The sequence below is a fragment of the Oncorhynchus keta genome, chromosome 6 (genome assembly GCF_023373465.1).
Source record: "Oncorhynchus keta strain PuntledgeMale-10-30-2019 chromosome 6, Oket_V2, whole genome shotgun sequence".
NCBI lineage: Eukaryota > Metazoa > Chordata > Actinopteri > Salmoniformes > Salmonidae > Oncorhynchus > Oncorhynchus keta.
Genome location: NC_068426.1, coordinates 15,826,042 through 15,897,482, shown reverse-complemented (window position 1 = coordinate 15,897,482; position 71,441 = coordinate 15,826,042). Strand labels below are relative to the sequence as shown.

Below are 71,441 nucleotides of genomic sequence, written 5' to 3'. Positions count from 1 at the left end.
AACGTCATGCCAGGGTTAGCCTACACGAAACACAGCCCTTATTTAACTGTTTTGGACCCATTTCCCTCTGACCGCTAGGTTTTATGACTCATACTGGGGTATTCTATAAAAATTCATGGAATTCTGCAGTATTTCATGGACAAAAAGTATATATATTTTAAGGAAAATGTTTTGATATACTTTTTGTTTTTACTTGAACTTTTAATATAATTGAAATGCATGCATTAGTGTCTGTAATATAATAAATGTGTCAAAAACAAAAGTAGACATTCATAAATGCATTTCTATAGCTTCCAAAATCTTCTTTACAATTGAGGAGGAGTACCAAGATGGCTGTGTGGTTGGTGGCTTCAATACAGCCCCCGTCAGTCATCCAGAGTTTATACACATCATTGGATATAAGTGGGGCACTTGGCATTTCGGCAACTTTGAAAAAAACAACTTTATATTGGAGTTGTGCCTATTGTCAATACGTGTGACTTTTAAGGCCTTTGTATAATCTGTCATTTGTTGTACCCCCTAGCTGCTAGCATACAGTGTATTCAGACTCCTTAACCTCTACGGGATTAGTGTCCCTTAACTCTTTCCACATTTTGTTACGTTACAGCCTCATTCTAAAATTCACCATCTAGTGTAATTAATAACTTCAACATGCTCAAAGGGATATTTAATTTCAGATTGTCTTTTTCTTCATCTACCAATAGGTGCTCTTTGGAGGCACTCACACACAGACGGACAGACACACACACAGCTCTTCTCTCTGTCCACCTGTGGAATCTCACCTGTCCTCTCTACCGTCTGACGTCAGGTGAACCGTGTCAGTGCACAGAACCGCACGGCTGCGATGTGTGCTTCAGACATGGAAGAATAGTGTTGCTTTAATCTGGACAACCTGGTCTTTGTTAACTTTGAATACAGGTACTACATTACCCATAACCCTCTATTCAACTAGAATACACTACCCATAACCACCCACTTCTATTATACTACACAACCCATAACCACCAGCTCTTTTGTACTGGCTGGAAGCTCCCCACCAGAGACCGAGGTTCAATCCCCGTGTCCATCCTTCTCACTTGCCTGTATCCTCTTCTCATAATGGTCTAAATACATGTTCTACAGTGCCTTGCGAAAGTATTCGGCCCCCTTGAACTTTGTGACCTTTTGCCACATTTCAGGCTTCAAACATAAAGATATAAAACTGTATTTTTTGTGAATAATCAACAACAAGTGGGACACAATCATGAAGTGGAACGACATTTATTGGATATTTCAAACTTTTTTAACAAATCAAAAACTGAAAAATTGGGCGTGAAAAATTATTCAGCCCCTTTACTTTCAGTGCAGCAAACTCTCTCCAGAAGTTCAGTGAGGATCTCTGAATGATCCAATGTTGACCAAAAATGTGATGGTATGAAGTTAGACTCTCCTTCTCAACTCGTGTTATCAAGCAAAACATGTTTAGTGGTGGATCCTAAAATAAATGTGTTAAGTGATAAAAACAAATGAAGTTAGTTTTGCAATACAAAAAAATAAAATAAGTAGCATGTGGTTTTTAAATGTGTACATGCTTTTCTCCTCCGACAAAACAAAAGCTGATTAAAAAGGTGGTGTGGAAGATTTAAAAACTCTTCTGTTTGCCTACTAATGAATTGACGACTCCTCGACCACTTATCAGTTTCCAGGTCATAGAGGAGAGAGGAGTGAGTAGAGAGGGTGGAGGACAGACTTTTGCCCAAATAAGGAAAGTCAGAGGAACGATGAACTGAGAAAGATCCTGCAGTCTTTAACATCTCTAGATTGATGTCCACCGTGTGCTTTCAATGACAAATTTACAGTGAATTCGGAAAGTATTCAGACCCCTTGACTTTTCCCATATTTTGTTACGTTACAGCCTTATTCTGAAATGGATTAAATACACATTTTTCCTCATCAATCTACACACAATAGCCCATAATGACAAAGTGAAAACAGGTTTTTCAAATTTTTGCAATTAAAAAAAAACTAGAAACAGAAACCTTATTTACATAAGTATTCAACATCTTTACTATGAGACTCGAAATTGAGCTCAGATGCATCCTGCTTCTATTGATCATCCTTGAGATGTTTCTACAACTTGATTGGAGTCCACCTATGGTAAATGTAATTGATTGGACATGATTTGGAAAGGCATACACCCGTCTATATAAGGTCCCACAGTTAACAGTGCATGTCAGAGCAAAAACCAAGCCATGAGGTTGAAGGAATTGTCCGTAGAGCTCCGAGACAGGATCGTGTCGAGGCACAAATCTGGGGAAGGGTACTAAAAAAATGTCTGTAGCATTGAAGGTCCCCAAGAGCACAGTGGCCTCCATCATTCTTAAGTGGAAGAAGTTTCAAACCACCTATACTCTTCACTAGAGCTGGCCGCCTGGCCAAACTGAGCAATTGGGGAGTAGGGCCTTGGTTAGGGAGGTGACCAAGAACCTGAAGATCACTGACAGAGTTTAAGTTCCTCTGTGGAGATGGGCGAACCTTCCAGAAGGACAATCATCTCTGCAGCACTCCACCAATCAGCCTTTATTGTAGAGTGACCAGACGGAAGCCACTCCTCAGTAAAAGGCACATGACAGCCCGCTTGGAGTTTGCCAAAAGGCTCCTAAAGGACTCTCAGACCTTGAGAAACAAGATTCTTTGGTCTGATGTAATCAAGATTGAAGTCTTTGGCCTGAAGGCAAAGAGCCACGTCTAGAGGAAATCTGGCACCATCTGTAATAGAAAATTGTAATTGTATGTGTCCACATAACTGAGTATGTGACTAACAATGTGAAACTGTCCTATTATAATTTCCTGTTTCTTGGGAGTATAATACTGTGTTGCAAGCCAGCGGTGTCCTTGTATAGATAAAAGGGAACTGAGAGTCCGCACAAGAACAGAAACTATAAAGATGCTGTACCAGTCAAAAGTGATCATACGGATGATCTCCGCATGTGTGGTTCCCACCGTGAAGCATGGAAGAAGAGGTGGAGGTGTGATAAGGAAAGGCAGAGAAAGTGAAATAAAAGGAATTGTGCATTCCTAGATCACTTTGCGCTAAGTGATAGAGAGCATGCTCTACCGCTAGCCTGACTAGAATATCAGGTTAGTGATACACTTATTACCAGTGGACAGGAATAACTGTTTCTCATACAGTTGAAACTAAGAATCATAACAAACAAATTGTTTTGTAAAGCAAATAACTGCGGGTCTCACTGCAATTGACCGTTAATTAACATAAACACATTTAGCATCTCCAGGCTTCCGCACCTACAAACCACTGATGCTGACCTTTGGAACGTCTACATTTGAACAAGTCTAATAAATCCATGTAATATAGCCTATACCTTCACAATAAATCCATGTAATATAGCCTATACCTTCACAATAAATCCATGTAATATAGCCTACACCTTCACAATAAATCCATGTAATATAGCCTATACCTTCACAATAAATCCATGTAATATAGCCTATACCTTCACAATAAATCCATGTAATATAGCCTATACCTTCACAATAAATCCATGTAATATAGCCTACACCTTCACAATAAATCCATGTAATATAGCCTATACCTTCACAATAAATCCATGTAATATAGCCTATACCTTCACAATAAATCCATGTAATATAGCCTATACCTTCACAATAAATCCTATATTTATTTTAGACAGGTCTAAAGCAACATGATATGAAGAAAATGCAGTCTACTTCAGAAGAACAGAATAGCATACTCTGAGTTGTCCTTATGTTAGGTCCTGATCTGACTATGCCATATGGCTGTGGGCTACACTAGTTCATTAAGCAGACAACATTTGCTTAGAATTCTGTCGCATTATTTTATAGTATGAAGAACACAATAGAACAAAGCTGAATAAAATAGAAAGGATATTTTCTCCAAGCGATTTGAGGGAGTGCACACATGCGGCTATTCTGTGTTGAGTGCTTAATAAAGAAGTAAGTATTCCTATATGCTTAATTTGGAGTTAATGTAACTTTAGTTGTTATACAATTGTTTGCCTATATGTTTTAATTTTTTGTAAGGCAATGTGACACTAACGATGATTTTTAAAAAGTAGTTGAAAGGCATGAACTCTGCTTTGTTTTTTTGCGCAGGCTGTACACACTACATCAGTCACTCATTCACAATTTGACAAGCACTTGATAATGCCTAGAATTTCACTGCGGCAACCCCTTTGTGTGGCCGTAATGCACCCTAGAAAAAATCCATGCCTTTTGCGGCCAGTGGACTTTGTGCCCGTCTCCCTGAGTGCTGCATGATCGGTCATTCTTACAGGCTACAAGTGAAGACGGACACATCGGGGAAGCAACTGCGCACGTCCTTATCCGTTCCCGAGGGGCATATTAAAGAAATTGGAAAAGCTGTCCACATTTACTTTTGTTAGCCAACAAGATGAGTAGGCCTTAACAAACAGCAAATGCACTAGCCTATGTAAATCTACTATCCCCCTTAATACAAAGGTCAACCTATTCTATTCTGTGCAAGAAATGCATATTCCAAACATAGTCTGGGACAGTTGTGGGATACGATAGATCCCAGATTAATACAACCACTAGCATTATCAAAAGTGACCGCATATGCAATTATGCATGTAATGCTTTTATTATAAAGGTGCATTTTTATGGTGAAAATGATCTTCCCTATACTTGAAACTCACGAGCTGCTTATGTATGGTATGCTCTACACCCCTTGTAAAAGGGATGAATGTGATTAATTTTAAGAAGTTAGTTGTGATACAAACCTTATTAAAACATATAGGCCCTATGGGCTAGGCTACATGAGGTATGCGACTATGATTCAGAAAAGTCGCAAAAAAAGCATTTTCTTTAGGAATGTATTGAAATAAAGGTTGTCAAAAATATGAATAGTAACATGAAGTACAGGTACCCAAAAAAACTACTTAAGTGGTACTTTCAAGTATTTTTACTTTACTTTACACCACTGCTTACACTGCACTTCCAAATTTAGTCATGGTCAAGGCACCATTTGTTTGAATCACTGTGGCATTGTGAGACTGAGCAGGAAGAGTTGGCTGATGTGAACTTAACCATTGAACATCAACAGTTTTTCTCTGTGCCCCAATCAGTTCCCCATATCTCTATCTCCAATATAGAGGATACCAAATGGAAATAATTTGGTACATGGGTGAGGGGTGTGAGGTTGGCAACGAACTGGGAGGCTCAGCCAGACGGGGGAGAATTGTCCTCTGTGGTTGGGGCTCACAGAACATATGTGAACAGCACGCAGAGGGGACAATGAAGTCCTTGTTCCTCTTGCACCTAACAAGCCCGCCCCTGACAGCGCACTATTGTCTCAGGTTTCGGACTGTTTATGGTCAAAGGATAAATATGACATAGGGAAAATGAGAAGAGCAACGCCTGTAACAGTCTCTCATAAAGGCACATTTTGGCCACACAAAGCAATTGTGTAAGGAGGCGGGCAATGGTAAAATCCTGACCTCTCTGCTGAGCAGGGGGCTTGTTGTCACCTGCACGTCATCACCTGTACGTCATCGTCATCACACCAATTTGACCTGTAAAAAAAGCATCTGGTGAATGGAGAATGGTACAAGATCTTAGAGCTGTTAAAGATGCAGTGTACGCCAGGGCTCCAGTCGTGCCCACCCAGTCATTATCCTTTCTTCTGTCCTACCAGATTCAATTTGGTTTACAGTTGTTGATTTGGCTAATGGATTTTTTAGCATTCCTGTGCACACAGATTCTCAGTACTAGTTCGCGTTTTCTTTTCAATGACAGCACTATTAGTGGGCTGTTCTGCGCCAAGGTTACATTGAGAGGAATTTTTGCGTATGAATTGAGTGCCAACTTGCTGTAATTTGTGTCCCCTAAAGGAAGCACTCTTGTATAGTACGTTGACAACCTCCTTCTTTGCTCCCCTGACAGAGAATCATGTAATATGTCAATATGTGAAATTGATACAGTTGCGCTGCACAATTTTCTAGCTGACAATGGCCACAAGGTCTTCGAAAACTAAGTTACATTGTGTCCAACAGACAGTGAAATATTTGGGCCATGAGATTACACCAGAGGGCAGGAGTTTGGCTACAGACAGGGCTAAAGCTATTTTACAAGTTTCTAAACCATGCACCATGGAACAAATGTTGTCACTGCTGGAAATTCTGAAATGGTCCAACCTCATTCATTTGAAACTCATGGCCATGGGGGATCAGATTGAGTGGACTAAAGATGGTGAAGAAGCGCTAATTCGGCTTAAACAGGCACTCTCACCGTCGCCTTGTTTGGGGTTACCTGATTACTCTAAACCATTATATTTGTTCTTTGTGTTTATGTCAGCAGTACTGACACAAACTGTGGTAAGATGAGACCTGTTGAGTTCTACTGGAAACGTCTCCATACTGTTGCGTGCACTGCTCCATTGCCTCCGCTCTGTGGCGGCAGCAACAGAGGCAGTGTTGGCCTGTGCTGACATTGTAGCTATGTGGCCCTTAACTGTTCATGTGCCTCACATGAACAGGCAAGGACCGCACATCTCACCCCCGCAAGACTGTTACATTTGCACTGTCTTAAACCCTGCAACCTTACTCACCACAGTCTGACGGTGATGCACATGACTGCAGTGAGGTGGTTGACCTCTTGTGTAAACCACACCTTGATCTCCAAGATGTGCCAATTCCTAACAGTGATTTAATCTATTTTGTTGATGGTTGTGCTAATCGTTCTTCTTCAGGTGATCGATTGCATCGTTTGCTGTGTGTACCCCCCACAGTATTGAGGAGGCAGCCAGACTGCCCTCCCACTTCTCTGCACATACAGCAGAGCTGGTTGTGTTGGGAAAGGGGAAGTCCCTCACAGTGCACACAGACTCTCAGTACTATTTTGGTTCCTGTCACATTTTTTGGAACCCTGTGGCAACATACTCCCTGAAGTGTTTTTCCCTACATTGCAGAATTGTCACATGTTTTGGACCATGTGTCAAAGGGAGGATGTCTGTATATGTTAATAGATTTTGGCACACAGTTGGGTTTACTACTTTTGCTGATTAAAATATATATATATATATATTCGTGCAGCCCATAATGTTGGAGGAGCTGCACCCATGCCTATTTCAGCTCACACCACACCTGAGATGCCCTCTAGTCATTTGATGATGAACTTTATTGAATTCTCCCCTTGTCGTGGCTACAAATATTGTCTGGTGATAGTGGACATGTTTTCTAAATGGATGGAATGTTTTCCATGCGGACTTGTATCATCAGGGGTTTCCCCTGTACAAATGCCACAAATCCAAGAATGCGTGAACTGAACTGTAGAAGTTGAAAACCTGCCTGTCAAATCGAGTTGTGTGATTGTTCCTGACATTGTTGTTATTGATGTTATTCCTGGACCAGATTCAAGATATCTCTCATGCTGTTGAGAAATTGGCAAACTATACTGCTGCTGGTATGGAAGAATTATCTGGTGAGCTAGCTGCTATGAGAATGATGACACTCCAAAACCGTGCAGCACTTGGGGTTAGCGCTGTGGGTGGCACTTGTACAGTAATTGGCCCTGAATGTTGTACAGATACATCAAGGTATATTTCCTCAATTACACAACAGATGGCAGAATTTGAAAATAAGTTACATGCCGAATTTACTCTCCAGTCCGATGGTTGGTGGAAAGAATGGATGGTCAGGGATGGTTGGTGGAAAATGCAAGTTGTCTTAGCCATTGTATTGATTTTGCTGCTCATCCTCATGTTGACGTTTTGCTGTAATAGGTGCTTAAAACTGGTAACTAATTCAAGGCCAAATGTAATGTTAAATGTTTATTTATTTAACATGGCCAGTCAGTTAAGAACAAATTCTTATTTACAATGACGGCCTAACCCGACCTCCCCTAACCCGGACTACGCCGGGCCAATTGTGCGTTGCCCTATGGGATTCCCGATCCGATACATCCCGGGATGGAACCAGGGTCTGCAGTGATGCCTCTAGTACCGCGATGCAGTGCCTTAGATCTCTGCGCCCATGACCGAGGGCCAGAATGCAAGTTGTGAAGGATTAGCTGAGCTACCATTTACTACTGAAGACAGTGATGTCTGGCCTGACCTTTACCCAGTGCCCAACTAGGCCCAACCACTCACCCTTCAGCTCTTAAAGAATCCTTTCTTTAAACGATTTTGGTAAATTGTATCTAATCATTAGCGGAAACTGGCAAGTTAGAACTGTATATGATGTGTAAAGGGTTGAAGGATTTAAACTCAGTCTCACAACTGATGATACTTATAAGAAAGAATTGGTGGACTACAGGATATTGTGCCTTTAGAAGCTTGCTACAATTAAAATTGATTCAATAATTGTTAAGGGGTTAACAAAAGGGAACATTTTAATTGTATGTGTACAGTCGTGGCCAAAAGTTTTGAGAATGACACAAATATTAATTTTCACAAAGTTTGCTGCTTCAGTGTCTTTAGAGATTTTTGTCAGATGTTACTATGGAATACTGAAGTATAATTACAAGCATTTCATAAGTGTCAAAGGCTTTTATTGACAATTACATGAAGTTAATGCAAAGAGTCAATATTTGCAATGTTGACCCTTCTTTTTCTGCAATCCTTCCTGGCATGCTGTCAATTATCTTCTGGGCCACATCCTGACAGATGGCAGCCCATTCTTGCATAATCAGTGCTTGGAGTTTGTCAGAATTTGAGGGTTTTTGTTTGCCCACCCGCCTCTTGAGGATTGACCACAAGTTATCAATGGGATTAAGGTCTGGGGGGTTTCCTGGCCATGAACCAAAAATATAGATGTTTTGTTCCCCGAGCCACTTAGTTATCACATTTGCCTTATGGCAAGGTGTTCCATCATGCTGGAGAAGGCATTGTTCGTCACCAAACTGTTCCTGGATGGTTGGGAGAAGTTGCTCTCAGAGGATGTGTTGGTACCATTCTTTATTCATGGCTGTGTTCTTAGGCAAAATTGTGAGTTAGCCCACTTCCTTGGCTGAGACGCAACCCCACACATGAATGGTCTCAGGGTGCTTTACTGTTGGCATGACACAGGACTGATGGTAGCGCTCACCTGGTCTTCTCCGGACAAGCTTTTTTCCGGATGTCCCAAACAATCCGAAAGGGGATTCATCAGAGAAAATGACTTTACCCCAGTCCTCAGCAGTCCAATCCCTGTACATTTTGCAGAACATCAGTCTGTCCCTGATGTTTTTCCTTTCTTGACACCAGGCCATCCTCCAAAAGTCTTCGTCTCACTGTGCGTGCAGATGCACTCACACCTGCCTGCTGCCATTCCTGAGCAAGCTCTATACTGGTGGTGCCCCGATCCCGCAGCTGAATCAAATTTAGGAGACGATCCTGGCACTTGCTGGACATTCTTGGGCGCCCTGAAGCCTTCTTCACAACAATTGAACCGCTCTCCTTGAAGTTCTTGATGATCCGATAAATGGTTGATTTAGGTGCAATCTTACTGGCAACAATATCCTTGCCTGTGAAGCCCTTTTTGTACAAAGCAATGATGACCGCACGTGTTTCCTTGCAGGTAACCATGTTTGACAGAGGAAGAACAATGATTCCAAGCACCACCCTCCTTTTGAAGCTTCCAGTCTGTTATTCAAACTCAATCAGCATGACAGAGTGATCTCCAGCCTTGTCCTCGTCAACACACACCTGTCTTAACGGGAGAATCACTGACATCAGCTGGTCCTTTTGTGGCAGGGCTGAAATGAGGTCAAATGTTTTTTGGGGATTCAGTTCATTTGCATGGCAAAGAGGGACTTTGCAATTATTTGCAATTCATCTGATCACTCTTCATAACATTCTGGAGTATATGCAAATTGCCATCATACAAACTGAAGTTGCAGACTTTGTGAAAATTAAGATTTGTGTCATTCTCCAAACTTTTGGCCACGACTGTACATTCCTGAGTATGTGACAAACTTTGTGAAACTGTCCTATTATAATATCCTGTTCTTGGGAGTATAATCCTGTGTTGCAAACCGGCTTGCTCTTGTGTCCTTGTATGGATAAAAGGGAACTGAGAGTCCCGCCCAAGAACAGACACTATAAAGATATGTGCCTATCACCCAATGATTCAGAATTCAGACTGTCTACACTGTGTAAATCTGTTATTCTCTCTGAACTCAGAAATAAAGAATCTTCGTTTGACTTAGACTCCAGCCGATCCTCATATTAAAATATCCACCACACATCCCTACGGTGAATCGTGGTGGCAGCATCATGCTGTGGGGGATGTTTTTCACCGTAGGAGTGGCTTCGGGACGAGTCTCGGAATGTCCTTGAGTGGGCCAGCCAGAGCCCAGACTTGAACCCGATCGAACATCTCTGGAGAGACCTGAAAATATCTGTGCAGCGACGCTTCCCATCCAACCTGACAGAACTTGAGAGGATCTGCAGAGAAGATTGGGAGAAACTCTCCAAATACAGGTGTGTCAAGCTTGTAGCGTCATACCCAAGAAGACTCGAGGCTGTAATCACTGCCGAAGGTGCTTCAACAACGTACTCAGTAAAGAGTCTGAATACTTATGTAAATGTGATATTTCGTTTTTTTAATGTTTAATACATTTGCAAACATGTCTAAAAAACGGTATTTGCTTAGTCATTGTGGGGTATTGTGTGTAGATTGATGAGGGAATTTAACATTTTAGAATAAGGCTGTAACGTAACAAAATGTGGAAAAAGTCAAGGGGTCTGAATACTTTCCGAATGCACTGTATGTTCAGTATTTAGTGAGTTTGACACGGATTACTTCTGGCCCACAGACTTAACGAACACACATCTGGGTTTTGCTTTCTCTCTCTCTCTTTCTGTTCTCAGGAAAAGGGATAAGGAAAGAACAGTGTTTCTGACCTGTATTCTGTTGGAAGACTCAGCGATTGAACCCCTGCTACTCGTCATGGAACAGATAAAGTCATTTATTTTACAGTTCAACCTGCCCAGAGGTCCACATGAAGGAAAAGCAACTTATGTTGGGACAGTTTTACTCGCTATTTTTTTATTTAACCTTTTTAACTAGGCAAGTCAGTTAAGAACAAATTCCTATTTACAATGACTGCCTTGGAACAGTGGGTTCTGCCTGCTAACCTGGGCTTCAGAGCACTGGTCATCTCCCCAACTAGAGAACTGGCCAGCCAGATACACACACACTCACCTTAAATAGCCAGCTAACCTGAGCTTTATTTAGAACAGTGTTTCCCAACTCCAGTCCTCCAGTATGCCCAATAGCACACGTTTGTGTTACAGGCCCAGCTCCAACAGTAATATGGTTAGAAATACAGGCCCAGCTCCCACAGTAATATGGTTAGAAATACAGGCCCAGCTCCAACAGTAATACGGGTAGAAATACAGGCCCAGCTCCCACAGTAATACGGTTAGAAATACAGGCCCAGCTCCAACAGTAATGCGGTTAGAAATACAGGCCCAGCTCCCACAGTAATACGGTTAGAAATACAGGCCCAGCTCCCACAGTAATACGGTTAGAAATACAGGCCCAGCTCCAACAGTACTATGGTAAGAAATACAGGCCCATCTACAACAATAACTACAGTACGTAGGCAGGGAATATATTCAAATGATATGTAAATACGTTGAGCTCTTTCTTTTTTCTCTCTCCCCTTTCTTACCCACCTCTCTCTCTCCCTGCCCTCCCCTCCTCCCTCCCCCTTTCACTCCCTACCTACTTCATCTCCCACCCGCTCCTCCCTCCCCTCTCACTCCCATTCCTACTTCCTCTCTCCCTTTCTTTTTTATTTCTCTCTCTCTCCCTTCCCTCTCTTCCTCTTCCTCACAGCCAGGGGAAAGAAAACAGCAGTAAACAACTGTATAGCTCTTTATTCCACAGAAATAATATTATATTGCGTATGTTTTTAGAAACAGTGATTTCATTGTATTCTTTGTTTTGTCGAAGTCAATTAAGAACTAATTCTTATTTACAATGACAACCTGTCCAGAGGTGGAGACAACAGTTAAATAGAACAACACAACACACAGACATCAGACATTAAAAGAGGTCACCATGACAGATGCACAAGACAGATATACATGGCAACAGTGCTTTCATTGGTAGCAGTACTGCTAAAAACTCTACGCATCTGAGGTGGAATAGATTTAGCATTTATTTGCATATTGTTGAAACCATAGTGCTCGGCAGATCTGTTGTTACTCAGACTTGTAGGAAAACCTCTGAGTTTGAGCACCTCGTTTGGTAGATTTTGTAATGTTATTGATCTTCAACCAGATATAAAGGAGAGGAGAAAACATGAAGGGGAAAGAGGAAGGTGGAAGTCTCCGGGATTGAACCCTTACCACTAGGATTACATCCTGAATCCAGGATGCAACGCTACCACTAGACCAAACTCAAACTAGTCATGGAACAGATAAAGTTATTTTACAGTTCAACCTCCCCAGAGGTCCACATGAAGAAAAAGCAAGGTATGTTGGGACAGTTTTACTCAATATATTTTGTCATTTTTATTTAACCTTTATTTAACTAGGCAAGTAAGTTAAGACCATATTCTTATTTACAAAGATGGCCTAGGAACAGTGGGTTCTGCCTTGTTCAGGGGCAGAACGACAGATTTTTACCTTGTCAGCTCAGGGATTCGATCTTGCAAACTTTCAGTTACTGGCACAACGCTACTTGCCACCCCGAAACTTGAGGGGCAGTTTTTCCAGACTCGTATTAAGCCTAGTCCAAAACTAAAACACTTTTAATGGAGATTCTCTATTGAGAATTTGTGGGATCAAGTTTTGGGGGTAAAATTTTTAACACGGCAATGTATGCATGATGATATAATTTCGTATGTACTGTATATCACTGTAGTTTTACCGGAAGATACACACTCTTCCGGTAATATCTACCAAACTACACAAGGTTGACAGGAAGGGTATCTCTGTCAAAGTAAAGTATTCAGTATTCAACATTATTGCTTGTTGTAACATGAGGGTAGGTTTATTAGCTAATATCATGATTTGTTAAATGTTTACTATTGTATTTGTTGTGTACTGGAAGTATATCATTAAACTTTGTCTGATGTGCGGCGCTGAATGTGGTTGCACGTGGTCCCCACCATGCTTAGCATGGACAGTACGGAACAGATACTATGGATGAATGTTGTGAATGTGTTTTGTTTATATGGCTGGTCAGCAGACATCCAAGCTACAGTACTTTATGATCTGTTGCTTGTGTTATACGTTTGAATATTTGAATGATTAGAAGGTTTTACGTTTTGGATGAGGCCTGCTCACGACACAGCAGCACCACGTGTTGAGCAGATCAGCAGACAAAAGAGGGACAAAAAGTTGCGATTCACAAATACAGTATATTACAATACAGCTTTTAGAAACATTAACAGGTGTTTAGATTTGGCCTTTTGGGATTTTTTTTGTGAAGAGAATTTGGCATTTCAGGTACCATTGTTGAACTGGGACTGACATCCTTAGCCTATAATGGTGCAGTTTATAAAGATAATATAAGCATATTTGGATGAAAATGTGTTGAGGGTAGATACTGCTATTTTATAGGTGAAGCAGTATTGTATTGCACTGCCTTTTCAGACATGAGATGTTTTATTGCATCGTGGTTGTAGGACAGATGTTTTATTACATCGTGGTTGTAGGACAGATGTTTTATTGCATCGTGGTTGTAGGACAGATGTTTTATTGCATCGTGGTTGTAGGACAGATTATTTTATTGCATCGTGGTTGTAGGACAGATGTTTTATTGCATTGTGGTTGTAGGACAGGTGTGTTTATTGCATCGTGGTTGTAGGACAGATTATTTATTGCATCGTGGTTGTAGGACAGATTATTTATTACATCGTGGTTGTAGGACAGATGTTTTATTGGATTGTGGTTGTAGGACAGATTATTTATTGCATCGTGGTTGTAGGACAGATTATTTATTGCATCGTGGTTGTAGGACAGGTGTGTTTACTGCATTGTGGTTGTAGGACAGATGTTTTATTGCATCGTGGTTGTAGGACAGATGTTTTATTGCATCGTGGTTGTAGGACAGGTGTGTTTATTGCATCGTGGTTGTAGGACAGATGATTTATTGCATCGTGGTTGTAAGACAGATGTTTTATTGCATCGTGGTTGTAGGACAGGTATGTTTATTGCATCGTGGTTGTAGGACAGATGTTTTATTGGATCGTGGTTGTAGGACACATGTTTTATTGGATTGTGGTTGTAGGACAGGTGTGTTTATTGCATTGTGGTTGTAGGACAGATGTGTTTATTAGCTAATGGCATCTTGTTTTATTCTTCTACCTCTCAATCATATTAACATGTCTTGATTACTTATTACAATGTAATAAATTATAACCTAATTCACAGAATGAACACTCAAATGATCAACTTGACCAGGCAGTCCCAGAACCCCTCTCTGGAGAGACCAACCCTCCTCCCAGCATCACCCCTCTTCCTGTGAGTGTACACACACACACAAATTGGCAAATAATCAGTGACTATGGTTAAAAACAGTTTTCAGACACATTGATACTGTAAGTTACTATGTTTACTATGTGTTGTGTTTCAGGGTCCAGTCCAGTGTGTAGACAACCCCTCAGGTGATCCTGGAGAGGTGGTCTATGACACAGACACATTTCCCATCAGACATCAGCCTCCTGTGAGTAAAGTGTGACAGTTCAGAGACCTTCAGTTCATATCTGGCTGTGGTTTGGTTGTCTGACTGCTATCTGTGAAAAATAGAGGTAGGGTTGTAGAGCATCGAAGGACCATGAATGTAATAAGAAACCTTAGGTGCTGGCTTAAGGCCGGTAGCAACCACTTTAGAATGTCCGGTCAGAACAAGGATGAGGTGGCTTTCCAGGTTAAGGGGAGTTTAACGGAAGACGATATCCACATTCACACATCACACATCTGACCACTCATGGTTCATATCACTGAGAATCATGTCCAGTGAGAACTGACATGAACTACATGTTGTTTAGATGCACAATTAAACATCAGACATACATGGATTCAGTCCACAGGAGGAAAAGTGCAACAGGAGGGTAAACTGTGGAAGTGCTCATCAGGATAGGGAAAGCACATCTTTGACCACACAGTGTGCTGGGGTCAGACTAACTAAAACTGTAGTCCCGGGAATCAAGGCTGCTGATAGGCTGAACGAGATGTGGTGATAAGTATTTGGTGTGACCTTGACCAATAAGACACTAACAAAAGTGGGGGTCCTCTGAATAGGAGACTAACACCGTACCCAAATCGGCCGCAGGTGTGCGCTGTCTTGCGCAAATAGATTTGGTTTTTATGGTTAAAAACAGTTTTCAGAAACATTGATACTGTAGGTTACTATGTTTACTATGTGTTGTGTTTCAGGGTCCAGTCCAGTGTGTAGACAACCCCTCATCCGCCTCCTGTGAAATGTAAAGTGTGACGGTTCATCCTCCTAGATCTATCTGCTGCCTTACACACCATGAACAATCAGATCCTCTCATGGTTGGGTGCCTCAGGCTCTGCACACTCTTGGCTTGCAGATTGTCAAATAAACAAACATTTTTGCTAAAATGATGATTATATTATTGATTGATTGACTATGGCTTTTCAAATCACCCCGTATTGCTATCTGCAATGTTAGTTCTAGGCAAATGTTGCAATTCTTCAGCCATTCCTGGACCTGTGACCAAAAACAAGCTACATATGGACAATACCAAAATAAATGATCCACTGACTGCCTCCTCTCAGCAAGATCTGCAGAGCTTGGTTGCAAATCAAATCAAATCAAATCAAATTTATTTATATAGCCCTTCGTACATCAGCTGATATCTCAAAGTGCTGTACAGAAACCCAGCCTAAAACCCCAAACAGCAAACAATGCAGGTGTAAAAGCACGGTGGCTAGGAAAAACTCCCTAGAAAGGCCAAAACCTAGGAAGAAACCTAGAGAGGAACCGGGCTATGTGGGGTGGCCAGTCCTCTTCTGGCTGTGCCGGGTAGAGATTATAACAGAACATGACCAAGATGTTCAAATGTTCATAAATGACCAGCATGGTCGAATAATAATAAGGCAGAACAGTTGAAACTGGAGCAGCAGCAGTCAGGTGGAATGGGGACAGCAAGGAGCCATCATGTCAGGTAGTCCTGGGGCACTGTCCTAGGGCTCAGGTCCTCCGAGAGAGAGAGAAAGAAAGAGAGAATTAGAGAGAGCATATGTGGGGTGGCCAGTCCTCTTTTGGCTGTGCCGGGTGGAGATTATAACAGAACGTGGCCAAGATGTTCAAATGTTCATAAATGACTAGCATGGTTGAATAATAGTAAGGCAGAACAGTTGAAACTGGAGCAAGAATTCTGTATAGTAATTTAAATTGAAAAATGTAAAGCTTTGAATCCAGCTTTGTTTTGCGTATCAATTCATAAACAATGTGTCATGGAATGGGTCGAAAAACATCGAAAATCTCTTCCCAACTATTTTGCAATTTATATGGCACAGCTATCAGTGTTTTGGTCCTTAAATGAAATTGCTATATGTTTTAATTTATCACACTTTTCTTTAATGCAGGGCCGACATATAAGTTCCTTACTTTTTTCTCCTTCTACTTGCCTCTTCCATTTTTTGGTTGTAATTTTGGGTAGAGCAGACATTTCTATATGTGTGTGTTAACTGCATGTGTAACATAACTCCACCAGTCCTATTTATGATATCATTCACTAAGATTATACCTTTTTTTTTCTTTGAATAATACGTTGTTTTTTTTATTATAAATTAGCATATTCGAGTTTAACCACAATATTAGTTGTATTATTTGTTCTGTCTTTTCAGATCGATTAAACTGAAATTGCAACCAACTTTCTAAGGCTTGTTTATTTTTTTATATATTTTTTTGATTATTTCCTTTTCAAACAACCGGAAGTGAGCAGGTGTAATCTGAATAAATGGGAAAAGGTCATTCTTGAACATAGCATGAGACATTCCTACCAATTTACAGAGAACCAGTTTGGATTTAAGTATAACTGATGCCTTTAGTGAGAGGTCTAATGCTTTAATATTTAATCATTTATGCCCTCTGAATTCATATTCGTAATATAAAGAGGCCCTTTTAATTTTGTCTGGCTTGCCATTCCAAATCAATATTTTTTTGTTGTTGATATAATTTAAAAAGCAGGTCACTAGGTGTAGGCAAAACCATAAGAAAATAGATAAACTGTGATATGACTAAAGAGTTAATCATGGTGATTTTTCCACAAATAGACAGGTATTTTCCTTTCAAAGTTAGCAAGATCTTTTCTATTTTCTCTAACTTTCTATAAAAATGTATTGGAGTGAGAATTTATTTATTTTGGGATTTGTATACCGAGTATGTCCACATCTCCGTCAGACCATTTAATTGGTAAATTACATGGTCATGCAAAATGTGCATTTTTTTGTGATCCCATATGTAATACTTGGTTTTATGTCATTTGGTTTTCCAGAGAGGATAGCAAAAGTATCTAGATCCTCTATGAGGCCGTGGAGAGATTATAATTGTGGTTTAAAAAGAATCATCAGCGTACAATGACAACCTTCGTTTTTAAACCACGGATTTCTAATCTAATTTTAACAGCTAACAACCTTGTTTTACTCCTCTAGATAGTTTAAATCTTTCTGAGATGTACCCATTATTTACTATTTTACACCTAAGGTTACTATATAGAACTTTAACCCATTTTATAAGATTCCCCAAAATGGAAATATTCTAGGCATTTATATATAAACTCCAGTCATACTTTATCAAAAGCCTTTTCAAAATCAGCTATGAAAAGTAGGCCTGGTGTCCCCGATATTTCATATTAGTCTATTGTTTCCAGTACTTGTCTTATATTATCTCCAATGTATCGTCCATGTAATAAACCTGTCTGATTAGGATGAATAATATCTGACAATATATTTTTAATTCTATGCGCCAAGCATTTTTGCATCACAACACTGACGTGTAACAGGCCTCCATTTTTAAAAAAAATAGACTGGATCTTTATATATATACCACTTGGGTCCTGTTTTAGTAATAATGATATCAGACCTTCTTGTTGCGTGTCCGATAATCTACCATTTATATAGGCGTGGTTAAAACGTGCTAATAATTGTCCTCTGAGTCTATCAAAAAACATTGTGTATACCTCCACTGGTATGCCATCCAGCCCTGGAGTTTTCCCAGCCATAAAGGCTTTAATTGCATCAAGAAGTCCCTCCTCTGTAATTTGGCCTTCACATGAGTCTTTCTGTACAGATGTTCACTTTACATTATTATTAGGGAAAAATCCATACAATTAGCTTCGTTTAGTGGAGATGGAGGAGACTGAAATGAAAACATATTCTTAAAGTACTTTACTTCCTCTTTCAAAATATAATTCGGTGAATCATGCGTGACTCCATCATTTGTAACAAGTTTCAATAAAAAACTGTTGGTAGCATTTCTATACTGAAGATTGAAAAATAATTTGGTGCATTTTTCCCCATATTCCATCCAGTTCGCATTATTTTTTTATAATATATTACACTATATATATATATATATACCACAAAAAAAGTTCAAGAAAATAAATACAATAATGTGATGATCCGACCGCATTCTGTCCCCTATCAACATTTTTTTAAACTTTTGGTGCCGGAGAGAATAGCATAAGAAAGTAGTCAAGACGACTAGCCTGATTAAGCCTCTGCCATGTATATCTCACTAGGTCAGGGTATTTAAGCCTCCATATAGCCACTAATTCAAATATATCCATGACATTCATGATTTCCTTAAGTGCCTGAGGGTGATAGTTTGTAGTGTGATTTCCTTTACGGTCCATAGAGGTATTTAAAACCGTATTAAAATCTCCCACCATAATAATAGAGTCTAGTGTTGCTAGTAGAGTTGATAAATTCCTATATTGTTTTTCAAAGAAGCTTGGATCTGTAGTGTCTGGGATCTACATCTGTTTATATTAGTTACTATGCTGTATTACGGCAGTGTTACGTTACTACACTTATTAGGAAATGCACATGCGCACTGGGGTGCCATCCAGCATGTGCACCTATTAAGAAGTGCACATGCGCACTGGGGTGCCGGGAACTGTAGAGTACGAGGGGTTTTGACTAAAGGAAAACTAACTGTACCCCCGTCTCCTGCCTGGTCATTTCTCCACAACACAAATATTACAGTGGCGACGAGGTGATTAAACTACTTAAACGGACATTGCTTGAAGGGAAGAATGAAGCTTGAGTAATGAAACTCAAAAGAATTCTGTAATTCTTCAGGTATTTTTTATTTTCTTTCGCCAGTGGAAAAGGCTAAGCACTGCTAGTAGGTACAGTGTTCAGGAGCTGCCAAGTAGCAAGAATATTGAAGTCCAGAATAGCGACACTGCCCTCTGGTGGTTAAATAAATAAAAATTAATTGAACCTATTGAAATTGGGCGATCTCAGTGGAGAAATTTGGGGGGATAAAAGGAAGAAGGAACGTAACACGATGTGTACATTATTACAAATGAGTGCAGTGAATGAAGTAATTGCAGAAACTTCTGAAGTGAAGAATTAGATGAAAATTAAGGAATACAAGGAATAAGGAAACTGAACAATTAACTGAAAATGGCAACCATTGGTTGAGTACCAGAGTTTGAGGCTACAAAATAGGATTTTGATTCCTATTTGGAGCGTTTTGAGCGTTGGCTCGCTGCAAATCAAATCAAAGATGAAAAGAAAGCAGATGTATTTCTCAGTGGTTTGGGTCCAACTGAGTATGAATTGCTGAAAGGTCTCATTGAACCAATAAAAGAAGTGGAGTTGAACTATGCAGAACTGACTGAAACTCTTTCAAGCCAATTCTCATTGCAGAACGTTTCAGATTTTACCAACATCACCAGAGTCAAGGGGAAACCGTGGCTGACTACATCCTTGCTTTGAAAAGGCTGGCAAGTACATGTGACTTTGCACGATTAATTGATGATGCTCTTCGAGACAAGTTCGTATGTGGTCTCACAGGTGAAGCATATCACAGAAGGCTTTTGTCAGAGAAGGATCTGACCTTTAAGAAAGCCTGTGATATCGCACTTGGACTCGAGCTTGCCCACAGGGATACTATTGAGCTATCGGGACATGCAGAACGTCAGAAAGGTGTTCACAAGGTCAGTGATGCACGTGGTGAAAAATTCATACATATACAGTAACATAATAGTATTCTGATTAGTCAGTCCTGATTGAAATGTATACATAATTAGTCATTATTGATAAAAAAATTCCCTTAACATTAATGAAGGAAATTCCAATACCCTTTTGAGTTGAACTAAATCAGAGGACCGCCCATGAGCCCAGTTAGGGTCAGGCATCCTGGGACAGCCCCTTTTCTGCAATTCTGAATAAAACCCAACTTTGAGAAATTCTCAGCAGACTATGTTTCTCTCAATCACGGGTGGACGAAGGTTGCAGACCATTGCTGAATCTTTTAACCATACCACGTGGTTAAACTCTTAGACTATCGATACCGACAGAATACGAACAAGTCTTTGATATTAATTACTCGTCTGCAGCTAGGAATTCAGTATCATTGAACGCGAAGAACGACAACCGCCAAAACATCCATTCTACAACAACATGAATGAATGTCACTCTGAACTATCCACTATAACCACGACAGAGAGAGAGACACGGACAATTCTACAAAAGAAACAAACTTTTCAACAGCGATCAAAAAGACACACTGAGCGTAAATATATACACTGCTCAAAAAAATAAAGGGAACACTTAATTAAACAACACAATGTAACTCCAAGTCAATCACACTTCTGTGAAATCAAACTGTCCACTTAGGAAGCAACACTGATTGACAATAAATGTCACATACTGTTGTGCTAATGGAATAGACAACAGGTGGAAATTATAGGCAATTAGCAAGACACCCCCAATAAAGGAGTGGTTCTGCAGGTGATAACCACAGCCCTCTTCTCAGTTCCTTTGCTTCCTGGCTGATGTTTTGGTCACTTTTGAATGCTGGCAGTGCTTTCACTCTAGTGGTAGCATGAGACGGAGTCTACAACCCACACAAGTGGCTCAGGTAGTGCAGCTCATCCAGGATGGAACATCAATGCGAGCCTGGGCAAGAAGGTTTGCTGTGTCTGTCATCGTAGTGTCCAGAGCATGGAGGCGCTACCAGGAGACAGGCCAGTACATCAGGAGACGTGGAGGAGGCCGTAGGAGGGCAACAACCCAGCAGTAGGACCGCTACCTCCGCCTTTGTGCAAGGAGGAGCACTGCCAGAGCCCTGCAAAATGACCTCCAGCAGGCCACAAATGTGCATGTGTCTGCTCAAGCGGTCAGAAACAGACTCCATGAGGGTGGTATGAGGGCCCGACGTCCACAGGTGGGGGTTGTGCTTACAGCCCAACGCCGTGCAGGACGTTTGGCATTTGCCAGAGAACACCAAGATTGGCAAATTCGACACTGGCGCCCTGTGCTCTTCACAGATGAAAGCAGGTTCACGCTGAGCACATGACAGACGTGACAGTCTGGAAACGCCGTGGAGAACATTCTGCTGCCTGCAACATCCTTCAGCATGACCAGTTTGGCGGTGGGTCAGTCATGGTGTGGGGTGGCATTTCTTTGGGGAGGCGCACAGCCTTCCATGTGCTCGCCAGAGGTAGCCTGACTGCCATTAGGTACCGAGATGAGATCCTCAGACCCCTTGTGAGACCATATGCTGGTGCGGTTGGCCCTGGGTTCCTCCTAATGCAAGACAATGCTCGTCCTCATGTGGCTGGAGTGTGTCAGCAGTTCCTGCAAGAGGAAGGCATTGATGCTATGGACTGGCCCACCCGTTCCCTAGACCTGAATCCAATTGAGCACATCTGGGACATCATGTCTCGCTCCATCCACCAACGCCACGTTGCACCACAGACTGTCCAGGAGTTGGCGGATGCTTTAGTCCAGGTCTGGGTGGAGATCCCTCAGGAGACCGTCCGCCACCTCATCAGGAGCATGCCCAGGCGTTGTAGGGAGGTCATACAGGCACGTGGAGGCCACACACACTACTGAGCCTCATTTTGACATGTTTTAAGGACATTACATCAAAGTTGGATCAGCCTGTAGTCTGGTTTTCCACTTTAATTTTGAGTGTGACTCCAAATACAGACCTCCATGGGTTGATAAATTTGATTTCCATTGATAATTTTTGTGTGCTTTTGTTGTCAGCACATTCAACTATGTAAAGAAAAAAAGTATTTAATAGGAATATTTCATTCATTCGGATCTAGGATGTGTTATTTTAGTGTTCCCTTTATTTTTTGGAGCAGTGTATATTGATTGCAATTGTTTCCGAATGAGTTAGCGTTCATGTGTAAAGGATTAGCATTTCAATTGTTATAATTATTAACTCTGTAGTGACTTCTTAGTCGACCCCCACTTCCCTTTTGTCTAACAAGCCGCCATGCCGGTTTAGCCCACCAGGGGCACATTCTCCTACGATTTCTTGTAACCATATTTACTTTGTTGTTTTGTGTATGTATTTCTGTGAATTACTTAGTTAGTAATAAATAAATGATTTAAGACAATTGATGTAAAGATGACTCGTGCAGATAATCAACAATTTACGACGTTTGGAATGAGACTAACGTGAGGTAAAGTATTCATTAATCAGAAGACTATGGATCAGATATGAAAATAACTGAAAAGTTATTTTAGGAAATGATAACTTTGTAATCTGAATATTTTCCTTGGTGCCCCGACTTCCTAGTTAATTACAGTTACATGATTAATCAGTTTGATCGCGTAATACTAATTACAGAGAATCTTTGACAAAAGATTCAAGATCATCTGCTACGGTCCAACACCCCAGCAGAGACATGCCAAGAGAACAAGAACAATAACGACCCCCAGGACTAGTCTCCTGACTGGACGTACGGGAGAGACAGAGCCTGACCATCTACCCGAACCTGGTCCACCACCGGAAGCCCAGGAGGAGCGGAGATATCCTATTCGACAGTGAAGGGCACCTCAAAAGCTTGACCTGTGAGTTGAGCTGTTTAAGGAGGTAACAGTGTCACGACTTCCGCTGAAGTTAGTTCCCGGTGGTCATCGTCACCGTCCTACTAGCCGCCACCGATCCCTTTTTCGTTTGTCTGTTTGTTTTGTCTTATTAGTTTCACCTGTGTTCTGTTGTATGGCTTAATGAGCTTCCCTATTTTAAGTGCCTGTACCCGCCCTTGTTTTGTGCGGGATTGTCTTTATGTTACGTGTGTGCGTTTTAGGTAGAGGTGGTTATATTTTCTGGACTTGGCACCCTGTGTTTTTGGGTAGTCACTTTGTTGTCCACGCCCCTGTGTTGTTGGGCTTGTCATTATTACGTGCTGTATTAAAGAGCACTTTTCCCCAGTGGAACTCTCTGCGCCTGATTCCTTCACCCACCTAGATTGAGTCGGCTGCATAGATTTCATGACTAGAAGCTCAAAAGATGAAAACGTCATAGTAACTCCTCTTAATGACTCGTCCCCTCTGGCATTTAGCCACCGTTATCTTTTTGCCATGCACTAATTTTAGTTTGGTTTCACATTAGGGCATGGAAAGTTGAGAGCCATAGCAATGTTTAAAAAATAAACAGTCATGATTGATTTGCACTTTCCGTACCAAAGTACATTCATCTCTAGGAGACAGAACACGTCTCCTTTCTGCAGCGGTGTGACGACTGCATCGTCCCATGGTGTTTATACTTGTGTACTATTGTTTGTACAGATGAACGTGGTACCTTCAGCCGTTTGGAAATTTCTCCCAATGATGAACCAGACTTGTGGAGGTCTACACTTTTTTTCTGAGGTCTTGGCTAATTTATTTAGATTTTGCCATGATGTCAAGCAAAGAGGCACGGAGTTTGAAGGTAGGCCATGAAATACATCCACAGGTACACCTCCAATTGACTCAAATGATGTCAATTAGCCTATCAGAAGCTTCTAAAGCCATGACATCATTTTCTGGAATTTTCCAAGCTGTTTAAAGGCACAGTCAACTTAGTGTATATAAACTTCTGACCCACTGGAATTGTGACAGTGAATTATAAGTGAAATAATCTGTCAGTAAACAATTGTTTGAAAAAGTACTTGTCATGCACAAAGTAGATGTCCTAACCGACTTGCCAAAACTATAGTTTGTTAGCAAGAAATTTGTGGAGGGGTTGAAAAACGAGTTTTAATTACTCCAACCTAAGTGTATGTAAACTTCTGACTTCAACTGTATATGTAGCAAAGAAAAATGAAAAATCAACAAAGATAGTCGTCCTCCAATGAGGGGGGTGGTGGAGGGGTTAAAAATAGTAATAATAATAATAATACATTAAAAAATAAACACACCCAAGCCCCCACCCTGCCACTGATTGGATCCTTTGAACCATCTGTATATATCCTTAAAAACAAATAAAACCTATTCTCTCTCCACACCTCATCTCACCCCCTCTCTCCTGCCCTCAATCATGTCCACATCTACACTTGGTTTCGGAAACAGCCACGGAGGAACTATCCCCGGTGCAATTGCTGGCCCTCTCTCTCTCTCCCCCAGTCCATATTCTTGTTAGAGGTGCACACCGTCACCTACTGTACGGGTTGTAAACTACATGTGTATGTATATACAGTGGGGCAAAAAAGTATTTAGTCAGCCACCAATTGTTCAAGTTCTCCCACTTAAAAAGATCAGAGAGGCCTATATTTTTCATCATAGGTACACTTCAACTATGACAGACATATTTAGAAAAAAAATCCAGAAAATCACATTGTAGGATTTTTAATGAATTTATTTGCAAATTATGGTGGAAAATAAGTATTTGGTCACCTACAAACAAGCAAGATTTCTGGCTCTCACAGACCTGTAACTTCTTCTTTAAGAGGCTCCTCTGTCCTCCACTCGTTACCTGTATTAATGGCACCTGTTTGAACTTGTTATCAGTATAAAAGACACCTGTCCACAACCTCAAACAGTCACACTCCAAACTCCACTATGGCCAAGACCAAAGAGCTGTCAAAGGACACCAGAAACAAAATTGTAGACCTGCACCAGGCTGGGAAGACTGAATCTACAATAGGTAAGCAGCTTGGTTTGAAGAAATCAACTGTGGGAGCAATCATTAGGAAATGGAAGACATACGGAAGACCACTGATAATCTCCCTCGATCTGGGGCTCCATGCAAGATCTCACCCCGTGGGGTCAAAATGATCACAAGAACGGTGAGCAAAAATCCCAGAACCACACAGGGGGACCTAGTGAATGACCTGCAGAGAGCTGGGACCAAAGTAACAAAGCCTACCATCAGCAAGGGCATTGAAGATGGAACGTGGATGGGTCTTTCAGCATGACAATGATCCCAAACACACTGCCCGGGCAACGAAGGAGTGGCTTCGTAAGAAGCATTTCAAGGTCCTGGAGTGGCCTAGCCAGTCTACAGATCTCAACCCCATAGAAAATCTTTGGAGGGACTTGAAAGTCCATGTTGCCCAGCAACAGCCCCAGAACATCATTGTTCTAGAGGAGATCTGCATGGAGGAATGGACCAAAATACCAGCAACAGTGTGTGAAAACCTTGTGAAGACTTACAGAAAACATTTGACCTCTGTCATTGCCAACAAAGGGTATATAACAACGTATTGAGATAAATGTTTGTTATTGACCAAATACTTATTTTCCACCATAATTTGCAAATAAATTCATTACAAATCCTACAATGTGATTTTCTGGATTTTCTTCCCTCATTTTGTCTGTCATAGTTGAAGTGTACCTATGATGAAAATTAGAGGCCTCTCTCATCTTTTTAAGTGGGAGAACTTGCACAATTGGTGGCTGACTAAATACTTTTTTGCCCCACTGTACAGTGCATTCGGGAAGTATTCAGACCCCTTAACTTTTTCCACATTTTGTTACATTACAGCCTTGTGCTAAAATTGTTTAAATTGTTTGTTCTTATCAATCTACACACTATACCCCATAATGACAAAGCAAAAACAGTTATTTAGAAATGTTTGCAAATTTATTACAAATACAAAACTGAAATATGACATTTCCAAGTGTTCAGACCCTTTACTCAGTACAACGCTCCCCATCCAACCTGACAGTGCTTGAGAAGACCCGCAGAGAAGAATGGGATAAACTCCCCAAATACAAATGTGCCAAACTTGTAGCGTCATACCCAAGAAGACTCAAGGCTGTAATCGCTACCAAAGGTGCTTCAACAAAGTACTGAGTAAAGGGTCTGAATACTTATGTAAGTGTAAATAATATTTCTGTTTTTTATTTTGAATACATTTGCAAAAATATCTACAAACCTGTTTTTACTTTGTCATTATGGGGTATTGTATGTAGATAGATGATTGGGGGGAAAAAACAATTTAATCCATTTTAGAATAAGGCTTTAACATAACAAAATGTGGAAATAGTCAAGGGGTCTGAATACATTTTGAACGCACTGCATTGACCACAAGAGGTCCCTGTTGGATTATACATCAGTCTTCAATAGACAAGGATGGCAAACTGAGACAGTTTAATTCAGCAGAGGGAAATTCACAATGATGCTGTACACTCAACAGTACTCGTATTGGGTCACCACTCACTGTACTGTTTAGAGCTAGCAAGAAAGACATTTCACTGTACTGTTTAGAGCTAGCAAGAAAGACATTTCACTGTACTGTTTAGAGCTAGCAAGAAAGACATTTCACTGTACTGTTTAGAGCTAGCAAGAAAGACATTTCACTGTACTGTTTAGAGCTAGCAAGAAAGACATTTCACTGTACTGTTTAGAGCTAGCAAGAAAGACATTTCACTGTACTGTTTAGAGCTAGCAAGAAAGACATTTCACTGTACTGTTTAGAGCTAGCAAGAAAGACATTTCACTGTACTGTTTAGAGCTAGCAAGAAAGACATTTCACTGTACTGTTTAGAGCTAGCAAGAAAGACATTTCACTGTACTGTTTAGAGCTAGCAAGAAAGACATTTCACTGTACTGTTTAGCAAGAAAGACATTTCACTGTACTTGTGTACGTATCATTACAACTTGAAATTTGATATTGGGTCACTGTACTACTGCACTATTTTGCTTGATTAATATCCTATGTATTTTCAATCATGGAATGAAAAACATTACATCTGTGCACTTTCCGATGCTAAAATAGTCTACATTTTGTGATATTTGGTAACTGTTCTGTATCAGGCTACCACAATATGAGTGCTGACAGGAAAACACTGGCTGAGTATTACTTGCAAAACTTTTGATATTGATAAGAGTTTATTAAATATCAGGCAACACAATGCAGTAGGTCAGCATGTCGAGTTATTATAGGCAGTGATTGTAGGGTTCTGGAGAGACATGGTTTTGTGTTAGATCGTCACTCAGTGTCAGATCCTGAACATGCCAAGGAAGGTGGAGTGAGGCTTGAGGACAAGCCCAGCAGATTTCCTGGGAATGGAGAGTTCCAGAGTGGATCCTGGCTCCAGGTAATGGACACCTGGGAGAGAAACACCAGTAACTTCAGCACTGGGTGTAGTAGTGCTGTAATTGTGTTCCGTATTCTAAGTAATTAATTTGAATGTCGTTTGTAACACACGCAGGCCGGGGTTGAGTCGACTCACCGGCTGTGTAGCAGGTGTTTTGGGCCACAGTGATGTTGCTGGGCATACTCTGTATGCACTTCATCAAGATGGTCTCAATACCATGTAGACGCTTCTTGATCACATGACCCATAGTCCATGTGGTGTCTTTATACAGCACCTGTACACAAACATAGTGATGGTATAGAGGGACCTTGGCTTGACCGCCTCTCAAGAGATGACAACGCCTAGTTTTAATAGGCTACCTGACTGTAGATGAAGTAAGTCCCTTCGGTTACCACGGTGACCTTTTCTCCAAACACCTGCAGCCCCTCCCCTAGACGACTCAGTCCTAGAGCCCATTCTACCAGAGTGTAGTCATCTTCATTTGAGACAACATAGTGGTTAAAAACATGGAGTATGTGTATGTTGGAGACAAAATAATGTTTGAGAGTATTGTAGTTAATGCAAAGCGCCGTTTATACCGGGTTCTAACATGCGTCCTTTTTCCAGATGTTGTCCAAGTTCCAATTGTGCCCACATTTTTTGCCAGGTGTAGACAATTAAAAGACGCATAGTGATCTAATTTTGAAAATATCTTATAAGTTCAAACGGGCATGATCAGGACATGATAAGGACGCATGTTAGTGGCAGGTATAAACAGGGCTATAGCGTGTGTGTGTGTGAGAGAGAGAGAGAGAGAGAGAGAGAGAGAGAATGTACAGTATAGATGTGAATTCATTGCCCATTCGACTCACCATATGAGTGTGATGACAGAGGAACAAGATGAAGAAAGGCACTACTCCCTGCTGGATGACATGGAAATTATAAATGATTAAGTAAATTGTGTGTATGTGTGTGCGCGTCGGAAGGGACTGACCAGTGCGCCGCTGTCTCCGTCTCCCATGTCTTGAAATCTCCCTCTTTCCTCGAATTCCATTCCATTGTGTATGTCTGTGAGAGTCAGATATCTGTGTCAAATGCCAGATGACATCAGATGTGAACCTCATAGTGTGACAAGAATCCGTTGTTTCAGATATGTGGTAAACAATCAAGTAATTGTCATCCTTTTCCAGACTTCAATTCCATTGAGAAGTGTGGTGGATAATAAACCTTATTGCTCGAACTCCAAAGCATTAATAACTTAAAAATAGAATATTCATTGATGTCTCATAAATTCTCAAATCATACTTTACACATCAGCTGATAGCGTGATATGAGTCAAATGTTTCAGATATGTAGTAAATAGGGTTGGTGTAGGTTACTTTCTAAATGTAAACTGTTCCAGTTATTAGTTACCTGTCCAAAATTGTAATCAGCAACGTAAATTTAGGGTTACTCAAAATCAGTAACGTAATCAGATTACTTTGTTACTTTTGGATTACTTTCCCCTTATGGGGCATGAGGTGGGGTACTCCAGTCCTCGCGCATGATTGTCACACTTTCTCTCCATCCCTAGAAAACACAGCTGATTAATCAAATTGTATTCTGGACTGAAGATCATGATTAGATGATTATTGGAGTCAGGTGTGTTAGCTGGACCTGGGGAAAAACTGTGACACCAATCAGGCTCTCGAGGACTGGAATTGCCCACCCCTGCAAGACTAAAAGGATCCATCAAATGCATTTGGTGTGTCATCATAGTGGTCTCTGGCTTGTGGTCAGGCTGAACAAAGTTAAACTTGCAACTATTTTAGATTCTGAATTGAATGTCATTGAGGAAACCGAAATGTATGATCATGTATTTTTTCACAAACATCCTTTCTGGCTTTAAAAGTAATCCAATAAATAATCATCTAGTTTTTCAAAAGCATGTCGTCTGATTTAAATATTTTTCCAGGTTATTTTGTAATCATATTACATGTAGCAACTACCCAACCCTGGTGGCAAACAATTAAGTCATTGTCATCATTTTCTAGACTTCAACTCCATTTATAATTGTGGTGAAATATGCCTTATTGTTCTAAACATTAACAATCATCTTGATTCTTTACTTCAAAATCTGACATTTCCTAGTGGGTAGGCCTAGCCTACGAATATTTATTGACTTCTTATAAATTCTCAAAAACATAGACCTACTTCACACATCAAGCAAAGTTTCACAATAGTGTTTTCTTTTTCGTGTAGCCTATAACCTATTAGTAAATGTATGAACTCACCTACCCCGCAGCGCGAGATATCAGTAGACGATTCCTTTATGTTCCCGCACACCAGACTGGTCCACTGACGCAGCTCCCGCAGTTCGACCTGCATCTCTTTGACCCGGTTGGACTGCAGGACCATCAAGCAGGCCAAGAACAGCGACACAGCGTACAGCAGATATGAGCCATGAAAATGTACTGTATAACGGTTTGTCATTATGTCACACAGGCGATACCAACTGTTACGAGGACGAGGGGATGGCGTCCTTTTTCAATGAAGGCTTTGTCAGGGCCGTAATGATCCCGTTACAATGTGCACTTTCACTTTCTTCATGTCATCATCCCATCATTTGGAAAACGATGACTCATGCAGTCTCGGATTACAAAACTGCTATGAAGACCTGGAGGACGTGTGAAAACAAAGTGATAGGCTACAGTAGGCCTACAGAAGTCTGAAGCTAAAAGTTAATGTCTTTATTAAATGTTTGTACTACAATTTGTTTTAAGAAAGGCAGTGACCAAGACAGGCAAGTGGTTCATAAAAATAACTGATTCTAATAACTGAATGAAAAGGGAATACAGTTCAGTAGGTTTGAAGCACTATAGACTACATTATAATTAATGAATGTATATATGCTTGGCTCTCGAGGGAAAAGGAGTACTTGATAGCCAAAAATGAATACATGTACTTCTAGTCAGGCCTATGTGCTTGTCTGGCTATTACAGAACAGGTCAAAGGGTCATTTGAGAGATGGACTCAGTTGAAGGCGGATGCCACCAGTTTCGCACTCCACTACCTCAAAGACTGCCTCGCCAGAACTTCTGAGAGGAGAGGGATGGGCTCTGTCTGTCAAAACAGGAGCAGGCAAGTCAAATCCTTTTTTTTCTCCAATTCATTTCTTCATATAACGCTCCCCAGTTCAAGACCATACTAGTCACACTGGAATGCAATGTTATGTATTTATTTACTTTTTTTTCATTGCTTGGCTATCCAGTATAAAATTAACTGACCAAATGTTGTACATCATTTTTAAGTAGTAAAATCTGAACAAATGAATTGTAACATTGTAAAACATATCCCTTAAACTCTGAATCTGATCAATATAAACTACGAGCCCTTATACAATGTGAACTCCACAAGTGCTTTGGAGAAATGTAACAAAAATTCAATTATTCCTCTGGAGTGTGCCCAATACCCCAAAATTCATTGTGGGACAAACGAGGGCCTTGCCAACCCCCCTTGGCTTGTCTATCAGCAGTTGCCAGGACAAATGACAGCATCGGATTTCCTCCAGGAGCAAGATGGGATGCTTGTTCAAATCCTCCAAACAGACCCTGCAAAGACATCACAGTCGAATAAGGGATATCCACATTTGCTTCCTCAATTCCAGTTACTCTTAAATATAATATCAGTCAGTGAGAGTTGAGTCCATGCCTCCTGGGTGTAAGGACGAGTGAGGGTTGGACTGAGGTAGTCCGTAGCTTCATCCGGCTTCTCCACTGTGGTGCTGATAGTCATGCTGCTGTCCTCTGCTTGCCTCTGGGAACGGCCCTTTTCTGCCTTACACCTGGGTTTGGAGCCCCACCAACTCCCCTGCTTCAACCTGGGACATGATCGTGTTTGGGTTCATTTGAAGAACTACTGTTCTATATTTAATGCTTATCGTCCAAAGGCAACCAACAATGGTAAAAGTAGGAATAATATGAGTTTCTGTTTTATTTAGTCACCTATGATATTCTACTATGACTCAACAGCCATTCAGAGTTGCCTTTGTAGATTTCTATCCCTGTGTAGCACATGGGGATGTGTGAAACTTAATCCTCAGCCTGAAGTGTCCCCACTTGCACCAGCAAATAGCTACAGTAGCTTTTTGCGTGGCGCTGACTGGTAAGACGGTTCAGGAAGGCAGTCACGTGTCCAAGCAAGGCAGAGTTCCTGCGTTCATGCCAGGTATGGGCCGAATCGGTAAGAAGTGGTATTCGCTAAGCAAGCAGCATGTCCTTTACACCTGCACTGAATGTATAACCACATTTCTGCCCCCATGGCATCATTAAAATCAGTTTCCCCTCATTCTACCCTGAGAGCACAGTAAAACCAAAAGTAATACCAACGATCCACAGGCCATCCATCTCCAATGTCCCCTCTGCACTATCTAGCATCAGAAACCTTTCACTTACTGGTCAATAGAGCTCTGTCTCCTGCGGAGGTCCCCAATGTGCTGCAGCACTGCTGCCACCCTGGGTTGCACCACCTGGCTGCTCTGTGCTGCACCCCCTGTCCTCCCCTTCTTCTTCCGGCCCATCAGTTCCACTGGAGAAGGTAGCTTTCCTAGACCCAGCCTTCCCCCTTTTTTAACTCTCTGTCCTGCTGGAGGTGATCCTGCCATGTCCACGCCAACCTGCGTGTAAACATAATGGCAAAATAAAATCTGAAAACATTTGACCTCAATCGTAGGATGTGCCAATTTAAAAATGACAGCCACAGTGAAACATGTTTGCCAAGTCTTAGGGTACTCACTAGTCCTTCAGGTTTATTTGAAAACATCTGCATCTGAAATGGGCCGTAGGATGGGGTGGGCTCAGGAGACACTTCACTAAGAAAAAGCATACAGACCTCTATCAGTAAGAGTGAATTTGACTGGGAAGGAACATTTGCCTGCACAAGCACAGCGGACCCTGTAATGCTATTAACAATGCTATTAATAAACCTTGTGTTTATTTTAAAAAAGTTAGATTGTTGGTGGTGAAAGTGAAGAGGACATCCACCTTGGCTGACATAGAATCCTGTGCCAGAAATTGTCTCTACTCTGAGACAAGGAGCTAGACTGTGGGGGAGGGCTAGGCTCAGTCTCCATCTCTGAACACTGACGCTGCACAACCTTGGACCTCCTGAGGGTGTGAAGAATACAACAAAGCAAGCCTCATATTACCTGAAATAATGGCTTAACTTTAAAAAATAATACGTTCTGAACTCTTGCAACATAAGCAACTCACTTGGCAAACGAGAGGAACTGATCACCATCTTCTGCCTCTGGTTGTTCTACCGGAGTAAAATGCCCAGGATTATTAACAACTCTGTCTGCTAGGTGCCACATTGTTACCCTGGGAGGGAAGAGCAGCTGAAATACGAATACTAATGTAGAACGTGACCTTTAATCAACTAATAATAGTCTTGAAATAAAACTACTGCCTGGTATCCTAGCCAATACCAGAACGGCCCTACAATAAAAACATATTTTAATAGGCTAACGTTAGCCAGCTGGTTTCCAATCCAGCCTGCATTTAAGGCCAACAAACGATATCAAAGTCCCGCGCAAAACGCGAGCGCGTGCCATAAAGTCAGCAGCACGCGAGGAAAATACACAGCAGATCAACGTAATAGATCTACTCCTTGGCGTCACCTCTTCAAGTCCGTATTGCTTGGCATGCAACATTTCTCGGGGTAGTTTTTGTTAAAAGTCCTCCCCATGATGTCTGTCTGCATTCCTCACTATACATTTTGGAAATGGCGTTGTGCTTTAGTCTACTTCCAACTCACTGCAAAGAAGGTGAGATCACATCTGAAAATGTTATGCCAATTATCTCTTCCAGTAATCCTTTATAGTCTTGTGTGCAGTTTCACTCAATTTCCAAGAAATAATAGCTAATGCAAAACAGGCCTGAGAGACGGGAACACAAACGTATCTAAGGTTCAGTATTTTTTATTGCATGACAAATCTTAGTTTGCAAAACAAAAATAAATGAGACACATTCACACGGCTTTCCAAAGTCCTACACTGCACAGGCCTAGGTATAGCGCTTAAGTGGATGGACTTGACAGGGGGTGCGTTGTCTGCACAGCAAAGGAATTTCCCCTCTGCTCCTTGTCTAGGCATTGGAGAATTTGGGCAGCTGGTTCCCCAGAACAACCCGTCTCTCCAGGCCCTCCTCTGTGATGGCTGCCAGACGAGCCACTCCTCCACTAGAACCGTCCCGCTCCATGGCCAGTGCCAAGGCTGTATGGAGAGAGAGAGAGAGACATTAACAACACCTAGATGTGACCCGACAACCAACATATTACAGATCCAACTATCAAGTATTTTCAGTTCAGTTGTCATGACATATGGTGGAAGAGAGATTAGAAAAGCTACAGCTGAAGATATTTGAAACAGCCTAATGACAGTGTAAAGATCATAGGTGGGCTACAGGGTCCGCTGTGCTTGTGCAGGCAAATGTTCCTTCCCAACAGATTCAAATCATCTACTTATCAAGGTCTTACATTTTAAACAATGCTATTAGGTATATTTCAATCAGCTTTGTTAGTACAGGGCTCAAAAAACCACCACTGTGCTAGACTGTCAACCTCTGGTCCAACTCACCCTGGGTACAGAAGTGAAGACACTCCTCCTTGGTCATCCCAGGCTTGTAGTTAGAATCCATGAAGCCATATATGTAGGAGCTGCCAGAACCACCTACTGACACTGGCTGCCTCACTATCATACCTCCCATTGGGACTGTGTACACCTGTGTAAGAGGGAAGGGTCACTGGAGAGTCAATCCATGTAATCTCAGCAAGCCATGACACCCACCACCAGGGCCTAAAATGTAATTTTTGGTCACCAGCCACTGTGGCAGGTAGATATAAAAAAAAATACATCTAGCAGCTACTAGGATTTATTACCAGCCAAAAAATATGTTTTCACCATAATTACATCAAAAACACAAAACAGATGACCATGCTTTGTAATTTTTCTAAAACAAGAAATGTATTAGTAAGAAGTAATGTGGTATATTGCTCAATTTCCATTTATTTTTGGTGACCTGAGTCTTTTAATCAAAATATCCAAGACAAAATGTTTGGCTGCCCCTTTAATGATGTGAGTTTACCATGGTAACGACACCACTTTATTCCTGTCACGATTTGAGATCTGACTAGTGTGTGTCTTCACTATCAGTTGAAGCAGAAGATGCAAACTACCATTGAAAAACAACTGAGCTTGAGGGCTAAATGTAAATTGCCAAAAAAACACAAGGACAAAGTCTTACATAGTAGACTTGAGTAAATTAGACCAACTTTTATGCCTGTGAGCAGTGCTTTCAAAAAGGAATCCATCAGATCTTCATTCATTGCACACAGCGGTTCCCCTGTCAGGCAGTGTTCCTGTGTGAGGTGGGATATAGTATTCCTATTTCTTTGTGTATTTAATATCTAATGAATCAAAACAGCTACTTCAGAATTTTTTCTAACCCTAACTCGTACATGCTCATACTTTACTATTTTTTTTATTTGCGAATGTAATGCTCTCACTGTAGAGCCCTGCAAATTGACTAACATGGCTGGTGAAACAGACATTCTTACCCGCCAATACCCAAATCGTCCCACATTTGGCAGGTGCTAATTTTATACCCTGCCCACCACCATCCCAGATTGTTCTGAAATCCTTTCTTTGCTTTTTGCGGTGGAATGACCCTACACATTTCTCTGAGACAGTGGGGGAAAAGTGGTTGGAGTGTATGATCAAAATACAGATGCTGATAACTCACCTGTCCACCCCTTCTTTTGTCCCAGCCAGCCACAATGATGCCAGCCATCAGCTCCTCTCTGTATCTGTAGCATGTCTGTTTGAAGAGATTGGCTGCCGTTTGCACAAGTGGAGGCTCATCCAGCTCAATACTGCAGCAGGGACAGAGGGAGAGATATTTCACAGTGAATAAATATAGAATGACACTCAAGAAAGGCATTTCACTGTGCTTGTACATTAAAACTTGAATCAGACCCTCAAGACAATATTTGAATAGTTCTCAAGGCACTTATTTTATCCTGGGAGTGGTATGAAGATAGCCACTAACTATATAGCTGTGCTGAAGAGTTTTTGATCTTTGTGTAGAGGTATAGCCGGTGTGTTACCTGTGAAAGCCCAGCTGATAGGTGACTATATCAGCAACAGCCTGTGTGTCAGCTGCAGAACCAGAGCGGCAGCAGAAGATGCGGTCGTGAATGGGAGTCAACTTGTCAGTAACTCGGTTGGCAATGTAAGCACTACAACCAGTTGGGGGGAAAAATAACGATTGGGAGTATTAGGCAGCTCTAGCTATAATGTTTTTAAAACACAAAAATGTCAATGGAATAGAGGCCGACTTAATCAGCAAGCTATTTCTATTAGGTCAGGAAGCCGGTAAGACACAGTTGCTTGATTTAAAGTAACTTAACTTACCCTGTTGTTGTTCTGGAGTCCGCGCCAATCACAACCCCTCCATCAAACTCCACTGCCATAATGGTAGTCTGCGATTAGACATGAAGAATCAGAACAACATTTTTGCTTTATTTATGAGAAAATAATCCCAAGGACATTATGTAGAAAGAAACGGTAATGGCTAGCTGGCTACCAACAAAATCAGCTGTAAAATGCTATAGCTAGGTACATACATGGCGAGCGCTTCTGCAGTCTCATTGTTAGCTAGCTAGCTAGCTAGCTGAAGTGCCATCTAAATGCCTGTGTTCAGTTTGGGCAACGCAATCAAACCTATGTAAAGTGAACGGTGCTATAATACATTTCCTCACCCCAGTGCTAACTTCTTCTTGTGCCCACTCTGGCACCAAATCAACTGTACTAAAAGCATTTTCGGACCGGTTCGCTGACATGTACACAGCAGCCATCTTGACAGTTGATGAAATAATGTTCTTCTTCGCTGGTCTGGTTTAACAAATTATGTTGTGCTGACTATCGCCACCTGTTGGATTGCATGAGAATAACAACTTCAAAAATCAAATCAAATTGTATTTGTCATATGCGCCGACTACAACAGGTGTAGTAGACCTTACAGTGAAATGCTTAAAAGCCCTTAACCAACAATGCCGTTTTAAGAAAAATACAAACAAAAATAAGAAATATAAGTAACAAATAATTAAAGAGCAGCTGTAAAACACCAATAGCAAGGCTATATACACGCAGTACCGGTATAGAGTCAATGTGCGGGGAACCAGTTAGTCGTGGTAATTGAGGTAATATGTACATGTGGGTAGAGCTATTAAAGTTACTTATACATAGATAATAACAGAGAGTAGCAGTAGCATAAAAGGGGGGCAATGCAAATAGTCTGGGTAGCCATTTGATTAGATTTTCAGTAGTCTTATGACTTGGGGGTAGAAGTTGTTTGGAAGCCTCTTGTACCTAGACTTGGTGCTCCATTAGCGCTTGCCATGCGGTAGCAGAGAGAACAGTCTATGACTAGGGTGGCTGGAGTCTTTGACAAGTTTTAGGACCTTCCTCTGACACCGCCTGGTATAGAGGTCCTGGATGGCAGGAAGTTAGGCCCCAGTGATGTACTGGGCCGTACGCACTACCCTCTGTAGTGCCTTGCGTCGGAGGCCGAGCAGTTGCCATACCAGGCAGTGATGCAACCAGTCAGGATGCTCTCAATGGTGCAGCTGTAGAACCTTTTGAGGATCTGAAGACCCATGACAAATATTTTCAGTGTCCTGAGGGGTAATAGGTTTTGTCGTGCCCTCTTCATGATAAAGGTGGGAGTGCCAGTTCTAGATGATAGTCAAATCATGAATTTAGAAAATTCTCGATTTTCAGTATATATGAGCAAGCCTAATGCCAGACTTTCTTTAATTATTATTGTATGATTTGATAACAGGATATGAAGGGGATTCTCAAATATTCTCAGTAAGATTATTTGTGAAACACTGAACCACTCTCTGGTATTGGATCTGCTACAACTATTTCTTAAGGCGAGATTGAATTTTGCTCCAGGGATTTTGCTATTGATTGGGATGATGGTTAAAACATGTAGTGTGATTCATGGGGAACTGAGGAAAAGCTTTGCAAGAGTACTGTATAGATGGGAGTACTATGAAAGAGGAGAAGATTTGATTTGATTTAGCTGCAGAAGATGGAAGTGACCATTAGTGTTCTGGCCATTCCTTCAAACCATTCATTTAAAAAAAAGTAAAAACTTGAATACATTACTTTTACTTTTTTCAGAAAAGAAGAAGGTCTGCACAAGGTTGAATGCAACTCTAAACTACCATTTCTAAAGACTTCTGGTGTGAATACACTGATTGTGTTACAAGGACTGTGACGCAAATCGCCATTTTTAGGAAAAAACACCCGATATTGTAAGCTGTGAGAGAGCCTCAGGATACCCACAGATGTGATGGTGGTGGTACTCTCGCTGCATTGCAGATGTAGTCACCATGTCCTCTGGCTGTTCCTGTGCCCTTCTAGGTCCATCCTGTCTCAAACAATCACATCCGCTTTCTTATTGTGTGTGTGTGTGTTTCTATTTGCAGGCATCTGTAGGATTATCAAAGTGCCAGGTTCTTACATCTCTATACAGTTATGCAGCAGATAATAATACTAATAACCGGCACTGCAGTGGAGGCTGCTGAGGGGAGGACGGCTCATAATAATGGCTGGAATGGAGTAAATGGGATCGTATCAAACACATGGAAACCACATCTTTTGATGTGTTTGACTCCATTCCAGACATTATTATGAGCTGTCCTTCCCTCGGCAGCTTCCACTGCTGCACTGGATTAGCCTAGATAATTATTTGAGGGCATCAAATTGATTGGGGATGAAGCACACAGACGCACGCTATATGTGCACACTCATTTTGTTTGCAAAAGAAAATGCCTTAATCGTCCAGACTGACCTCTTCTTCTGTGCCTTGAGGCGCAGGTCAATATAGGCAGACGGCGAATAAAATGTGTTTTAGGTCAAACGCGTGTAATGTGAGTATGAAACATAACCTGAAATGTACTCCATTGCAGTCCTGGAGGCACTGAAGGAGAATAAAGGCCAATCCATTATTTCTGTTTAAAACAGCCTAGATCCTAGTAATGCATACACACTGGCTCTCTCCCTCGCTATTAGTAACCATGGTTTCCTAAGCTCTAAGGTGCCTAGTTGTTAGAGAACCTTGGGGTCTGTAATGTTCAACGGGAAAAGAGAGATTGGCCTTTGCCAGCTGCCAGTGTGATTTGAGTCAATCAAAAGAGTGCTTAGAGAAGCTTAATCTCAGATAATCGCCACTGCAGCATTGACCAGGACTAACACAGCATTGAAATAGTCCCTACTGCCATCTCCACAAGGCTAACCGATGGCCCTGCACAAGACAGACATATCAAAAATAGACCTAATGATAAATCCACTCAAACATCAATGAGTTTTGATGGAATCACTGAGTTGTTCTGTAGTAATGCTCACTCATTCATTCATGCATTCAAAAGCTGTCATTAGTCAGACCTCACATTGTATCCAAACAGAGTTCCAGATTCCGTTAGGCGTAATCATATTCTCCTTAGTTTAGAATAGTAACCTATACCTATATCTATCTGTTTCATAAAACATGAGATTTCTATGAGGGCTCAGGGCTATTGATCCACAATGTCTCCCCAAGTGTGTGTGTGTGTGTGACAGGTTCATTACTTTCCGTCATTACTAAAGCCATGTTTACATTGGCAGTCTGAAGTGACCCAAATTCTATTTATTTGCATATCCAATTCAAATCTGTTATTTTTCCTGCAGTCTGAACAGCCAAAAAGCACATGGAATCGGATATTTCAAGACACATTTAAAGTCAGATACAAATCTGATTCCTGGCCATGTGACTTGTGTCTGAATGGTCAAATCTGGTTTATTTGCCCTCAAGTGGTTTTAAGACTGTTATTTTACATATTTTGTTGCTTGATAGCTACTCTCTTGACAGTTTGACAAGAACATGTGGTAGCTAACTAGCTTGTTAATTGTTTACAAACAAATGAGTGAATGTGCTAGAAAGCTAAACAGCTACCAAGCTATCTAGTTGAGTGATGTGGCTAGCTAAACAGCTACCTAGCTATCTAGTTGACTGCTGTGACTAGCTAAACAGCTACCTAGCTATCTAGTTGACTGCTGTGGCTAGCTAAACAGCTACCTAGCTATCTAGTTGACTGCTGTGACTAGCTAAACAGCTACCTAGCTATCTAGTTGACTGCTGTGACTAGCTAAACAGCTACCGAGCTATCTAGTTGACTGCTGTGACTAGCTAAACAGCTACCGAGCTATCTAGTTGACTGCTGTGACTAGCTAAACAGCTACCGAGCTATCTAGTTGACTGCTGTGACTAGCTAAACAGCTACCGAGCTATCTAGTTGACTGCTGTGACTAGCTAAACAGCTACCTAGCTATCTAGTTGACTGCTGTGACTAGCTAAACAGCTACCGAGCTATCTAGTTGACTGCTGTGACTAGCTAAACAGCTACCGAGCTATCTAGTTGACTGCTGTGACTAGCTAAACAGCTACCGAGCTATCTAGTTGACTGCTGTGACTAGCTAAACAGCTACCGAGCTATCTAGTTGACTGCTGTGACTAGCTAAACAGCTACCGAGCTATCTAGTTGACTGCTGTGACTAGCTAAACAGCTACCTAGCTATCTAGTTGACTGCTGTGACTAGCTAAACAGCTACCGAGCTATCTAGTTGACTGCTGTGACTAGCTAAACAGCTACCGAGCTATCTAGTTGACTGCTGTGACTAGCCAAAATTGACTTGTTTTGAAAGTTGGATAATTGTATCCTATGAGGCATTAACAGTGTTTTTACCCAATGGTTTTGAATATTCAAAGCAACTGGGAAAGTCCACCTTACCTTGCTACATAACTTCTGAGTGATAGGAAGCACAATCACCACCACCAATCAACCTACATCACTGCACATACACCTGTCATTACTATGACAACTAGCATGGCCTTGTCTGCTGTCTGAATACACACAAATCCATTTAGTCACTTGTAACTTGCTGTTTGGACAGTCAATTGTCCAAAACGGATTTGAAAAACAAAGTTGATTTGAGCATTAAGGCCTGCAGTTAAACAGGACATAACAGTCTGGTTTCTCAGAAACAAATTTGGTTGAGGCATTATTCTTAGGCCACATGTGTCTTGCTCTAAATGTTCATGAGGGCAACATGCCTCTCTCACTCTTTATACTTCATTCCATCTGCTCTTTCTTGTATCTTCTTCCTCTTTTCTCTCACTACTTCCCCAACAGTCTCTGGGAGATGGACTGACAGAGGAGCCCACTGCATTACATAGCAGATGCACCCAGATGATCCTGTCCTGTACTGTCCTACATATTCAGTGAGAGATGGAATGGTGGCTTTTCTCCAATGAGGAGAGGAGATGTTCTCTCATTAAGTACTGGGACTCAGCCAGAACACCAGCCCAGCACCTGCCAATTACACTCACCGCTGGCCAGATGCCTGTGCCAGCTGCCGGCTGGACGCCACCCTCTCACTTTAGTAGCCAATGGAAACTGGCGAACATGAGCTTCAGTTGTTACATCCAAATCCATTATTCACGAGGAAGATAATATCTGAATAGATTTTTGGATCAATAAGATTTTTTTTTTCCGATAATGAAAGAGTATGGGGTTGTAAGTGCCCCAGGAAAACGTCAGAGAACAGATCTTTGGACACCTTCACTGAGCTGGTGTTACGTGCCTCCTTGAAGGAGGGAGGTGCACAAATCAGGAGCAGGAGAGCAAGGAAATCCCAGTGGCACAATAGTTTATTTAGAAGTCCCAACTCAACAACAACATGGAGGGGAATACGCCCAAACGAGGTCGCCACACAGGGAAATAAACGTTGCACACGGAGGAGAAACCTCTACTCCTAAACACATATCAAACTGGTACAACTGCCGCGTGAAAGAAAACCCTGTGGTGCAGACACGCACCCCTAACAAAGCAACCACAGAGAACAATCCAAAAAGACTAGCAGGCAGCGGAGGTAAATAAACCCACCGAAATCAACTAATAGGACACAGGTGTAAACAATACAGACAGACACAAACGAAAAGGAAAAATGGATCGGTGGCAGCTCGTAGGCCGGCCATGAAGACCGACGAGCACCACCCAAACAGGGAGAGGAGCCACCTTCGGTGGAAGTCGGGACAGCTGGCTCCTATTGGCATGGCTATAATCCCCGTGGAGCGGGAGATAAAGACCATTAGGGGGGTTCAATGTGGTGTGGACCCGCATAATGTTTAGCTGGTGGATAGGTTTTGTCTCACTGTCTTCTGTTCCTATCTTATTTTTCTTTCATCTAGGCCTCGTGCTAATCTGGGTAAATGTAAACTGGTAGGGCTTCAACATAAACCCCCCTCTGTCCCTCATCTCAGAGGGACATAAAGAGAGAGAGAGATGCAGATTGTTGTTTCTGTCCATCTTCAGTAAAAGAAGCAATGCTCATAAATGCATCCCCGTGTTTGAATGTTGTTGTCACTTTAGGATTGATTTAGATTCATTCTGGATTAAGACATCAGAAAAGAGCAATCAAGACTTGTTGACGTTTAACAGGTGTTTTGAATCAGCGGGACCAGTGAAGAGTTTTTTCTGCTTTCAAGATGGATTTTTTAACTCTTCATCTCAGCCATATCCTACCTGCATTAACATGTAGATCTCTAACAGTGATACTGGTTTGCATAACATTTTTGGTGGGCATATTTTTTGCTACTTTTTGGTCACATAAATGCAAAAGAAAGAGGACTTGTAGGCAACAAGTAAGAGCAGAGGAGTGAGTCAGAGCTGGCCTCCCAAATCCTGGAGGCCACCCACAGGCTTGTGGAGAAACGCAGACTGATGCTGTACCTCAGAGAATGTGCAATCTCACTGACTGACTATGAGGCTGAATGCACTTCCATGATAGACAGGTGAGAGAGAGAGGTAGATGGAGAGCACTGCCATGATATTCAGGTAGGAGAGAGGTAGACGGAGAGCACTGCCATAACATACAGGTAGGAAAGAGGTAGACGGAGAGCACTGCCATGATATACAGGCAGAAGAGAGGTAGACAGAGAGCACTGCCATGATATACAGGTAGGAAAGAGGTAGACGGAGAGCACTGCCATAACATACAGGTAGGAGAGAGGTAGACGGAGAGCACTGCCATAACATACAGGTAGGAAAGAGGTAGACGGAGAGCACTGCCATAACATACAGGTAGGAAAGAGGTAGACGGAGAGCACTGCCATGATATACAGGCAGAAGAGAGGTAGACAGAGAGCCCTGCCATGATATACAGGTAGGAGAGAGGTAGACGGAGAACACTGCCATTAATATACAGGTTGGAGAGAGGTAGACGGAGAACACTGCCATGATATACAGGTGAGAGAGAGGTAGCCCGAGAGCACTGCCATGATATACAGGTAGGAGAGGTATACGGAGAGCAGTGCCATGATATACAGGTAGGAGAGGTAGACAGAGAGCACTGCCATGATAACAGGTAGGAGAGGTAGACCGAGAGCACTGCCATGATATACAGGTAGGAGAGGTAGACAGAGAGCACTGCCATGATATACAGGTGAGAGAGAGGTAGACAGAGAGCACTGCCATGATATACAGGTGAGAGAGAGGTAGACAGAGAGCACTGCCATGATAACAGTAGGAGAGAGGTAGATGGAGAACACTGCCATGATATACAGTTGAGAGAGAGGGAGACAGAGAGCACTGCCATGATATACAGGTAGGAGAGGTATACGGAGAGCAGTGCCATAATATACAGGTAGGAGAGGTAGACAGAGAGCACTGCCATGATAACAGGTAGGAGAGGTAGACCGAGAGCACTGCCATGATATACAGGTAGGAGAGGTAGACAGAGAGCACTGCCATGATATACAGGTGAGAGAGAGGTAGACAGAGAGCACTGCCATGATATACAGGTGAGAGAGAGGTAGACAGAGAGCACTGCCATGATAACAGGTAGGAGAGAGGTAGATGGAGAACACTGCCATGATATACAGTTGAGAGAGAGGGAGACAGAGAGCACTGACATGATATACAGGTAGGAAAGAGGTAGACGGAGAGCACTGCCATAACATACAGGTAGGAGAGAGGTAGACGGAGAGCACTGCCATAACATACAGGTAGGAAAGAGGTAGACGGAGAGCACTGCCATAACATACAGGTAGGAAAGAGGTAGACGGAGAGCACTGCCATGATATACAGGCAGAAGAGAGGTAGACAGAGAGCCCTGCCATGATATACAGGTAGGAGAGAGGTAGACAGAGAGCACTGCCATGATATACAGGCAGAAGAGAGGTAGACAGAGAGCCCTGCCATGATATACAGGTAGGAGAGAGGTAGACAGAGAGCCCTGCCATGATATACAGGTAGGAGAGAGGTAGACGGAGAGCCCTGCCATGATATACAGGTAGGAGAGAGGTAGACGGAGAACACTGCCATTAATATACAGGTTGGAGAGAGGTAGACGGAGAACACTGCCATGATATACAGGTGAGAGAGAGGTAGCCCGAGAGCACTGCCATGATATACAGGTAGGAGAGGTATACGGAGAGCAGTGCCATAATATACAGGTAGGAGAGGTAGACAGAGAGCACTGCCATGATAACAGGTAGGAGAGGTAGACCGAGAGCACTGCCATGATATACAGGTAGGAGAGGTAGACAGAGAGCACTGCCATGATATACAGGTGAGAGAGAGGTAGACAGAGAGCACTGCCATGATATACAGGTGAGAGAGAGGTAGACAGAGAGCACTGCCATGATATACAGGTGAGAGAGAGGTAGACAGAGAGCACTGCCATGATAACAGGTAGGAGAGAGGTAGATGGAGAACACTGCCATGATATACAGTTGAGAGAGAGGGAGACAGAGAGCACTGCCATGATATACAGGTAGGAGAGGTAGACAAAGAGCACTGCCATGATATACAGGTAGGAGAGGTAGACAAAGAGCACTGCCATGATATACAGGTAGGAGAGGTAGACAGAGAGCACTGCCATGATATACAGGTGAGAGAGAGGTAGACAGAGAGCACTGCCATGATAACAGGTAGGAGAGGTAGACAGAGAGCACTGCCATGATATACAGGTAGGAGAGGTAGACAGAGAGCACTGCCATGATATACAGTTGAGAGAGAGGGAGACAGAGAGCACTGCCATGATATACAGTTGAGAGAGAGGGAGACAGAGAGCACTGCCATGACATACAGGTAGGAGAGGTAGACAAAGAGCACTGCCATGATATACAGGTAGGAGAGGTAGACAAAGAGCACTGCCATGATATACAGGTAGGAGAGGTAGACAGAGAGCACTGCCATGATATACAGGTAGGAGAGGTAGACAGAGAGCACTGCCATGATATACAGGTAGGAGAGTTAGACAGAGAGCACTGCCATGTTATACAGGTAGGAGAGGTAGACAGAGAGACAGAGAGAGTGAAGATAAAGATGAAAGAGAGAGTGTAGCCCCACTCTCTCTAAAATTAGTGATACATAGTATTCAAATGTTTAATGGTAAAAAACATAACCATCTCCTTTTAACACCTTGTATGTCCTGTCCTATTATCAGTGGTAGTACACTCTTTAAAAAAAAGTGCCATCTAGAATCTAAAACGGATCTTTGGCTGTCCCTATAGGAGAACCCTTTGAAGAACCCTTTTTGGTTCGGGGTATAACCCTTTTGGTTCTGGATAGAACCCTTTTGAGTTACATGTAAAAACCCTTTCCACAGAGAGTTCTACCTGGAACCACAAAAGGGTCCTCCTATGGGTACAGCCAAAGAACCCCTTTGGAACCTTTTTTTCTAAGATTGTAGCCTAAAAAAGGAATGTATGTTCTCATCACTTTCACATTGATTCCATCAATCTGTAAATGATAATAGGTTTATATTCCAATGTGTTTTAAATCGGATTTCCTAGTGTAGTGGAGGTAAGCCTCCTGATTTCACACACACAGAATCAAATGAATTCTGAGAAAGAGAGAGAGGATGGGATTATGTTCCTATAAGAGGAAGGGAGGGAGGGCGTAGGGTGTGGGTTGTGACAAATCAAACATCAGTCTTTGGCAGAGCAACAGACAGGGGCACAGCCTGCTCTCATTACTCCTGCTATCTGTGGCTAATACACTGGCAAACTGTTTTAAAAATACATTTTTGGTATGGAGTTGTCACTTTGAATGGCCTGTTGTTGGTGTGTGTGTTGTTTTCTACTCCAGAACCCAGGTGAAAGCCCCTGGCTTGTTTATCATCACTAAGAGATGATGGTGATATGACCTAAAAGAAAGTGACAGATGTGCATGCTGCTTGGGAAAAATGTTCACCTTGCAGTTATACATTTCCCCCACTAGAGACCAACAGAATGCCAGTGTGTCCCTATAGCCCAGCACCGGATAACAGGATTTCAACACACAGATGGTGTAAAATATGGTTGTGTGAACCATTTTTCTGACTGTAAAAATGTTTGTGCCTGACATTCTAATCATGTCAGTGTTAGTAGGATGTGAGCCGCTTGTCACACTCTTACCCTCAGTTTGACAGGGTTATGGTTAAGGTTAAAGGTCAATGTTAGATACATGATTTTACAGCAGAAGGTTAAGGTTTGGACTAATGCTAGGTTTAGGGGTCAAAGGTTGTGGTTGAGGTCAGGATTATGTATTTTCAGTATTATCAGTTGGATAGGGACCTGGACATGGTTCTGCAATTATTCCAGTTATGATTTCCCAGTTTAGGCCCAATGTAGTCAAAATGCTTTTGAAAAAATCTGTGTTTTATATCATATGGTACCACAGCTGATGTGGTGTGTGAAAACATTTGATCAGTGTTATTTCCTGATAGTTGCTGGTTGAAAATACAATCTACACAGGACCTTCTAATCAGCAGGTTTTCACGGGCGGGAGTTTTGGCTTTCCATGGTGTAAACCATGCTGTAAATTGGTTAATAGACCAAACCTCTCTGTCTGTAACAGCTATACTGAACAAAAATAGAATTGCAACATGCAACAATTTCAAAGATTTTACTGAGTTACAGTTCTTATGAGGAAATCATTCAATTGAAATAAATTCATTAGGCCCTAATCTATGGAATTCACATGACTGGGAATACAGATATGCATCTGTTGGTCAAAGATTCCTCCCCAAAAATGGGTCTCATAATAGGCCTCAGGATCTTGTCGCGGTATTTCTGTGCATTCAAATTGCCATTCATAAAATGCAATTGTGTGTTATGCCTGCCCATACCATAACCCCACCTCCACCATGGGGCACTCTGTTCACAACGTTGAAATCAGCAAACCGCTTGCCCACACAACGCTATATACATGGTCTGTGGTTATGAGGCCGGTTGGATGTACTGACTCTCTAAAACAACGTTGGAAGCGGCTTATGGTAGATAAATTAACATTAAATTAACATTAAATTATCTGGCAACAGCTCTGGAGGACATTCCTGCAGTCAGCAAAGCTAATTGCACACTCCCGCAAAACTTGAGACGCCTCCCGAATGGCGCGGCAGTTTGGCGCAGCAGTTTAAGGTACTGCATCGCAGTGCTAGCTGCGTCACTACAGATCCTGATTTGATACCAGGCTGTGTCACAAATAGCCACGACTGGGAGACCCATGCGGCGGCGAACAATTGGCCCAGCGTCGTTCGGGTTTAGGGGAGCGTTTGGCCAGCTGGGTTGTTCTTGTCCCATCGCACTCTAGCGACTCCTCTGGTGGGCCGGGCGCAATGCACACTGACACGGTTGCCAAGTGTACTTTGTTTCCTCCGACACATTGGTGCGACTGGCTTCCGGGTTAAGCGACCATTGTGTCAAGAAGCAGTGCGGCTTGGCTGGGTCGCCTCTCCCGAGGCTGTATGGGAGTTGCAGAGATGGGACCAGACTGTAACTACCAATTGAATATCATGACATTGTGGAGAAAAAGGGAAAAAAACATTTTTTTATTAAACTTTGAGACATCTGTGGTATTGTGATGTGTGACAAAACGGCACATTTTAGAGTGGCCTTTTATTGTCCCCAGCACAAGGTGCACCTGTGTAATGATCATGTTCTTTTATCAGCTTCTTGATATGCCACACATGTTAAAGGATAAATGTCCACTAACAGGGATGTAAAAAAATTGTGCACAAAATATGAGAGAAATCAGCTTTTTGTGCGTATGAAACATTTCTGGTATCTTTTATTTCAGCTCATCAAACATGGGACCAACGCTTTCAGCTCATGGAACATGGATCCAATGTTCCGTTTATTATTTTTTGTTCGGTGTAGTTTTGAGTTTTCCCCTACCCACTTGTTTTTGTTGCTAAAAATCTATTTATGTCTATTTTAATGGAAATCTTTTACAGTAAGGGATTTGATATTGATATAAACATGTCTGCATTGGGTCTTTAACCCTCACATCATCACTGGTGCTGAAATAGCAAATACATACATCAGAAACTCTGCACGCCAATGAAAAAGCAAGTGTGTTTGTATTTCACACAGCTGAAATGATCTTATCTACTGTATATTAATGTCCGTTTTACATGGGATATTATGATGACACATTTGATTTAATCATAAGGTAAATGTCAGTACATGTTACAGGTAAACAGGTAACTGTAAATGTATCATTTTGACATAGACATGTATTAATATAGTCTGTGTATGTAATCCTAGTTGGATGAGTTTGTGGGGCACTCAGATTCCCAACAAAAAGATCAATGCTTAGTTTTGCTTTTAGGATCATTGATTTGTTTTGGTCTCACTCAGTACACTAGCCAACCATCTGGCACCAATACTGTAGACTGCCTGATAAATATGTCATGGTTCCCTCAAAAGCCAATTGAATAAGAGCTGTCTCAACCATTGTCTCCTATCCACATGTATCCCTGTCCCCACCATTCACTCTGAACTGCCAACAGTACTAGGCTGTATAATACTAACACTACCTCACAGACTGTGGAGTTAATCAAGCGATTGATCAACTGTATGCCTGTGTTTCAATACAGGGGGAGAGAGGGTGACAGAGACAGAGACATGGAATGAAACATAGGGGGAGGGGGAATCATCATCCATATGCTTGAGTATTTATTGAAAAGGGAGTGGTCATTAAGGGTTTATTGAAAAAAGTGAGGTTGCTTTTAACAGACATGCGTCAGCGTGTCTACAATGTATTGCATTTAAGGCTGGCAGTGCAGTCCCGGTTTATCGATGTGTATGTCTGTGCACCAGTGAAAGGGAAGAATGAGATTCTTTATTTGTGAATTGTCAGACTGGTTTTATAGACTAGACGTAACATAGTACATGTAAATCCGGGCCACTGAAGTTAGTTTAATATGTTATGTTTGGTATGGTTACATAAGATAGAAGGTTACTTAAGGCAAACATGAAAGGAAGGTCGTTGGGTAGGCGTGTAACGAGAACTTCTAGCAACATGAAGATTCTATGTTCAGATCTCATCAAGAACAACAAAGTATTTGAGCTAATTAGCAACTTAGCATGTTAGCTAACCCTAACCGTAACCCTTTAAACTAACTCCTAAATGTAATCCTAACCCCTAACCCCTAGAGCTAGCTAACTAGTGGTGCAGCGGTCTAAGGCACTGTATTGCAGTGCTAGAGGCGTCACTACAGAGCCTGGTTCCATCCCGGGCTGTAATCACAACCGGCAGTGATCAGGAGTCCCATAGAGGTGCGCACAATTGGTCCAGCGTCGTCCTGGTTAGGGTTTGTCCAGTGTAGGCCGTCATTGTAAATAAGAATTTGTTCTTAACTGCCGAATTAAAGTAAAGGTGAAAAAAATTGCCACAATAAATTGGAATTCGTATCATATCATACGAATTCGTAGCGGATGATAGACGATGATGATGGACGTCCACAAATTGACACATACCATACAAAATGTAGCATATCATACTTCGAGTGTCTCTGATTTGCTTACAGAATAATATGAAATGCCCTAAAACCACGTTGGAATTGTGCTATTAGAATAGATTGTTATTTTCTGTTAGAAAGCACCCGTTTTGTTTAATTTGTACAGAGTGTGTGAGAGAGGGGGGGTCGCCTTTCGCAATCATCGACTTTGAATGTTTCGTGATTAACACGTTGGGACCCGCTGCAAGGAGAACCAGGGATTGGAATGATACTTCTGAAGAGAATTGCCACCATCATCAGCATCTCAAATGAAACAGATGGGACACAGGGTAACTGTGGCATCGATTTATGCATTTGATTAAATCATCACATTTTTGCCGATCATGCCAATTATGCTGTGAAATGGTTACTGTGTGCCAGGATCCTTTTTGATTGGGGAAATGTATAGCCTGGCTGATATCCGAAATAGATTATTATAGCAGTTATGCTATTGACAATATTCAACAAAGTGGATACAATTACCACACGATTTGGCGCTGCTGATGCTGCCTTTTGCATCAGTTCGATGTTGCCTGAGTTTGGGCACTGTGCCAGATAGGGGAAATACACTGGATGTGTGCATTAGAAGACTATGGTGTTTTAGCGCGTGTTGAATTCTGTTAGCATATACATTTATGGGAATGTGCGAAATAATGTCTGAAGCTCATCTACAGTGTGGTTGTTGCGAAGCACTCCGGGGCTCAAGCTGGGCTCGACACTGATAGACTAACCTACGTTTGTAGCTGAAGAGGAGACAAGCAAGCTGATTAATGCTTTACCACCCTGCCTATCAATCAAGCTGTATCAAAAACATATAGCAAGCGTCTTCCTCGCCACCACGATCTTTCCGGATGTCTCTGCAAGACTAGGCAAGTCAGTCAAGTGAGGAATCTGTTGCGCTCGCCGTCCGTGGAGAGCGCGGTTCGAGAGGTAGCCTACCCGAGCCCGTGGAGCTGCGCCCCTTGATCAGCCTACGAGGACGACACTATGTACCAGCTCCCCGCTGATGATGATGATGGGAGGAATCAATGTTCTCGCTAGAAACCTCTTGAGACTAAGCGAACTCTGAGGAGCTCTGCCTGGGCTGCAACAGGACCAGACAGGAGAGAAGAGATCGAGACAGAGCAGACGCTGACTGCGTGCGCCAGGTTGGGCCTGGGTTCTTGCCTGCGCCTGTGGCTCTGGACAGATAAGACAAACCTTCCCTCTTTGGGCATTTGTCTGGACAGGTACATCTTAGCTCTATCCCATCTACACTCTACCAAAGCAACTTTAAGTTGTAGCATCAATTTAGCAGACCATAGTATTTTGGGGTCTGACCCTAAGCCGCATCCCAAAGAGCCTCTCCAGGGGGCAGTTTTGTTTACCAGACTAGGCAGTGGTCACCATGCAGGTCTCTTTTGCCTGCACGGAGCACAACCTGAAGAGCCGCAGTGAGGACCGGCTTTGTGGTCTTCGCACTGCGCCACCCCCTGGGGGAAGCAGTGGGGGAAGTGGTGGAGGGAGCAGCCAAGGGGGTAATGGCAACTACAACACCCAGGGCTCAGCCAAGTCCAGGGAGCAGTCAGGGTCCCGCCCGGTCCCCCAGGGCCATGCCCACATGAAGGAGGCAATAGGGCGCCACAGCAGTATGAAATACAGGTGAGCAGGGGGAGGGAGGGATACGGAGAGAAGTGCTGATTATTTGGGGTGGAGAGTCAAAGGGCATGCCAACAGAGTTGGCACAAACAGGTTGGGAGTGTATCTGATTCAATTAGTGTTTTTTTAATGTTCCTGAAGAGTAAGGAAGGCTCATGAACCTCTACCTAGACGATGGATGATTATGATGAAGGACTCAGACACTGCCCTCTCTCTCCCTGGAACATGATGGCAGCTCAGGTTACCCCAGAGCACTTCCACTTACCATGAAGGGCCTCTCAGACAGCACCGGCTGCCAGGAGTAACTTCATTGTATTTCAGTTAACACCTGAGTTGTTGTGGACAGTGAGCAGCTGCATGAGGATGACATCATTTATGGGGCTGGGAGTTTTGGTGTTTGTGTCTCTCATATGTCTGTTCTTGCATGTATGTGTAAGCTACGGTGAAAATCACAACGGCTTCGTCTTATTTAGATGGTTTCCCGAGCATTTATAATTCATCCAGCTGTGAACGTTATAGTGGGAAGTACAGTACGTACTATGTGCTCCTTTGATAGAATTAGCATCACCAGATAAAAACAATAATGGTCTGTTTCTATTGCACATATTGTGATATTGAAATACAGCAGACAGACAACTCTAATCCCTTTTATTCATTCCAGAATCAGATGGAATGTGATAGAATTGAACAGTCTTTATCAGATTGAAAGCTGCCTATACCAGATGATGTCGGAAGGCTGCTATATTCTGGATGGGTAAAGGAAAATGCCCCGTAGCTCAATCCTGACACCATTCTCTTCACTCAATTATGTTTTAATTTAAGAGGCAGTTTAAGTAGGGAATGACGCTCAGGAGGAAATGCCAGGACATAGTGGTTTATGTCATTTATGCATATATTGATTTAATTGGATGGGGAGTGCTTCCCCTAAAGGGGTGACAGGTAGCCTCGCGGTTAAGTGCGTTGGGCCGATAATCAAAGGTCACTGGTTTGAATCCCTGAGCTGACTAGGTGAAAGATCTGTCAATGTGCCCTTGAACAAGGCACTTAACCTTAATTGCTTCTGTAAGTCGCTCTGGATAAGAGCGTCTGCTAAAATGTAAATGGTTCTGTCATAGTTTTTTTTGTGTTTTTATGAGGTTGCAGCCAATAGGTGGTGGAATAGTGACAGCCGCTCCAGTTGCCAACGGTAACACCCCTGTGGTGCCTAGTGCCCACAGTTTGTGTTATTTCCAAAAGCAGAAGACTTATTAGTCTGCCTCTACTGGAGCACTCATCTCAAAATTCACCCTGCTGCCACCACCAGGGAACAGTGTCACTAAGCCCCATGTGCAAGGACGATTATCAGAGAGCACTTTATATACATTTATATAATTATTATTAATCTGAAACATTCTTTTGAGCCAAACATTTTGGACACGTTACACCAACATGTTATGCATGAGAATCAGTTTGAATATGATCATAGAATATGAAGTCCTTTTCCCACACCAACTTAAATGGCCAGTGAAGACCAGGCCTCCTCTCCTAAAACAAGCTTAATCAGCATCACTATCACTGTCCCCACCATCATAAAGTGACTTTACCTCACACACGTATCTACTATAAGACATGCTCATTTCACTTCTCGTAAGGAGAACAGCAGACAGTGATGATACTGATTGTAGTGAGCCCCGCTGTGTTGACTGTGTGAGTCTTCTCCTTCTGAGGGAAACAGCTGAGAAAGGGGAGGAGAGGTGGAGGTTGGGGAACTCACAACCTCTCTCCGCCTCCCTTTTCTCTAATTGTTCCTTAACTGCATATTTGAACTCATTAGCCAGAGTATTCATCAGAGCTGAGAGGGACTCCTCTTTGGCAGGTTGCAAAATAGAGGAGAAAAACACATGTACAAGTGTGTATATTATACACGGGTGGAAATGTTTATTTATTTTTAATAATATATTTCAAACATACACATAATACACACTTGTACATGTGTAAAACAGGACAAATTTAAGCTCCCACCCACCCGTCCGTCCGTCTGTCTGTCTGTCTGTCTGTCTGTCTGTCTGTCTGTCTGTCTGTCTGTCTGTCTGTCTGCCTGCCTGCCTGCCTGCCTGCCTGCCTGCCTGCCTCTATATTGTTGTCTCTCTCTCTCACTCCTGTCTCCTTTCTAATTCTCTAAATGTTCTCTCTCCCTGTAATCTCTCTTCACCATTCTACCCCTCTCTCTTTTTCCCTGTTACACTCCCTTCCTCTCCTCTTCTCAGTCAACACTTGCGGTGCATTGCAGCATTCTCTGCACGGTAGTCTTGAGAATCTGTTGTGTGTATGTGTGTGTCTGTGTATAAATGTGTGTGTTTTATATTAGTTTTCATATAGAACGTCAGTAGGTGTAGATGTTGTATGAGAGTATGCATGCATTAGTATGTATGAACATAAAGGCTTGTTTGTAGTCAAATCAAATCAAATCCAATTTTATTTGTCACATACACATGGTTAGCAGATGTTAATGCGAGTGTAGCGAAATGCTTGTGCTTCTAGTTCCGACAATGCAGTGATAACCAACAAGTAATCTAACTAACAATTCCAAAACTACTTTCTTATACACAGTGTAAGGGGATAAAGAATATGTACATAAGGATATATGAATGAGTGATGGTACAGAGCAGCATACAGTAGATGGTATCGAGTACAGTATATACATATGAGATGAGTATGTAGACAAAGTAAACAAAGTGGCATAGTTAAAGTGGCTAGTGATACATGTATTACATAATGCAGGATGCAGTCGATGATGTAGAGGTACAGTATATACGTATGCATATGAGATGAATAATGTAGGGTAAGTAACATTATATAAGGTAGCATTGTTTAAAGTGGCTAGTGATATATTTACATCATTTCCCATCAATTCCCATTATTAAAGTGGCTGGGGTTGGGTCAGTGTCAATGACAGTGTGTTGGCAGCAGCCACTCAATGTTAGTGGTGGCTGTTTAACAGTCTGATGGCCTTGAGATAGAAGCTGTTTTTCAGTCTCTCGGTCCCAGCTTTGATGCACCTGTACTGACTTCGCCTTCTGGATGATAGCGGGGTGAACAGGCAATGGTTAGGGTGGTTGATGTCCTTGATGATCTTTATGGCCTTCCTGTAACATCGGGTGGTGTAGGTGTCCTGGAGGGCAGGTAGTTTGCCCCCGGTGATGCGTTGTGCAGACCTCACTACCCTCTGGAGAGCCTTACGGTTGAGGGTGGAGCAGTTGCCATACCAGGCGGTGATACAGCCCGCCAGGATGCTCTCGATTGTGCATCTGTAGAAGTTTGTGAGTGCTTTTGGTGACAAGCCGAATTTCTTCAGCCTCCTGAGGTTGAAGAGGCGCTGCTGCGCCTTCTTCACTACGCTGTCAGTGTGAGTGGACCAATTCAGTTTGTCTGTGATGTGTATGCCGAGGAACTTAAAACTTGCTACCCTCTCCACTACTGTTCCATCGATGTGGATAGGAGGGTGTTCCCTCTGCTGTTTCCTGAAGTCCACAATCATCTCCTTAGTTTTGTTGACGTTGAGTGTGAGGTTATTTTCCTGACACCACACTCCGAGGGCCCTCACCTCCTCCCTGTAGGCCGTCTCGTCGTTGTTGGTAATCAAGCCTACCACTGTTGTGTCGCCCGCAAACTTGATGATTGAGTTGGAGGCGTGCGTGGCCACGCAGTCGTGGGTGAACAGGGAGTACAGGAGAGGGCTCAGAACGCACCCTTGTGGGGCCCCCGTGTTGAGGATCAGCGGGGAGGAGATGTTGTTGCCTACCCTCACCACCTGGGGGCGGCCCGTCAGGAAGTCCAGTACCCAGTTGCACAGGGCGGGGTCGAGACCCAGGGTCTCGAGCTTGATGACGAGCTTGGAGGGTACTATGGTGTTGAATGCCGAGCTGTAGTCGATGAACAGCATTCTCACATAGGTATTCCTCTTGTCCAGGTGGGTTAGGGCAGTGTGCAGTGTGGTTGAGATTGCATCGTCTGTGGACCTATTTGGGCGGTAAGCAAATTGGAGTGGGTCTAGGGTGTCAGGTAGGGTGGAGGTGATATTGTCCTTGACTAGTCTCTCAAAGCACTTCATGATGACGGAAGTGAGTGCTACGGGGCGGTAGTCGTTTAGCTCAGTTACCTTAGCTTTCTTGGGAACAGGAACAATGGTGGCCCTCTTGAAGCATGTGGGAACAGCAGACTGGTATAGGGATTGATTGAATATGTCCGTAAACACACCGGCCAGCTGGTCTGCGCATGCTCTGAGGGCGCGGCTGGGGATGCCGTCTGGGCCTGCAGCCTTGCGAGGGTTAACACGTTTAAATGTCTTACTCACCTCGGCTGCAGTGAAGGAGAGGCCGTGTCAGTGGCACTGTATTGTCCTCAAAGCGGGCAAAAAAGTTATTTAGTCTGCCTGGGAGCAAGACATCCTGGTCCGTGACTGGGCTGGGTTTCTTCTTGTAGTCCGTGATTGACTGTAGACCCTGCCACATGCCTCTTGTGTCTGAGCCATTGAATTGAGATTCCACTTTGTCTCTGTACTGACGCTTAGCTTGTTTAATAGCCTTGCGGAGGGAATAGCTGCATTGTTTATATTCGGACATGTTACCAGACACCTTGCCCTGATTAAAAGCAGTGGTTCGCGCTTTCAGTTTCACGCGAATGCTGCCATCAATCCACGGTTTCTGGTTAGGGAATGTTTGTATCGTTGCTATGGGAACAACATCTTCGACGCACGTTCTAATGAACTCGCACTAATGAAAAGTGTGTGTGTGTGCGACACATCTTCATGTGTTAAACCACTCCTTTGGGTGATGTTTAAGCAATGCAGTGTACATGTATATTTGCATACTCTGCCTATCCAGTTTGAGATGAAACTCCCCTGTCTTGTTGCATGTTCCAGTTCTCTGAGTCTTGGTGTGAGTTGGAGCAAAATGGTTCTTCGGCTGTCACCATAGGAGAACCGTTTTTGATTCCAGGTAGAACCATTTTGGTTCCAGGTAGAACCCTGTGGAAAGTGTTCTACATGGAACCCAAATGGGTTCTAACTGGAACCAAAAGGGTTCTACCTTGAACCAAAAAGGGTTCTGCAAAGGGTCCTCCTATGGGGACAGCTGAAGAACCTTTTTAGGTTTTAGAGAGCTCCTTTTTTTCGGGGTGTAATTTGAGGGAAGCATCCAGGACCTGGTTTCCCCATAGCGATGGAACTTAGGCTTACTAGTGTTTTAACAATGCATCTTACTAGTGTCTTTAACAATGTATCTTACTAGTGTCTTTAACCATGCATCTTACCAGTGTCTTTAACAATAGTCTTTAAAAATACTAGTGTCTTTAACAATGCATCCCAAAACACCACACAGAGAGAACAGTGTGTCGTTGGAGCATGTGTCGATCGATACTGATAGGATCAAAAGAAAGACAGCGCTGTTCTCGGATCAGCTTTCTCAATTTAAATCTTACCTTGACATTAGAATTATTTCACAATACTGAAGACGAATCAGCAAGAGATGTTACCACATATGGCTTCAACAATTGAGGCAGCTTTTTCAAATAAATTCTTACCCAATTAAAATGCACTAAATCACAGATTGGGCACGTCATTGTGCATGTTAGGCTACACATCATGAAATATATTGAGACAAATTACAGACGGTAGCCCACAAGTAGCAAAATAGAATTGATTGAACATTACATTTATTTCAATATGAATGAAATGGGCCTATAGCTTTTACTGTGGACTATATTTGAATCATCTCAGTTTTCATTTGAACCGCCGTTTTATATGTGGCTTGTTTGTATCAATTGCAAAGACAATGGCAACTTTGTTCTGAAGTTATTGGTGGTCACAGAGAGACAGATAAACCATATGATTCTATGTTTAGCGGAGATCTTCTGTGTATAAAGTGACGCGGGAGGGCAAAAATGCATCTAACGAAGCACTTAGCTGTTCTACGAGTGGTCTGAGGAAGGCTGCTGAATGTTTTCAAGAGCAACGTTAATAATGATGGTTTCAGCTCAGAGAGTTAACAATGCTCCTACAAAGGTTCTAAGAAGTGCTAAGCATTAAGATGCTTTCAGGAAACCGGGCCCAGGATTAGAAGAACAAGGTCAGGGTAGGGTTGTTAGGAGAAGGTTGTGTGGAGACCAGCTCACAGTCCAGCTCACAGACCAGCTCACAGACCAACACACAGACCAACACACAGACCAGCTCACAGTCCAGCTCACAGACCAGCTCAGACACCAGCTCAGACACCAGCTCACAGACCAACACACAGACCAGCTCAGAGACCAGCTCACAGACCAGCTCACAGACCAGCTCAGACACCAGCTCAGACACCAGCTCACAGACCAACACACAGACCAGCTCAGAGACCAGCTCACAGACCAGCTCACAGACCAACACGCAGACCAGCTCACAGACCAGCTCACAGACCAACACGCAGACCAGCTCACAGACCAGTTCACATAGTATGTACTGTAGTATATACTGTAGTATGTACTGTAGGCTATATACTGTAATATGTACTGTAGGCTATATAATGCTGCATGTACTGTAGTATGTACTGCAGTATATACTGTAGTAAGTAATATAGTATCTAATGTAGGCTATATACAGTAGTATGTCAAATCAAATCACATTTATTTGTCACATACACATGGTTAGCAGATGTTAATGTGATTGTAGCGAAATGCTTGTGCTTCTAGTTCCGACAATGCAGTAATAACCAACGAGTAATCTAACCTAACAATTCCACAACTGCTACCTTATACACACAAGTGTAAAGGGATAAAGAATATGTACATAAAGATATATGAATGAGTGATGGTACAGAGCGGCATAGGCAAGATGCAGTAGATGGTATCGAGTACGGTATATACATATGAGATGAGTAATGTAGGGTATGTAAACAAAGTGGCATAGTTTAAAGTGGCTAGTGATACATGTATTACATAAAGATGCAGTAGATGATATAGAGTACAGTATATACATATGAGATGAGTAATGTAGGGTATGTAAACATTATATTAAGTAGCATATGTACTGTAGTATGTACTGTAGGCTATATACTGTAGTGTATACTGTAGTATGTGCTGTAGTATGTACTGTAGGGTATATACTGTAGTATGTACTGTAGGGTATATACTGTAGTATGTACTGTAGGCTATATACTGTAGTATGTACTGTAGGCTATACACTGTAGTATGTTCTGCTGTACGTACTGCAGGCTATGTGCGTTTATGTGTGTACTGTATGTTTATTTGTGTATGTTTTGTTTCTCCTTATGCTTTTTTCTTTGTGTGTGTGTGTGTGTGTGTGTGTGTGTGTGTGTGTGTGTGTGTGTGTGTGTGTGTGTGTGTGTGTGTGTGTGTGTGTGTGTGTCTATAGTCCCCCACAGACTGACAGACAGCAGCTTTGTGGATCACAACACTGCAGAGGGAGGGGGGGGGGTAGTTGTCACACGTACTGACAATGACAGTGACACTCCATCACCCTGAACCCAATATACTAATAAGAATAATATTAATAATATGAATATGAACAATGTATATTAATATTGATAATAAGTGTGTTTTGCATATCTAGCAGTGGCAGCTCTAATTCATACATGCCCCTCTGTTTGTGTGTTTGTCTCTCTGACTGTCTCAGGGCCAGATATTAACTTTATTTCAACTCTCAAAGTGACATTGATGCATGATATACGCTAAAGGCTCCAGCCTCAGTTTGTGTTCTCCAAAGAAATTTGAGGATATAATTAAGCAAGCATATTGAGCTACACTTTTTGAAAAAAAGGTGCTATCTATAGCCTAAAAGGGTTCTTCGGCTGTCCCCATAGGAGAACCCTTTGAAGAACCCTTTTAGGTTCCATTTAGAACCCTTTCCACGGAGGATTCTACTGTACATGGAACCCAAAAGGGTTCTCCTATGAGGACAGCGGAATTACACTTTTTTCTAAGAGTGTAGGTACATGGGAGCTGTAAAAACATAAGCTTTCAGGAAAGGCTTGAAATTGTGTGTAGATATCAGCTAAATTGTAATATATCTGTGTTGATGTGGTCAGTATGTTGTGATTTGAATCCCTGTCAGCGTTGAAAGTGAGAGCTAGACTATTGCCCAGAGGCTGGATTATTTTGGGGAAATAGAATGACTAATGTAATTTACAAAAAAGTACTCCATCCTCTCCTTGCAGATACATCTACATTGGATCAATTACACATGCGTTATTTCTTGAGAGTACATGTGACAGGCACACAAACACACAACATGCCTATGTATGTACACACACAAGGGCACACAAAAGAACAATTCTAAAAATAGCTGGCCAGGCAAATAACAATAGAGCAGGGAAAATAAAGCAGCTCTCGTCTGCCTCGATCTAAACGCTCCGACAGTCTGTCTCTTTCAATAGAGCTATTTGTAGCGGACGCAGACAGACAGACAGACAGACAGGCAGGCAGATAGACAGGTATACAGGCAGACAGACAGGCAGGTGGGCTGGCAGATAGACAGGCAGATAGATAGACAGACAGATTGGTAGACAGGCAGGTAGACAGACAGGCAGGCAGACAGACAGACAGACAGACAGACAGACAGACAGTTTGACAGGCAGGTAGATAGGCAGTCAGACAGGCAGGCAGATAGACAGACAGACAGCGAAGTAGACAGGCAGGTAGACATGCAAACAGGCAGGTAAACAGAAAGACAGGCAGATAGCCAGGCAGGTAGACAGGCAGACAGGGAGACAGACAGTCAGATAGAGAGGCAGGTAAACAGGCAGACAGGTAGAGAGGCGAGGCGCTGGAGATGAAGACAGTGAGCAGCAATGAGTTCTGCTGCAATTCTGCTGCTGTCCCAGCTGGCTCCTCGGCTAATTAGAATGGAGGAGAGCGCCAGCAAAGGAGGGGAGTAGGAGGAGGAGGGCAGGGATGAAGCCCGCAGAGTTTCAGTGGCACATGCTTGCATGACCAGGGCTCACTGCAGCTCTCTGATTCCAGTTCTATCCTTCCCTTCAACAATCAGCTTTCTGGTAATCAGATGTGTCATGCCCAGCACTGGACTCCAGCCATATAAACAATTTCAGTCAACCCATCTGGAAAGGAGAATGTTATTATGGATATACAAGTATATACTGTACAGCTTTTATCCGGTGTAGGGGTTGAACCACCCAGTGCTCTATTGTTATAGCCAAGTACACTATATTACACTGAACTGTTGATGTGAGAAGAGTAGAGGTCACCTGTTCAACAGGGGCCGTCTGGGTACTCCGGCGATAATCACTGCCAGAAATACACTCACTTATCCAGATTGATAAAGCAGTGTTATTCAGAATGCGTATCTGCAGATTGTGTTGTAAAATTTATTTGAGAGGTGTAGGCGTTGAACCTAGTTATTTAGGAACCTCAGTCTGTGACTGTGCGTACTATGCTAGAAAGCACAAGAAGTGCAAACGTAGGTAGATTTTGGGGTAATGGTATACTGTACGTCTTTGTCATGTCCCTAAGAAAGTGTCCATAACTCTCATTGTCACCGGGGAGGGAACTGTGGATCTGTCTCCGTTCATTCGTACGTTAGTCACACGCGATATCTCAGAAAGCATTGGGATGATTTTGATGAAACTTGATGGTGAATGATGCGTCTTGCCATAGAGATCGGGCATTTACAAAGTTACACTGATTACACACGCGATATCTGAATTGGCCCATGGGGGAGAGGGGGGCTGCATAATTTGTGGGGGACGACATGTTTACTGTTGCCTTGTTTTCTCTTCCCTGACCCCTGTCTTTCTCAGGAACCTGGGGAAGTCTGGTCTGCGTGTGTCCTGCTTAGGGCTGGGTGGGTACAGAATAAATGGACCAGAAAAATATGCATTAGAGACTCCCTGAGCAATGTAACAGAACTGATAACAATATGCATTAGACTCCCTGAGCAATGTAACAGAACTGTCTCTCGCCATCTGTCTACCTGTCTGTATGTCTGTCTGACCGTAGGCACCTGGGTGACATTTGGATCACAGATATCTGACGAGGTGAGTTATGTAACAATGTTTTGGGACACCCTGTTTAATTACTGCAGTGTGCTAAACCAGCATCACACAGAGTGTTTCTTGGTAGTCTTAAACAAATCTACTTTGAAACAAAAGTACACACCTCACACACATGGTTATGGGCTTAACAAAAAGAGGACACCTGTACCATGTCAGATATTTTGAGTTTGCATCCCAATATTACACTTTATATACATTACTGAAATATAACAAAACTGTTTGACTTTGTTTTTTTCTAATAATCTTTATGAATTATGTAATTATAAAAAATACTAATAACATTCCACCCATGAGGCCAAAGAGAGAGTTTTTGGTCATTGACTGCAGGAAAGGACGACCCCATTCTGAGGCTGCACCTTTTTGACCTCTCAGTCTCTCTATCACAATGTTAGTGTCTATGTCTGTCTCACTCTGTCTCTCTCTCTGTCCACTGTCTGTCCCTCAGTCTCTCTATCACAATGTTAGTGTCTGTCTGTCTCACTCTGTCTCTCTCTCAGTCCCAGTCTCTCTCTGTCCACTGTCTGTCCCTCAGTCTCTCTATCACAATGTTAGTGTCTGTCTGTCTCACTCTGTCTCTCTCTCAGTCCCAGTCTCTCTCTGTCCACTGTCTGTCCCTCAGTCTCTCTATCACAATGTTAGTGTCTATGTCCGTCTCTCTCTGTCTCTCTCTCAGTCCGTCTCTCTCTCTGTCTCTCTCTGTCTCTCTCAGTCCCACTCTCTCTCTGTCCACTGTCTGTCCCTCAGTCTCTCTATCACAATGTTAGTGTCTATGTCTGTCTCACTCTGTCTCTTTCTCTCTCTCTCAGTCCGTCTCTCTCTCTTTCTCTCTCAGTCTCTCTCAGTCCCAGTCTCTCTCTCACTCTCTCTCTCAGTCCGTCTCTCTCTCTTTCTCTCTCAGTCTCTCTCAGTCCCAGTCTCTCTCTCACTCTCTCTCTGTCCACTGTCTGTCCCTCAGTTTCTCTCTCTCAGTGTCTGTCTCTTTGTCCCCTCAGATGGCTGAGAACCTGATGACCATTGCCTATGAGGCCGGGGTGAACCTCTTTGACACAGCAGAGGTGTATGCCTCCGGCAGGTCAGCTTTTCACACCTCCTTTCACTGCTCTCTTCTATTCCTTATCTTTGTCTATATACACTTCCTGCCTCTGTCTATCACTCCATCTCTTTCTGTCAATCTTTCTGTCTCCCCACTGATTTTTATTCCATCACGTCTTCTCTCCACAGGGCTGAAATCACCCTAGGGAACATTGTCAAGAAGAAAAGATGGAGGTGATATTACTCATATTTCTAATGTGACTCATGTGGATATGAATAGCTGTCTGTCTAACTATATTACATCATAAATATTTTTCTGTGAACTTTGCGTTTCACATTTATTAAGAACAGACAGACCTTTTTTAAAATATGATAGATTGTTTGAATAAATAGATTGTTTATTTTCATACTTGTTTTATTATTGCTGGCACTTTTTCAAATGCTTTTAGTTTCTCTGTGGTTGACATCAAATTACTATGTGATGAAAAGATTTAGTCTATTTCCTTGTCCCCTCTAACCTCTCCTCCCATTTCTTTGGCAGGCGTTCTAGTTATGTTGTGACAACCAAGATCTATTGGGGAGGGCAGTAAGTATCCTGGGAAAAAGATGCCAGATATAACAGTCATAAGTTCTTCATTGTTCTGACAAAGTGACTCTGTATTGTTGCTGTCACTCAGGGCAGAGACAGAAAGGGGACTCTCCAGAAAGCACATCATTGAAGGTAGAGTCAAATTGACTTATAATAGGATACAGTGGCAATAGTGATTATGAAGATGATGACGATAATGATGAAGATGATGTGAATGATAAGGATGATGACCATACTGATGAAGAAGATGATGTGAATGATGATGAAGATGATGATGATGCCCATTACGTTGCAGGTTTGAGAGGATCCCTGTCCAGACTCCAGTTAGATTATGTGGACATTGTCTTTGCCAACCGGAATGATGTCAACAGCCCTATGGAAGGTCAGTCATAGTCACACCAGTCCTTCGACTTTATTGTCCATCTGTTACAACGGAAATGTGTCTTCTGCTCTGCTCACAAGCCTTTGTAGCGTTTATTACTGAATGCACTCGTTAAAAAGTGTCTTAATGTTTACATTCTAAGCATGCAATATCTTTGTTGCAGTATGTTTATTCCCCCCTTGTAACAAATTGGTTCATGTTATTTGCAGAGATTGTCCGGGCCATGACCTTTGTAATAAATCAGGGCATGGCAATGTACTGGGGCACCTCTCGCTGGAGTGCCATGGAGATCATGGTTAGTCCCCTGTTATTGCTCCCTGTTACCTAATACATGCCAGTCAACCTGCTCTTGTCAGTCAATGACGTAAGGCCATGGGTTCTCTGTGGTGATGGTGTTATTCTGTTTCCCTGCCACCAGGAGGCGTACTCAGTGGCGCGTCAGTTCAACCTGATCCCACCTGTATGTGAGCAGGCTGAGTATCACTACTTCCAGAGGGACAAGGTGGAGGTGCAGCTCCCTGAACTCTACCACAAGATAGGTCAGTCATCCACACTCACACAGCCCAGCGAACAGCACCGGATGTCCTCTCAACAGGATCTCTCTCTCTCCCTCTCTTGTCTAGGTGTAGGGGCAATGACCTGGTCCCCCCTTGCATGTGGACTGATCACAGGGAAGTACAGTGAGGGTGTACCTGACATCTCCAGGGCTAATATGAAAGTGAGTTCTCCAGACAAAATAAACATGTTTTTAATTAGTGGATGTGTGTTTTCTATTTAATTGGAGTTCTGTAGGTGCTCCCCGACTGTGTGTCTATTAGGCCTACAACCGTGCATGACTCCGTTAAATATTTCCGGGTTTGTTCCGTCTAATATTGGTGCAGGGTTACCAGTGGCTGAAGGAGCGTGTCAACAGTGAGGAGGGACACAACCAGCTGGCCAAGATTAAAGAGCTCCACCTAATGGCCGACAGACTGGGCTGCACCGCCGCACAGCTAGCCATCGGTATGGTGTGTGTTTGTGTATGCGTGTGTGTGTGTGTGTATGTGACTCTGTTAGTGTGTGTGTGTGTGTGTGTGTGTGTGTGTGTGTGTGTGTGTGTGTGTGTGTGTGTGTGTGTGTGTGTGTGTGTGTGTGTGTGTGTGTGTGTGTGTGTGTGTGTGTGTGTGTGCGTGTGTGCATGTGTCTGTGTGTTAATTGTTTTGTCCATCTCTGTTATCTTATGACTGTCTGACACTCAGAGGCTGCGTTTAAACAGGCAGACGAATTCTGATATTTTTTTAACTTAATGGTCTTTTGACCAATCAGATCAGCTCTGAAAAAGATCTGATGTGAAAGAAAATATCCGAATTGGGATAAACGTAGCCTAACATACTGTTTATAATTTTTTTAATTAATTAAAAAGGATGTGTCAATCTGCCACATCCACACAGCCTCCATCTCTAAGCCCTCTCTGTGTTCTCTCCCTCTTTTCTGTCCTCTCAGCCTGGTGTCTGCGCAGTGAGGGAGTGAGCTCAGTGCTGATGGGTGTCTCCAACACTGACCAGCTGGTGGAAAACCTGGGTGCCCTTAGGGTAACCACCCTCCCCTCAACATCACACCATCTTGATGTTACACTGCAACGCACACTCAATCAGAGCTCATCAAACTAATGACATTGTTGTGATATAAGCACATCTACATATACATTAAGATACAGTGGGGAGAACAAGTATTTGATACACTGCCGATTTTGCAGGTTTTCCCACTTACAAAGCATGTAGAGGTCTGTAATTTTTATTATAGGTACACTTCAACTGTGAAAGACGGAATCTAAAACAAAAATCCAGAAAATCACATTGTATGATTTTTAAGTAATGAATTTGCATTTTATTGCATGACATAAGTATTTGATACATCAGAAAAGCAGAACTTAATATTTGGTACAGAAACCTTTGTTTGCAATTACAGAGATCATACGTTTCCTGTAGTTCGTGACCAGGTTTGCACACACTGCAGCAGGGATTTTGGCCCACTCCTCTATACAGACCTTCTCCAGATCCTTCAGGTTTCGGGGCTGTCGCTGGGCAATACGGACATTCAGCTCCCTCCAAAGATTTTCTATTGGGTTCAGGTCTGGAGACTGGCTAGGCCACTCCAGGACCTTGAGATGCTTCTTACAGAGCCACTCCTTAGTTGCCCTGGCTGTGTGTTTCAGGTCGTTGTTATGCTGGAAGACCCAGCCACAGCCCATCTTCAATGCTCTTACTGAGGGAAGGAGGTTGTTGGCCAAGATCTCGCGATACATGGCCCCATCCATCCTCCCCTCAATACGGTGCAGTCGTCCTGTCCCCTTTACAGAAAATCATCCCCAAAGTGTCAGGATTTGGCCAGGGTTGTTCCGGTTTTTGGTCACTAGATGCCCCCATTGTGCTTTTTGACCCTTTTGTTTTCCCTTGTTCCCCGTTATTATTTGCACCTGTGCCTGGTTTCCCCTGATTGTATTTAAACCCTTAGTTTTCCTCAGTTCTTTGCTCTGTGTTTTTATGTTAGCACCCAGCCCTAGTATGCTGTGAACTTTTGTTGCTCCCGTTGGACGCTCTTGTGGAAATCTGTTTTTGTTCTTGTTTATACATTTTTGAGTATCTTTTGAGGCTTTTTCATGCTATACCTACCACCTTGTGGATTTACCTTTTTGTCTTGGAGGATTACCTTTGTTCTCGTGGAATTCCTTTTGACGTTGTGGAGTTGTATGTTTGCCTGAAGGACTTTCCTTTTTTACTTTATTAAATACAACGTCTCAAGTACTGCTGTGTCTGCCTCATCTTCTGGGTTCTACCGACTATTCGTGGTTCAGTTGGTTAAGTGACTGTTTCTCACTCCGGAGACCCGGGTTCGTAACCGGGTCCTGACACAAAGAATGATGTTTCCACCACCATGCTTCACTGTTGGGATGGTGTTCTTCAGGTTGAACTCATCCTTCTTCTTCCTCCAAACATGCCGTGTGGAGTTTAGACCAAAAAACTCAATTTTTGTCCCATCAGACCACATGACCTTCTCCCATTCCTCCTCTGGATCATCCAGATGGTCATTGGCAAACTTCAGACGGGCCTGGACAAGCGCTGGCTTGAGCAGGGGGACCTTGCGTGCGCTGCAGGATTTTAATCCATGACGGCGTAGTGTGTTACTAATGGTTTTCTTTGAGACTGTGGTACCAGCTCTCTTCAGGTCATTGACCAGGTCCTGCTGTGTAGTTCTGGGCTGATCCCTCACCTTCCTCATGATCATTGATGGCCCACGAGGTGAGATCTTGCATGGAGCCCCAGACCAAGAGTGATTGACCGTCATCTTGAACTTCTTCCATTTTCTAATAATTGTGCCAACAGTTGTTGCCTTCTCACCAAGCTGCTTGCCTATTGTCCTGTAGCCCATCCCAGCCTTGTGCAGGTCTACAATTTTATCCCTGATGTCCTTACACAGCTCTCTGGTATTGGCAATTGTGGAGAGGTTGGAGTCTGTTTGAGTGTGTGGACAGGTGTCTTTTATACAGGTAACAAGTTCAAACAGGTACAGTTAATACAGGTAATGAGTGGAGAACAGGAGGGATTCTTAAAGAAAAACTAACAGGTCTGTGAGAGCCAGAATTCTTACTGGTAGGTAGGTGATCAAATACTTATGTCATGCAATAAAATGCGAATTAATTACTTAAAAATCATACAATGTGATTTTCTGGATTTTTGTTTTAGAGTCTCTCACAGTTGAAGTGTACCTATGATAAAAATTACAGACCTCTACATGCTTTGTAAGTAGGAAAACCTGCAAAATCGGCAGTGTATCAAATACTTGTTCTCCCCACTGTATATATATTTATGATTAAAATTCTTATTAATGTCACTTAAAATTCCATTATAGATTGCGCAAACAAGCAAGCAATCACCAAATCATTATGTCCTAGTCCTAAACTGACATGCCATGTTATGCCTGCAGCTTATTTCACAGATGACTCCTCAGACCGTGGCTGAGATTGACTCACTCTTGGGAAACAAGCCCCACTCTAAGAAAGAGTCGCGAGCATGAAGAGGCAACGATGGAGCCAAAGACAATCAGAGAAAAATGAACAGCCGAGGAACATCGCTCTTTCACCATCCAGTATAATCAACAACTTGCATGTCCTCAGTAAAATTTTGCTTCAAGAATTTGCGCATATCCATTTTGCGCATTGCATTGTACCATGTATGAAAAAAGGAAATATTTTAATGTGCAAAAACAAAGATTATAAACTGGGTGGTTTGAACCCTGAATGCGGGTTGTCTGAAAGCCGTGGTATATCAGACTGTATACATCAGGTATGACAAAACATTTATTTTTACTGCTCTAATTATGTTGGTAACCAGTTTATAATAGCAGTAAGGCACCTCGGGGGTTTGGGGTATATGGCAAATATACCACGGCTAAGAGCTGTGTCCAGGCAATCCGTGTTGTGCATAAGAACAGCCCATAGCATTTGTATATTGGCCATATACCACACCCCCTCTGTGCCTTATTGCTTAATTAGATCACATATATTACAGATCCCTCACTGACTGATCATGTCCACAAACAGAGGGTGAGGCCAAAGCATGGAGCATTAGGTTTCTGTCTTCCAGAGAGGCCAATGAGGGCAAAGTTGGAGATGGAGAGAGATGGTGGTTGAATGAAGGAGGCGCTGCACTCTACTTCATCAAACATGATGGTGTTATCAATGGAGGAGGAGAACTCTTTGATGCCATGAAGCAACATGAGGCTCAGCTCTCTCACTGAATGTGTGACCAGCGCTACCATAGGACACTCTTTCTCTGCAGCTGCCTCTGAGTCCGCAGAATGCCTAGTACCCAGCAGAAAGCCAAAGGTTAGCATCACCTCGTCATCTCCGTATGTGACTGGCCTGTCACTCTATGTCCTTGAACAGCAGATTCCTCCTTTTTATCTTCTCTGTGTGTAAACTGTGCACGTCCCTTTAAGAGAGACCAGCCCAAGCAGGGTGTAAATGTGGCATGGCTTTAGTTATTTGTGAAGATTTGCAGTGCCCCTGTAAGCAGTCTTTTTGCACTAGCAGGTGGGATGGGCTGATCCAGGCTCTGCACTGGCAGGCACATCGTGGAGCTTCGCTTTATTCACTGTTTGCAGCCCGCTGACATGGTCTGTGTCCATGTGCTGTGTATTGTCCTCCATATCAAACCATTTCTGCGTCAATGACAATTAAAACCAAGGCTTTCCCTGCTTGTTTGGAAGAACCTCTTTACTCCTTCATTAAAGACTGGAGTGTGGACCCCATAATGAGAGGCACAGTAGATCATTCCTACTCAGCCTGAGACACACGGTAGAAGAACCCACTGTGGTAAACTAGCAGTCTTTTAATGTGTTTATGATGCTTTGTTTTAGCAACAAAACCATTTAAATGAGGCCAGATAACATGCAAATCATAACCTTTACATCAAGAATTCCGCTGTCCTCAAAGTGCAATGTTCACCCCATAATATTGTCTGTGTTCAGTCTCACTGAGACTGAGTCAGACAGAGAGATTTGTAGCAGAGTGATGTCAAGTCCCACTGGGCAAAAACTGGTTGAATCAACGTTGTAATTTCCAAAATAATCAATGTGATGATGTTGAATCAATGTGAAAAACTGATTGGATTTGTAAAAAGTCATCAATGTCGGGGAATGTCGTCTTTTTTTCACCCAACCTTTAACCTCAATCCAATGACAGGGTGCCATTGTTGTTGATGATTTAAACTTGAATTCACACTATTTGACAACTCAACCAAATGCAACTCAAAACTAGACGTTCAACTGACGTCTGTGCCCAGTGGGGTGTTTGAATTGATGAGACTATCATTTTAGACATAGGAAGTTAGGAACTCTTTTAGCAGTGGACAAATGATGGGTGAGCACACTGACATACAACAAAACAGAAACACATGTACACACACGCTTACACTGTCATCAGCCTGTGAAAAAATATTTATATATGTTGCAAAAGATGCAAATAAATGCACAGGACCTAAGGTCGATCAGGATTTAGACTGGTGGGAGGTGTTATATTTGGGGGCAGGGACATAAATGATGATTCTGTGTCACGGCCGTTGAAAGAACTGGACCAAAGTGCAGCGTGGTGAGCGTACATATTATTTTTATTAGAAAAGACGCCGAACAAAACAATAAACACTACACCACAAACCATGCCACTAAAGGCTATGTGCCATAAACAAGGTCAACTTCCCACAAAGAAAGGTGGGGAAAAGGGCTACCTAAGTATGGTTCTCAATCAGAGACAATGATAGACAGCTGTCCCTGATTGAGAACCCTACCCGGCCAAACATAGAAATACAAATAATAGAACATAGAATACCCACCCCAAATCACACCCTGACCAAACCAAATAGAGACATAAAAAGGGTCTCTAAGGTCAGGGAGTGACATTCTGACTGATTGAGATTTAGACTGTTGTTTTGGAAGCAGATTATATTGTGTATTTTATTGGACAGCTTGGACACACAGCTGCTTAGCATATTTCTGTAGCTCATTGTAGTTTTTATTTCAAACCAAATATAAATATTGTCGAATCTCTCCCAATTTTATTATATATTTCTGTCAATTTTCGTTACTATTTAACATCTGTTAATTACATTTAGATATTACCCCCAGTATCAGGATTTACTCCTGCTATGTGAACCTGTCATGTAAACCCTTGGTTTGTGATAAGGCTCAGGAAATACTCCAGGGCACTAGTGAATTTGGAATGAGAGAGATTTGTTCCACCATTGTTATCCCCCTGTCATTACTGATGAGTGTTCCCGGTGCTTTTTGATACTTGTCTGTTTATGTTTTAATCCTTGGTGTATGTAAATACTTTACTGTTATTAATTGGAATATGTTGAATTCATGTGAAGATTCTGAAGTGAGCAAATGACATCCAACCAGCTTGACATGTGGTTTTGTTCTGTGTTTCTGTACCGTTATTAACAGAATCTAAGTTGAACTGAAAATCAACTCCCCAATGAACATAAATGCCTAGACTGTAACTTGCCTGCATAACTTATATTTTACTGTCTTGAAACAAAGAAAAGTAAACAAAAAAAGAGAGAAAGAACCCCTGTTTTGAATGTATTATGCTCGCCCTTAAAATATCAGAGAAAATTATATCTCATAACTCCTATGTCTTTTGTAGGTGTCCATGCAAACAGATATACTGGCAGCTTGGCAGTGCCACACACACACACGTCACACACACACAGTAGATTTCATGGTCTGTCTGCCTTCCGACTATTGTGAATATTAAGATAAATATTTTTCATTTATTTTAAATAATATCAAGCTTCCGTACTGTATATCCATGTTCCCACAATAACCATTAAATGGCTAAAGTGTTTTACAATATTACATTTTTTTAACAGGGAAGAGCAGTATTTCAATTACAGGTAATGTTGATAGTTATTTCATGCTACAAACAGGTTATAGAAAATATTCTAGTGGCTTTCTATTAATGCATCCCTTATACTGTATGCATCAAATCTGATGTTATTTACATACTCATCGCACACAGTCACTCATTGAGCGATCTGGTTATCAATTTGTGTGTGAGCAGAAAGATAACAAGGTGGTTTACATTTAGCAGACAGCCTTGTGTAAGGGGAACGTCAAGAGAATCATTACCCTGGCAGCAGTGGACAGGGATATTTTGGAGATGAGATGACAAGACATTCATCATCACCACCTTGTGCCTGTGTGATTAGATGGACTGGTCACCACCTGCTGTGCTCACCATCCCTAATGGATCCACACCAGTTCCTAGTGCATTTTACAGGGTCTTCTCAACCATGTGGAATGTATTTTTCACAGGACACAGACACTATGTGAGTGAATAATAGCCAGCCAAAGTACAGAAGTGTCCTGGTGAGTCTGCTTGCACTCTCACTGCTGCACGTCACATCTTCCCCCTCCAATCTGCTGTCTGTCACTAGTCTGTCATCACTACTTCCTTGACTCTCTCCTTCTGCCTCACTTCCTGTGTTGAAGTAAACCCTTGAGACAACTGGAGGTCTGACCTTTGCAGAGTGAGAAGCGGGGAGTGGGGAGAGACATCAAGGTTACTTGTTGTGTTGCCAATACTGACCGCTTCTGTGTTATGCACTGCACATACTGGAAAACCAGAATTGATGTCAGATTACATCGTTGAAACACCATCATTTTGCTGGAAAAGGTATGCAAGTGCTACAAGTTCTACTTGCTGCTCCTTCCATTTGTGTGTGAATGAAAGAGCTGATTCATACCTCATCTTAAGATCAACAAGATTCTTCACCTCTTGACAGAGAGAAATCACATTGACTGATACAATGCCAATGAAGTTCAATGTCGCATACGTATGTATACACACTGCATGGTTTACT

General features: G+C 42.4%; 4 protein-coding genes and 1 long non-coding RNA gene across 10 annotated transcripts; 2 read left to right on the top strand and 3 right to left on the bottom strand.

The window, feature by feature from the left end:
• The first annotated feature begins 10,111 nt into the window (after nt 1-10,111).
• LOC118374859 (uncharacterized) lies at nt 10,112-16,839 on the top strand. The gene is made up of 5 exons (XR_004823692.2): nt 10,112-10,459; nt 10,850-12,463; nt 14,369-14,458; nt 14,571-14,660; nt 15,374-16,839. It is a non-coding gene; the product is annotated as an uncharacterized LOC118374859 (long non-coding RNA).
• A 9,662-nt stretch (nt 16,840-26,501) lies between these two features.
• On the bottom strand, nt 26,502-30,057 carry tnfsf13 (TNF superfamily member 13). Of its 6 annotated transcripts, none has more exons than XM_035761328.2 (6): nt 29,723-30,057; nt 28,440-28,530; nt 28,318-28,368; nt 27,826-27,941; nt 27,602-27,740; nt 26,502-27,477 (listed from the first exon to the last, which is right to left on the bottom strand). In XM_035761328.2, the coding sequence occupies exons 1-6, from the start codon at nt 29,915-29,917 to the stop codon at nt 27,368-27,370; spliced, it is 702 nt and encodes a 233-aa protein (XP_035617221.1). In that variant the 5' UTR covers nt 29,918-30,057; the 3' UTR covers nt 26,502-27,367. The 6 variants fall into 6 exon arrangements, with proteins under 6 accessions (XP_035617221.1, XP_035617222.1, XP_035617225.1 ...); XM_035761329.2 differs by having other exon boundaries at nt 28,318-28,365; XM_035761332.2 differs by lacking the exon at nt 27,826-27,941 and having other exon boundaries at nt 28,440-28,513; nt 29,719-30,057.
• Nucleotides 30,058-30,158: 101 nt separating this feature from the next.
• LOC118374860 (uncharacterized) lies at nt 30,159-33,280 on the bottom strand. Its single transcript, XM_035761326.2, has 6 exons — nt 32,695-33,280; nt 32,467-32,589; nt 32,219-32,294; nt 31,879-32,099; nt 31,136-31,304; nt 30,159-31,035 (listed from the first exon to the last, which is right to left on the bottom strand). Exons 1-6 carry the CDS (start codon nt 32,793-32,795, stop codon nt 30,871-30,873), a joined length of 855 nt encoding a protein of 284 aa, XP_035617219.1. The 5' UTR covers nt 32,796-33,280; the 3' UTR covers nt 30,159-30,870.
• A 105-nt stretch (nt 33,281-33,385) lies between these two features.
• LOC118374863 (proteasome subunit beta type-6-like) lies at nt 33,386-36,406 on the bottom strand. Its single transcript, XM_035761334.2, has 6 exons — nt 36,242-36,406; nt 35,895-35,962; nt 35,588-35,719; nt 35,224-35,353; nt 34,059-34,203; nt 33,386-33,695 (listed from the first exon to the last, which is right to left on the bottom strand). Exons 1-6 carry the CDS (start codon nt 36,335-36,337, stop codon nt 33,568-33,570), a joined length of 699 nt encoding a protein of 232 aa, XP_035617227.1. The 5' UTR covers nt 36,338-36,406; the 3' UTR covers nt 33,386-33,567.
• Nucleotides 36,407-49,559: 13,153 nt separating this feature from the next.
• LOC118374876 (voltage-gated potassium channel subunit beta-3) lies at nt 49,560-70,423 on the top strand. Its single transcript, XM_035761357.2, has 14 exons — nt 49,560-50,999; nt 60,782-60,825; nt 60,981-61,018; nt 62,029-62,108; nt 62,258-62,302; nt 62,610-62,654; nt 62,746-62,789; nt 62,953-63,039; nt 63,249-63,334; nt 63,458-63,578; nt 63,663-63,757; nt 63,921-64,041; nt 64,522-64,610; nt 67,003-70,423. Exons 1-14 carry the CDS (start codon nt 50,746-50,748, stop codon nt 67,090-67,092), a joined length of 1,239 nt encoding a protein of 412 aa, XP_035617250.2. The 5' UTR covers nt 49,560-50,745; the 3' UTR covers nt 67,093-70,423.
• Nucleotides 70,424-71,441: the final 1,018 nt, after the last annotated feature.

Coding starts and splice junctions, on each gene's coding strand:
- LOC118374876 (XM_035761357.2), top strand. CDS start 50,746: ATGCAGGTCTCTTTTGCCTGCACGGAGCACAACCTGAAGAGCCGCAGT. Junction 63,335..63,457: donor GGAGTGCCATGGAGATCATG/GTTAGTCCCCTG, acceptor CCCTGCCACCAG/GAGGCGTACTCAGTGGCGCG. Junction 63,758..63,920: donor TCTCCAGGGCTAATATGAAA/GTGAGTTCTCCA, acceptor ATATTGGTGCAG/GGTTACCAGTGGCTGAAGGA.
- tnfsf13 (XM_035761328.2), bottom strand. CDS start 29,917: ATGACAAACCGTTATACAGTACATTTTCATGGCTCATATCTGCTGTAC. Junction 28,369..28,439: donor ACGGAGACAGCGGCGCACTG/GTCAGTCCCTTC, acceptor CATGTCATCCAG/CAGGGAGTAGTGCCTTTCTT. Junction 27,478..27,601: donor AAACACCTGCTACACAGCCG/GTGAGTCGACTC, acceptor TTTCTCTCCCAG/GTGTCCATTACCTGGAGCCA.
- LOC118374860 (XM_035761326.2), bottom strand. CDS start 32,795: ATGTGGCACCTAGCAGACAGAGTTGTTAATAATCCTGGGCATTTTACT. Junction 32,590..32,694: donor CAGTTCCTCTCGTTTGCCAA/GTGAGTTGCTTA, acceptor TCACACCCTCAG/GAGGTCCAAGGTTGTGCAGC. Junction 31,305..31,878: donor AGACAGAGCTCTATTGACCA/GTAAGTGAAAGG, acceptor ATCATGTCCCAG/GTTGAAGCAGGGGAGTTGGT.
- LOC118374863 (XM_035761334.2), bottom strand. CDS start 36,337: ATGGCTGCTGTGTACATGTCAGCGAACCGGTCCGAAAATGCTTTTAGT. Junction 35,720..35,894: donor GACTCCAGAACAACAACAGG/GTAAGTTAAGTT, acceptor AACTGGTTGTAG/TGCTTACATTGCCAACCGAG. Junction 35,354..35,587: donor TATCAGCTGGGCTTTCACAG/GTAACACACCGG, acceptor TCCCTGCTGCAG/TATTGAGCTGGATGAGCCTC.